The sequence below is a fragment of the Tenrec ecaudatus genome, chromosome 1 (assembly GCF_050624435.1).
Source record: "Tenrec ecaudatus isolate mTenEca1 chromosome 1, mTenEca1.hap1, whole genome shotgun sequence".
Taxonomy (NCBI): domain Eukaryota; kingdom Metazoa; phylum Chordata; class Mammalia; order Afrosoricida; family Tenrecidae; genus Tenrec; species Tenrec ecaudatus.
The window spans coordinates 9,053,222-9,125,310 of NC_134530.1; the positions used below are offsets into that span (position 1 = coordinate 9,053,222).

At 45.7% G+C, this 72,089-nt stretch overlaps 2 protein-coding genes across 2 annotated transcripts; both read right to left on the reverse strand.

The window, feature by feature from the left end:
- Positions 1–24,541: 24,541 nt before the first annotated feature.
- Positions 24,542–32,240, reverse strand: LOC142438858 (olfactory receptor 7G2-like). The gene is made up of 2 exons (XM_075540910.1): positions 32,227–32,240; positions 24,542–25,490 (listed from the first exon to the last, which is right to left on the reverse strand). The coding sequence occupies exons 1-2, from the start codon at positions 32,238–32,240 to the stop codon at positions 24,542–24,544; spliced, it is 963 nt and encodes a 320-aa protein (XP_075397025.1).
- A 2,242-nt stretch (positions 32,241–34,482) lies between these two features.
- On the reverse strand, positions 34,483–51,110 carry LOC142438941 (olfactory receptor 7G2-like). Its single transcript, XM_075541020.1, has 3 exons — positions 51,096–51,110; positions 50,837–50,904; positions 34,483–35,431 (listed from the first exon to the last, which is right to left on the reverse strand). The coding sequence occupies exons 1-3, from the start codon at positions 51,108–51,110 to the stop codon at positions 34,483–34,485; spliced, it is 1,032 nt and encodes a 343-aa protein (XP_075397135.1).
- Between the last annotated feature and the right edge of the window lie 20,979 nt (positions 51,111–72,089).

A 72,089-nucleotide genomic window follows, 5' to 3' on the forward strand; every position in this document is an offset into this window, starting at 1 on the left:
TCAGTGAACACTAATGACAGAAAAACTAACTGTGGGGTGACACCAAGAACATCACACATTTAAGAGACAAAAAGAGCATTAAAGACATGATGGGAAAGGAACACCAAAGTGAATGTCAGAAGAAACTCTGAAACTAGCTATAGATCATAAAAACTCCAAATCAAACTCACTGTCAATGAGTGGATAACAACTCATAGCGACCCTAACAGGACAGGGGAAAATACTCCCATTTGAAATCTCTGAGGCTCTAACTATTAACAAGAGTAGAAAGCCCCTTCTTTGTCCCAGGGAGAGGCTGGTAGTTTCGAAATGCTGACTTTTGGGATCACAGCCCCACACATAACCACTAGAGAGTAGCAAAAACAAACGGAAGAAATGATGCAATGAAAGACTTGAACAAAACAATTCACAACCCAAGGCAAGAAGATGGAATATTGTAATTAAATATGCAACGAACTGGACTTAGCCAAAATGTGACAACACAATTATCATATCTCAAACTGAAAACGTGAAGACAAATTTTGAGCCTTAGGTTAAAATATTAAGGGATTTCATGAGCAAAATATTAAATGTTATGAGAAACACCAAAAGAAGGTGGAATACACATTCAACTCTTTCAAGAGGTAGCATGTGTGGTCATAATTTTTATCAGAATCAGTACCAGACTAGTCCCCAGGAATTGGGAATTTTAAGAGGTCTGAAATCCCCAACTCTTTCAAGATGAAACTCTGCTACATTCCTACCCACAACCACTCCTGCTTTAAGTACATTCTATCACTCACACTCCTGGGTTCTGTGTGGGCCACTGCAACATCCCGCAAAAACTCACCAAACTTTGAGGCAATGTCTCCCATGCTGGCGAGTGCTGTTCAGTGCAACATCTGAGGGTCAGGCAGATGCAAGCCAACTGCAAGGTCCAGAGTCAGAAGTCAAAAACGTCCCAACGCTGCAGCAGGCCTTTTACTTCTACCAAAGCTCAGCAACAAAAAAGAAGTCTGACTTTCCAGGTGAGATGACATGTGTTAGAACCAACATCTATGCCTCAGAAAATATAGTGTCTTAAGTCACACCCTCTACCAAGGTAAAGCCAACGATGTCCTCAATCAAACAAAGGGTGTGGCTTGGCCAACATGCTCCACCTAGGTCAGGTCTCAATCTGACCCCACTCTTGTTCATCAGCATTGTAGAGGATGCCATCCAAAACCGGGAGCATAACAACAGGTGTATCAATCCAGAGCCATATTATATAAGGAACCATGGCGAGAGGGGCCACTTTCATTGTCCATCACTCAGCCAGTAATCCAGAAACCATGGTATTGAGTGAAAAAGTCTAAATTGCACAGAAGTAACTAGTGAAAAACAGGCTAAAGGAACTCATGGCATACCAATATTTCAATGGCTGATGAAGTACTGGAAGCATTCCATACTTACTTTATGCCAAGAAATTGGGAAGACAGCTATCTGGGCAATGAACTGGAAGATATCCATATTTGTACCGACTCTTCAAAAACTAAAAGGAAATGTAAAATTGTTGCAGTAGTAAATTGACATGGAGCTGCCAGAAATTCAGGACAGGGTTCAGAAGAGGATGTGAAACAAGGGATATCATTGCTAAAGTCAGATGGATCGTGGCTGAAAGAGAATACCAGGAAGGTGTTTACTTGTGTTTTAATGATTATGCAAAGGTATTTGACTGTGTGGACCATAATAAACTATGGATAGCATTGAAAAGAACGAGAATGTCAGAACACTTTATTGTTCTCATGTAGAAACTATATATGGATTAAGAGGCAGATATGTTTACAGAACAAGGAAATACTATATGCTTTAACATCAGGAAAGGTGCGCATCAGTATTGTTTCCTCACACTATACTTAATCAAACTTATGCTGAGCAAATCATCAGAGAGGCTATAATATGAGGAATAATGCAGCAATAGGCTTGAAGGAAGTCTTATTAACAATCTGTGATATACAGATGACACAATTTTGCTTGCCAAGAGTGAAGAGGATATGAAGCATGTGATGAAGAAGATCAAGGATTGGAGCCTTTGATATTAATTACAACTCCATCTAAAGAAGATCAAAATTCTCATCTTATTTAGATCCCAAATCAATGATCTTGGAAGTAGCAAGCCAGAGATCAAGCAATGCATTAATTTTGGTAAATATGCTGCACAAATCCTCTTGAAAAGCAAGAATATTCCTTTGAGTACTCAGGGGTGTCTAGTCCACATCATGTTATTTTCAATCACCTAATATGCATGTGAAAGTTGGACATTGAATAAGGAAGAAAGAAGAAAAACTGATGCATTTGAATTATGGTACTGACGAAGAAAATTGAAATTATCCAAACTGACTAAAGAGCAAACTAGTGTGTCTTTAGAAGTACAACCAGATAGCTCCTTATAAGAAAGAATAGTGAGATTTTGTCTCGTGAACTTTGGACATTGTACTAGGCTTCATTCACTAGAGAAACAAATCCAGAATACTCATATATAGGTAAGAGAAGACCCAAAGTCCATCTGTAGACAATTGGACATCCCCTCACAGAAGAGCTACAAGAAAATTTGAGCCAGTCAGGGTACAGTATAGCACTGAGAAAACATACAACTTTCCTTTAGTTCTCTACTGCTTCCTCCCACTCCCCCCACAACCACGACCCCAATTCTACATTAAAAATCTGGCTAGACCAGAGCATGTATGATGAAAGCTGGAAACATAGGTAATCCAGGACAGCTAAACCACTCAGGACCCATAAAGAGAGAAGTGATATCACCAGAGGAGGGAGAAGATGGTGAGGGGGAAGAAAAGGGGTACTGGTCACAATGAATGACATATACCCCCCATCTGTAGGGGAAGAACAAAGACAGGAATATGGGTGAATGGAGGCAGTGATCGGAATAAGACATGAAAAAATATTATAAATTATCAAGGGCTCATGAGGGACGGAGGGTGGGGAGGGAGCGGGGGAAAGAGGAGCCGATACCAAGGGATCAAGTAGAAAGAAAATATTTTGGAAAATGGTGATGGCAACATATGTACAAATGTGCTTGACACAATGGATGTATGGATTATGATAGAGCTGTATGAGCCTCCAATAAAATGATGTTTAAAAACTTCAAAAAGGAGCTTTGCAACAGATTTGTCCAATACAAAATATAATTTGATCTCTTGACTGCTGCTTCCATAAACATGGTTGATTTTAAAAGAATAAACTTGTTGATACTTTATCCTCTCTCTCTCTCTCTCTCTCTCTCTCTCTTTATTTTATCATGATGTTGTTTATAGGTTTGCTTGTGAGAATTCTTGTTTCCTTTATGATCAATTGTAAACCATAGTGAAGGCTGCAGTCTTTGACTATTATAAGTAAATGCTACAAGATACTATCATCTGCATATCACAGACTCAGTGTGTCTTCCTCCAATCTCGATGTCTTGTTCTTCCTAATATAGCCCAGTTTAAAAAAAAAGAAAGAGCTTTATATGAAGGAGTACTTGGATATCAAGAAATAGTCCAATTCAGTCCAAATCAAGTCCAGTAGGCTGAAATTAGTCCATAAGACTGATATTAATCCATAAATCTCTCTTCAGACTCACACTGCCATAAGCAATGATGTAAAACTTAGGAAGATCAGAGGCTGGTGGGTGTAAAGTTCTGTGGATCCAATGGAGACAGATGCATCCCTGCAGCTCCCATACATCTTCTTCAGGTCTCCGAGTGCCTTAACAGCAAAAAAGGCAAAGCAGAGAGCAGGGAGGAGGTTCCTAATCCCTTCCTAATGAAGAGATCATAGCAACGAAGAGCCAGCATAAATATAGGAGCTGATTGTAAGGTTTGACAACACCTCTGCACTTCAAGTTGACATGAAATGATGTCACTACCACAGACACGCTACTAGGGGGGACAGTCCCTAGAAAAGGACATCCTGTTTGGTAAAGTAGAGGGGCAATGCAAAAGGGGAAGGTGGAACTCTGAGAAATGCGTTGGTAAGGGGGAGGTTTCAGTTTATTTCCATCCATAGAAATTGTAGGACAACTCAATCAATGATCAAGGACAGTCAGCATTGAAGATGAAAGTGAATTTCATGTCACCTGTTCCCAGATAAACTTGTTTCATGACAGGGATTGTCAAACAAGGGTATTCAAATTCAACTCTCATCTACTCTTTTTCTGGCTAATTATTTCACTGATCCTTCTTTGATTTCAAAATTTCACGGTGCTGTTCAAACCATTTTTTCCATTTTCATGAGTGAATTGAAGTCTCAATCAAAGACGCAAAACAGTTGCCTTAGGCCTAACTCCAAATTTGGGGCAACCTGATGTATTTTAGTCTAAAACTCTGCTCCAGAGGGCTTCAACTTTCCTTTTTTTTCTGAAGGAAATTCCCAGAAATTTTCACATGTGCATCTGGGAACAGTTATTTTCCAGCCTTTTGTTTAGCAACCCAGAGTGTTCAGTTTACACCACTGGGTAAGTGCGAGTGATAGATCTGCTCCTGCATAAATTCTGTGCTCCTGCATTGGATTCTATTCAGGAAGACTCAGAAATGTCACATGCCAACCCCCCATTTGCCTTTGATTTGACACAGGTTCTTTACTCATGGGTAACAGTATAGCTATGTTGCCTCACCATTTCAGTAATACAGGTTTTCCTAAGGCAAAGGCTAGGTCGATTTTTCCAGTAGAAAATGCAACCCCAAGTTAATGTCTCTGCAAATTTGAGAAGATACTCTCAAGAAATACCAGTGCCATCAAAGGAGATCATGCTTGCTGTAGAAAGGGATCAGTATACAAGAAGATAGCTTGCACACCAGGATGGACATATTCACTGCAATAATGAGTTTCATTATGCAAACACATGTTGAGTATCCTCCAGAACTAGGTCTGGGTTCTTTCTGTTATACATAGACAGTGTAGGGAAGAGTCTGAATGTGGGGTGAAAATGACAGGAAAAAAAGAATGATAAGAACTTGTTAGGAAAGTTCTACTAGATTTTTAGGTGGTGTGCCAACATAGAGCATAAGCACAAACAGACATTGCTGGATAGCTTTGTGCATGGGCAATTGTGAAATTTAGATGAGAGAGAGACGATCTCTATGAATTTTTGAGTGCCCAAAGAATAGTTTCTAGCTGAGTCCTGAATTTGTCTGAAATAAACCGAAACCACTGACTGCAGGCTTGTTTTGCTGATGTGGTACAGAGTTGACTACAGGAACAATATTGGTGAAATTGTAAGTAAAAAATGAAACACTTGACTTTAAAACATAAGTAAACTTTTATGGGCATCTTATCAATAAAATCATTTTCCTCATGACCACACTTTACTGAAACCAACAACAATGACAAGAGAACATCTATCCTATGTACTATGGGTGAAAGTAGGCAAACACTTCTGAATGTCTTCAGGGCTAATCCACAGGAGGGTGTGCATGGGTGGTGAGAGCCCAGAGTGGGGTTTCAGCAGAGAGGTCTGGAAATCTGGTTTATATTTGGTAGGAAGTGACACTTGTTGGTATGAGGGAAGGCCCATATGTGCTTCAGAGAGGGTGCTGCTTAGGTTTTCAAGACCTGGGTATTCTGAAAGCAGAACCCCAGTCTTGTATTGCCTTTGTCTAGTCAATGAGGCCTAGAAACCTTTGACCACTCGGGAGATTTCGGCAACGCATAGAAGCCATGAAGTTCTAGAGATGGGTTAAGATCACCCTGAGTAGGAATGGATAGTACAAAGAAATGTGTGGCTTTGAGGAGCTGCTCAGCATTGCTTTGGATCCATTCAGCGAAAGGACAATGGAATTTAATCAACGTGAATGTATACGTCGTGGTTCAGTTCATTTTAAGTTGCCGGCACCACAAGAAAGGGAATATGAAGGAAAGGGGCCTGATTTTGAACTTTCTTACACATAAACACACACGCGCGCGCACACAAATGACCAATGTAAAAGAGCACGCTTTATTGATATTTGTCTCCTCCATGCTGTCCAGCATGCAACATGTACATTCTTCCCAAGGGACTGTCTAATCACGTGCAAGGTCTTTCCATGGCTGACTGAGAGGTGTGTGAGCAGAGTTGAGTGTACCTCCAAGACGGAGCAGGAGCAGGGCATTGCTGAGTGGAGTGATGGGGTCCATGAGGGCTAGAAGAGATGTCTGCAAGCCTTGTGATGAGGCCATAGCAGGTCGTGGGACAGTTGTGAGGTTCTGGGCCCGGCCAGGGTTGCAGTGGTCGCAGGGCAGAGGAGGGCCCTGGGTCAAGACTCTGCAGAAAGGAGCCAAAGTCATCCGACAGACGGGGTCGGTTCGAATTGAGCCCGGAAGGTGAGTGACTGCTGTGGGAAACAGTTTCTTGGCCATTCGCTTGAAGGGAGAGGCTGTTGTCTTCAGTCGACTGTGAGGAAGGTGGGCTGAGCCCTGGCACCCAGTATTCCAGAGACCCTGAGGAGGGCTGGGCATCAGATGCAGCAGAGCTCTCCCCTTGTTCAGGTGCGATGGATGCTCTCTGCTCCCCACCCCATGGCGGTGATGCTAATGGATCCAAGGTCAATGTCCACCACGTAGGCACTAGCTTCCAGAGTGGGCAGGAGCCACTGGGCATCATAGGGTAAAAAGAGCTCTTCAGGTGCCCTCAATGCGTGCTCAGGGACCACCACGAGCATCAGGAGGCTGAGGTGGAGCTGCACGATTGTCTGTGGGGCCAGGACCAGCACTTCATCTCCCAGGCAGACGTGGAGCTCCTGACCAGCTTCCAGGAACACAACCACCGTCTTCACACTGGGGTCCTGCTCCACCTGTGGAGAAGAGGTCCTGAGTATGCTGCCTCCAAGGACAAGGGATAGGCCCCAGGGGCAGTGAGAAGGATGCAGCGTGCTTGGGGAACCCTCACGTCAGAACTGCAATAACCTGCCCCTCCACAAATGTTACCCTCCTGCAGTCATGAATGCACGGAAAGGGTCTGCCCAGAAGATCTCGGGGTGTTCAGCTGGCACAGCACTGTGTGTCCCTCCTCCATCTAGAGGCCAGAGGGTGCTTACCTGATGTAGTTCCAGGGACGCCAGGGAGTCAGATGGGCAAGGTGGCTGCCCAGGTCCTGCCGCCGCATCTGTGGAGCGAACACAGGAGAGGGGTCAGGCTCTTGGTAATGGAGGTGTCCCTGGAGGCTGAGGGCTTGAGGCTTCGGCCTGAAGAAAGTCAGAGCCAACACAGAGCACATGCAAGAACACACTGCCCTCTGAGAACTGAGTACGCAGCCCTCAAGGGTCCCAAGGATGCTGCTCCCGAAGCATTGGAGTACCTGAGCTGGGACCATGGTCCAATCTCGGCCATTTCTGGGATTGACCTTAGCTGGTTCTTGGACTGCAAACAGAAAAAAGAACCTCAGGCAATTGTCCCTCACATGGGCCAGCATCAGTTTCTCTCCAGAAGATAGTTGATAGCAACACCACACAGCCACGTTGACTCCTGGCCTCCGCTGACACCCAAGATCACAAACACAGGTTACGTCTCTCTCTTTCTCTCTCTCTCTCTCTCTCTCTCTCTCTCTCTCTCTCTCTCTCTCTCTCTCTCTCTCTCTCTCCCCTTTCATCTCTCATTCTGTCCCTCTCGATGTCTCTCTCTCGGTCGCTCACTCTCAGTCTATTGCCTTGGACACTCTCGGTCTCTCTTTCTCTCTCTCTCCCTATCTCTCTCTTTCTCTGCCTCTCTCCATCTCTCTTGGTTTCTCTCTCTCTACCCCCGCTCTCTCTCTGCCTCTCTCACTCTCGCTCCCACTCTCTCTCACAAACACACACACACACACACACACACACACACACACACACACACACACACGAGACAGAGAGGTGGTGAAGGAGGCACAACCTTTTGGGAAGGCATCCTTAGGTGCTCTAAAGTAATTTCTTCCCAGACATACCTGTTTTGCTCTGTGATGTCTCCCTCCAATTCTGTCCTGAAATCACATGAGCACCGTGGACGCCGGATCTGCTCCATGCTGGATGTGCCAAGTCCTTTCTCTATGACAAGCTCAGGCCCCAGCGATTGCACTGGAGTAGGTAGGAATGGTGCTCAGACTCTTAACTTCACCTGATGCAGTCACGTTAGCACTTCAGGGGTGCCCACGCAGAGCATCCAACTTTGGCCTACCGCAATGTGTTTCCTTCTGGAGCCATTCACCAGCTTGCTTCCTACCGCTATTCTTCCAAAGGAGATTGCCAGAGATTTTCACATGTGCCAATGTGGAATCTTGCTTTCTGGCCCTTTCTTGAGCAGGTCAATGTGTTCACAGTGGTGGTGCTTGACACGATCTCCTGTCTAGTAGAACATATCAAGTGAAGGAACGGATTTGTGGCCTGTCAACCAAAGGGCAGCCTGAGCATGCCTGCTGTGGGTGTGATCTTCTCCTCAGGAGGATTCTGGCAAAGTTTTCTCTGTTTCTCTTTCTCCTTCGCGTTGAAATCCAGTCTTGCACCAACGCTGATGGTTTTCCAACCCTGGGGATGTTTCCACGGAACCTGGATCCAGAAGACACTGCACCCATGGATGTGTGATCTCCCTGCATGTTATATCCTTGCAGGTAGCAGCATGTGCTTGAGTGGTGATTTGATAGTACTTTCAGATTATGGACTAGCATCAGATTTAATGGCCATGATGCACGCGGGCCAAGAAATTTTCCTGATATGTCATTACTTTTTCATATCAAGCTGTCTTACACATGCATATATGGGTGACGTTGGATGTACTTTCCCTATGGAACCGGGTCTTACCCCACTGTTTACACCACTGCGATGGAAAAATACAGACAATACGACTCGTCCTGCATCAACTGTGTGTTTCTCCCTTGGATGCTTCTCATGAAAGGCACCGAAGTGCACCCAAAAAAATTCCAATGTGCCATCGAGTGGACATGAACTCATAGCAACATCAAGGGCGTTACGGTAGAGCTGTGATTTCTCCCCCTTCAATCCTTCGGGGCTTCGCTCGGTACACTATCATGCTGATTAACCTTTAGAAATGGAAAGATCAGGGTATCTCTGTGCTGTCTCTGCAAATGTCAGAGGACCATTTATCCACAGGGACCAGTCCCTCACACGGGACACCATGTATAGTGAAGGAAAGCGGCAGCGGAAAGATGTGTAGCCTACACATCATGGATGGACCTATTCCCTGCAAAAGTGTGGTCCATTGAGGTGCGCAATGGTGAGTATCCTCTGGAACTAGATGTTGAATCCTTCTGTCATCTATAAATCATGTAGAGATGATTCATAATATCACATAAAAACGACAGAAAAATAAAGAACAACGAATATTAACTGCTTTTCCAATGGCCCTTTCACAATTCATGTATTCGCTCATGGGGTACCCACATTGAGCATGACACAGCGGAGGTCTCTGGTTCTCCTTGAGCTTGTTTGTCGGTTAGGAAGTGAGTTCAGAGAGAATGAGAGAGAGAGAGAGAGAAGGAAGGAACGGGGGATGGAGGGAGAAGAAAGAGAGAAAGACAGAGATTACTTCTATGAAATGTTCATGTGTCTACAGACTAGGTTCTACCAGAGTCCTGAATTTGGCTGAAATCAATCATAACCATTGAACCAGGCTTGTTTTGGTGATGGGCCCTGGGCGGAGGTGATCAACGAATGATATTCGTGAAGTTGTAAATGAAATGATACTCTTGACTTTAAGACATGAGCAATCTCTTTTGGAAGGCTTATCAATAAGCACCTATTTTCATGACAAGGGATTCTTGAAGCCAGCCACCACCACCGGACATCAGGTATACATTGTATTCTGGGTGAATGGAAGCCACCTCTTGCTAACGCCTTGCAGCTCAGTGGGGTCCACAGATTTTGCAAGCGCAGAAATCCCCCACAGGGTGTGGCTTGGTGTGGAAACCCACCCAGAGGGTCTTCTGCGGAGAGGTCTGGAAATATGGTTTCTATTTTATTGGAGTTGACACTTGTTGGTGTCTGGGAATGTCCATCTGTGCTTCAGAGAGGGTGCTGCTTAGGGTTTCAAGACTTGGATGTTCTGAAAGCAGGATTCCAGTCTTGTATTGCCTTTGGCTAGCCCATGAGACGTAGAAATCTTTGACCACTTGGGAGATTTCTGCAACACATAGAGACCATGAAGTTCTAGAGATGGCTTAAGTTCACCTTGAGTCGGAATGGATAATACAAAGAAAGGTGTGGCTTTGAGGGGCTGCTCAGCATTGCTTTCGGTCCACTTCAGCGAAAGGACAATGGAATCTAATCAATGTGAATGCACCCTCAAGGTTCAGTTCACTTTATGTTGCAGGCCCCACAAGAACAAGGCACATGAAGGAAAAGGGTCTTGTGTTGAACTTTTTTAACACACACGAACACACGCAGGCACGCACACAACAATGACCAATGTAAAAGAGCACTCTTTATTGATAATGGTCTCCTCAATGCTGTCCCGCATGCAACATGTGCATTCTTCCCAAGGGACTGTCTAATCACGTGCAAGGTCTTTCCATGGCTGACTGAGAGGTGTGTGAGCAGAGTTGAGTGAACGTCCAAGAAGGAGCAGGGGCAGGCCATTGCTGAGTGGAGTGATGGGGTCCATGAGGGCTAGAAGAGAAGTCTGCGAGCCTTGCGATGAGGCCCATAGTGGGTCGTGGGACAGTTGTGAGGTTCTGGGCCCAGCCAGGTTTGCACCGGTTGCAGGGCAGAGGAGGGCCCTGGGTCAAGACTCTGCAGAAAGGAGCCAAAGTCATCCGACACAGGGGGTCGATTTGAATTCAGCCAGAAAGGTGAGTGGCTGCTGTGGGAAACAGTTTCTTGGCCATTCGCTTGAAGGGAGAGGCTGTAGTCTTCAGTCGACTATGAGGAAGGCGGGCTGAGCCCTGGCACTCAGTATTCAGATGCAGCAGAGCTCTCCCCTTGTTCAAGACTGCAATGGATGCTCTCTGCTCTCCCCGTGGCGGTGACGACAATGGATCCAAGGTCAATGTCCACCACGTAGGCAGTAGCTTCCAGAGTGGGCAGGAGCCACTGGGCACCATAGGGCAACAAGAGCTCTTCGGGTGCCCTCAATGCGTGCTCAGGGACCACCACGAGCATCAGGAGGCTGAGGTGGAGCTGCACGATTGTCTGTGGGGCCAGGACCAGCACTTCATCGCCAAGGCAGACGTGGAGCTCCTGACCGGTTTCCAGGAACACAACCACCGTCTTCACACTGGGGTCTTGCTCCACCTGTGGAGAAGAGGCCCTGAGTATGCTGCCCCAAAGACAAGGGATAAACCCCAGGGGCAGTGAGAAGGATGCAGCGTGCTTGGGGAACCCTCACGTCAGAACTGCAATAACCTGCCCCTCCACAAATGTTACCCTCCTGCAGTCATGAATGCACGGAAAGGGTCTGCCCAGAAGATCTCGGGGTGTTCAGCTGGCACAGCACTGTGTGTCCCTCCTCCATCTAGAGGCCAGAGGGTGCTTACCTGAAGTAGTTCCAGGGACGCCAGGGAGTCAGATGGGCAAGGTGGCTGCCCAGGTCCTGCCGCCGCATCTGTGGAGCGAACACAGGAGAGGGGTCAGGCTCTTGGTAATGGAGGTGTCCCTGGAGGCTGAGGACTTGAGTCTGCGGCCTGAAGAAAGTCAGAGCCAACACAGAGCACATGCAAGAACACACTGCCCTCTGAGAAGGAAGCACTCAGCCCTCAAGGGTCCCAAGGGTGTTACTCCGGAGCATTGGCTTACCTGAGCTGGGACCACGGTCCACTCTCCGCCATTTGTGGGATTGACCTAGGCCGCTCTTGAACTGCAAAGAAAAAGATCCTCAGGAAAAAGTCCCTCAACAGGCTCTGGCATCAGCTTCTTCCCAGAAGAGACTTGATAGCAACACCACACAGCCAACTTGACTCCCGATCTCTGCTTACACCCAAAACCACACACATTGGTTAGGTCGCTCTCTCTCTCTCTCTCTCTCTCTCTCTCTCTCTCTCTCTCTCTCTCTCTCTCTCTCTCTCTCCCTCTCCCTTGGTCTCTCTCTCTCCCTCTTCTGCCTCTCTGCCTCTATCGGTCTCTCTCTCTCACTCAAACAAACACACACACACACACACACACACACACAGAAGACACAAGAGGCAGAGAGGTGGAGAAGGTGGCACACACTTATAGGCAGGCATCCTTAAGTGCTCCAGAGTCATTTCTCCCCAGACATACCTGTTTTGCTCTGTGATGTCTCGCTCTGATTCTACCCCGAAATCACACGAGCACCGTGGACGCCGGATCTGCTCCATGCTGCAAGTGCCAAGTCTTTTCTCTGTGAGAGGCTCAGGCCCCAGCGATTGCACTGGAGTAGGTAGGAATGGCGCTCAGATTCTTCACTTCACCTGGTGCAGTCGCGTTAGAACTTCAGGGGTGCCCACGCAGAACATGCGCTTGGCAGATCGCTCAAGTTGCTGTGTTGCTTCAAGCGTCCTCTGACTGATGGAGAGGTGGGAAAACGTGGAGCGTGGGGATTTGCCCAGAAAGTTTCGCGACATTTGGGATGGAACGCTTTGCAACTCTGAGCAATCGCTGGGCTTGGGGGAGGTGTCATTGGATTTCCCTCCATTGGAAGTGTAGGACAAGTCAATCAATGAACAATCACGTGCCTGATTTGAATATTCCAGTGAAAAACCTTTCAACTTCTCCAGACGACCGCATTCCAAACTCGGAGTACTCCAATTGGAATATCGACATTCAACTCACATGTAGTCAATGCGTTTTCACGCTGATTAGTCTCCGCATCTTGGGTGCTTCACATTTGCACAGTGGAGTTCAAATTTTGTTTTTGTGTTCCTCGAGGGAATGGAATGCTCCGTCATACCCAAAGCACCTGGCCTTGGCTGAAGTCCAACTTTGGCCTACCGCAGTGTGTTTCCTTCTGGAGCCGTTCGCCAGCTTGCTTCCTACCGCTATTCTTCCAAAGGAGATTGCCAGAGATTTTCACATGTGCCAATGAGCAATCTTGCTTTCCGGCCCTTTCTTGAGCAGGTCAATGTGTTCACAGTGGTGGTGCTTGACACGATCTCCTGTCTAGTAGAGCATATCAAGTGAAGGAACGGATTTGTGGCCGGTCAACAAAATGGCAGCCTGAGCATGCCTGCTGTGGGTGTGATCTTCTCCTCAGGAGGATTCTGCAAAGTTTTCTCTATTTCTCTTTCTCCTTCACGTGAAGTTCCAGTCCTGCACCAATGCCGATGGTTTCCCCAACCCTGGAGAGGTTTCCACGGAAACTGGATACATAAGACACTGCACCCACGGATGTGTGATCTCCCTGCATGTTATATCCTTGCAGGTAGCAGCATGAGTTTGAGGGGTGATTTGATAGTACTTTCAGACCTATGCACAAGCATCCGACTTAATGGCCATGATGCAGACGGGCCAAGATATTTACCTGATATGTCACTACTTTTTGATATCAAGCTCGGTCTTACACATGCATATATGGGTGACATTGGATGTACTTTGCCTACAGAACCAGGTCGTACCCCACTGCTTAGACCACTGCGATGGAAAAATACAGACGATAGACCTCCTCCTGCATCAACTGCGTGTTTCTATGTTGGATGCTTCTCATGAAAGGCACCGAAGTGCACCCAAACAAATTCCAATATGCTATCGAGTGGACATGAACTCACAGCGACATCAAGGGCGTCACGGTAGAGCTGTGTTTTCTCCCGCTTCAATCCTTCAGGGCTTCGTTCGGTACACTATCGTGCTGCTTATCCCTTAGTAATGGAAAGATCAGAGTATCTCAGTGCTGTCTCTGCAAATTTCAGAGGACCATTTATCCACAGGGACCAGTCGTTCACACGGGACACCATGTTTGGTGAAGGAAAGCAGCAGCGGAAAGATGTGTAGCCTACACATCATGGATGGTCCTAATCCCTGCAACAGTGTGTTCCATTGAGGAGCGCAACTGTGAGAATCCTCCAGAACTAGATGTTGAATCCTTCTCTCGTCCATAGATCGATAGCGATGATTCTTAACATCACGTATAAACAACCGAAAAACAAAGAACAACGAATATTAACTGCTTTTCCAGGGGCCCTTTCAGAATTTATGTATTCTCTTATGGGGGATCCACATTGAGCATGAACCAAGCGGAGGTCTCTGGTTCTCTTTGAGCTTGTTTGTCTGTGCGGAAGTGAGTTCAGAGAGAGTGAGTGTGAGAGATAGAGAAGGAAGGAACAGGGGATGGAGGGAGGAGAAAGACAGAGAGATTACTTCTATGAAATGTTCGTGTGTCTACAGACTAGCTTCTACCAGTCCTGAATTTGGCTGAAATCAATCATAACCATTGAACCAGGCTTGTTTTGCTGATGGGCCCTGGGCGGAGGTGACCAACGAATGATATTCGTGAAGTTGTAAATGAAGTGATACTCTTGACCTTAAAACATGAGCAATCTCTTTGGGAAGGCTTATCAATAAGTACCTATTTTCATGACAAGCGATTCTTGAAGCCAGCCACCAACACCGGACAACATGTGTACAATGTACTCTGTGTGAATGGAAGCCACCTCTTGCTAATGCCTTGCAGCTCAGTGGGGTCCACAGATTTTGCAAGAGCAGAAATCCCCCACAGGGTGTGGCTTGGTGTGGAAACCCACCCAGAGGGTCTTCTGCGGAGAGGTCTGGAAATCTGGTTTCTATTTGGTTGGAGGTGACACTTGTTGGTGTCTGGGAATGCCCGTTTGTGCTTCAGAGAGGGTGCTGCTTAGGGTTTCGAGACCTGGATGTTCTGAAAGCAGGACACCAGTCTTGTATTGCCTTTGGCTAGTCCATGACACATAGAAACCTTTGACCACTTGGGAGATTTCTGCAACACATAGAGACCATGAAGTTCTAGAGATGGCTTAAGGTCACCTTGAGTCGGAATGGATAATACAAAGAAAGGTGTGGCTTTGAGGGGCTGCTCAGCATTGCTTTCGGTCCACTTCAGCGAAAGGACAATGGAATCTAATCAATGTGAATGCACACTCAAGGTTCAGTTCACTTTAAGTTGCAGGCCCCACAAGAACAAGGCACATGATGGAAAGGGGTCTGGTGTTGAACTTTTTTTACACACACACGAACACACGCAGGCACGCACACAACAATGACCAATGTAAAAGAGCACTCTTTATTGATAATGGTCTCCTCAATGCTGTCCCGCATGCAACATGTGCATTCTTCCCAAGGGACTGTCTAATCACGTGCAAGGTCTTTCCATGGCTGACTGAGAGGTGTGTGAGCAGAGTTGAGGGAACGTCCAAGAAGGAGCAGGGGCAGGGCATTGCTGAGTGGAGTGATGGGGTCCATGAGGGCTAGTAGGGACTTCTGCGAGCCTTGCGATGAGGCCCATAGCGGGTCGTGGGACAGTTGTGAGGTTCTGGGCCCAGGCAGGGTTGCAGCGGTCGCAGGGCAGAGGAGGGCCTTGGGTCAAGACTCTGCAGAAAGGAGCCAAAGTCATCCGACAGAGGGGGTCGATTTGAATTCAGCCAGAAAGGTGAGTGGCTGCTGTGGGAAACAGTTTCTTGGCCATTCGCTTGAAGGGAGAGGCTGTTGTCTTCAGTCGACTGTGAGGAAGGCGGGCTGAGCCATGGCACCCAGTATTCTAGAGACACTGAGAGGGCTGTGAGTCAGATGCAGCAGAGCCCTCCCCTTGTTCAAGACTGCAATGGATGCTCTCTGCTGCCCCCTTGGCTGTGACACTAATGGATCCAAGGTCAATATCCACCACGTAGGCAGTAGCTTCTAGAGTGGGCAGGAGCCACTGGGCAATATAGGGCAACAAGAGCTCTTTGGGTGCCCTCAATGCGTGCTCAGGGACCACCGCGCGCATCAGGAGGCTGAGGTGGAGCTGCACGATTGTCTGTGGGGCCAGGACCAGCACTTCATCTCCCAGGCAGACGTGGAGCTCCTGACCAGCTTCCAGGAACACAACCACCGTCTTCACACTGGGGTCCTGCTCCACCTGTGGAGAAGAGGTCCTGAATATGCTGCCTCCAAGGACAAGGGATAGGCCCCAGGGGCAGTGAGAAGGATGCAGCGTGCTTGGGGAACCCTCACGTCAGAACTGCAATAACCTGCACCTCCACAAATGTTACCCTCCTGCAGTCATGAATGCACGGAAAGGGTCTGCCCAGAAGATCTCGGGGTGTTCAGCTGGCACAGCACTGTGTGTCCCTCCTCCATCTAGAGGCCAGAGGGTGCTTACCTGATGTAGTTCCAGGGACGCCTGGGAGTCAGATGGGCAAGGTGGCTGCCCAGGTCCTGCCGCCGCATCTGTGGAGCGAACACAGGAGAGGGGTCAGGCTCTTGGTAATGGAGGTGTCCCTGGAGGCTGAGGACTTGAGGCTGCGGCCTGAAGAAAGTCAGAGCCAACACAGAGCACATGCAAGAACACACTGTCCACTGAGAAGGAAGTACTCAGCCCTCAATGGGCCCCGAGGGTGTTACTCAGAAGCATTGGCTTACCTGAACTGGGACCATGGTCCACTCTCCCCCGTTTGCACTAGACTACTAGCAAGGAAAGCAGCATGAGCAGGCCACAGAAGCACGGATTTATGATGACTGTGTACCTCAGTGGGGAACAAATGGCCACATAACGGTCATAGGCCATTGCTGCTAGAATGAAATTTTCAAAAGCAGATAAAACCAGCACAAAGAAAATCTGTTTGAGGCAATCTGTGAAAGTGATGGTCTGATTCTGTGCGAGGATGTTCAACCTTTTTTGCTTCTGAGCTAGATGGTCGCTTGTTCACCTTCAAGGCTTTAAGACCCCAGACACTATCTCTTTTGATAGCCGGGCACCATCAGCTTTCTTCACCACATTTGCTTATGCACCCATATGTCGTCAGTGATCCTATCATGGAGGTGTGCAGTCAATGATATGATTCTTTTTTTGTTGTTGTTCTTTGATGCCTGATAACTGATCCCTTCAGGACCACTCGATCACACAGGCTGGTGTGTTCTTCCATGTGGACTTTGTTGCTTCTGAGCTAGATGGCTGCTTGTTTATCTTCAAGACTTTAAGACCCCAGTCACTATGTCTTTTAAGGAAGTGCACATGATCCTACTCTCATTGTTATGAATAGAGTACAGTTTCTTTTGAATACAATTATTTGGCTGCTTTAAAGGTAAGTTTATGGTCGCCCAGTTCTGAAGGTTATAAATCAGAAACCAAGTAGCAGCAGCAGCAGCAGCAGTGTGAAAGCTCAAAGGCCCTTGAGGAGAATGCGTTCATGGCCGCTGTCAGCTGCAGGATGAGCTTGGGGCTCCAGGAACTCCTTGGCCTGTGGCCACATGACCCCGATGGTTCTCTGTGTGATATTGTGGCCTCTTAGTTTTCTCTGTATTTTCTGCGCTGTCGATGTTACAAGAATTCATTTGATTGCAAATCGGGCTATCAGGATAACCCTCCTTCCATTTCCTCCTCAAAGACTTTTTCACCGATAAGGTAGCAATCACCTGTGTTCAAGAATAACAAACAATGATAAATGAGATCAACATGCATAGAGAGTTTTATACTTTGCACCAGCTGAGGATCTCCTCAATATAAAGGGTACAAGTTCAGTGTCAAGAGAATATGATTTCAGAGAGAGAAATACCACCTAAAATACAAACTAAAAAACATAACAATGTACTATCAATAGAGGCACTGACACAAGCTAGCTTTAGTATCCAAGAAACTCACAGCGGAACTAAAGGATTATGAGGTTTGAGCTGAAGGATACATCAAAAACCATCAAACTATAGATAAGGGCATCTGTCATACTAATGCCCAAGGAAAGCAGAATGAGTAGACCACATATGCAGGAATCTATGATACGCTGTATTTCAGTGGATAACATATGGCTACATAGCATACATAATAATAATAAGCCATTACTGCAAGAAGAAAATTTAGCAACAAAGTAGAAATCAGGGCAAATATAATCTGATTGAGCCATCTTATGTAAGTTTTGCTTAGAATTTTCAGGACATTTGTTCATTAGCAATTTGGGGATGGTAGCGGTTCTTACACAGATGTGATTAAAGGGCAATTTGGAGAGAAGGAAGAACATGGGGTGGGCAGATGGTAGTCATAGTTGACAGTCAGAACAATGAACAGATGTCCAAATACTGTTAGCATATACCTGGTCAGGAACATGGTAAAGAGGAGAGGCAGCATTTCTTGATCTTCTGTTAGTCCAAGGAGAAAGAACTTTGAAACATATATTTGGTTTCTGGATTCCATATTTATTAATCTGATGGAAAAATTGAATGACAAGACAATCAAATGTATGGTTGACCAACTGCTAGCTGTAGCAACACCATGGGAGTCAGATGTTATCTTGAGGAAGGATGAAGAGGAACTGAGTTAAATCCTCCAGAAATAAAGGTCTGGTATCATCTCAGGAAAGATGATCATGTATTCCGCACCCTCATAGGGGATTAAGAAGCCCAGTTTTCAATGAGTTACCTGTTGGTCTGCCAACTGTAAAGTCAGCAGTTCAAATCCACCATCTACTCATTGGGGCAAGATGAAGCTTTCTATGGTCTTCTAAGAAATCAACAGTGGTCGTTCTCCCCTGTGCTATATGGTATACATGGGCCAGTATAGACTCAATGGCAGTGAGATTGGTTTGACAAAGGAAGACCATCTAAGTGAGATGTCCCTGGTGATCTACAGACTTTGTATCCCGGAAGTCTAAATATCCAAAATTTCTTCTCCTTGTTTTTGTCGTCGTGTAGGCTCCAACCAGAGCGACCATACAAACAACAGAATGAAACACTGCAAAGTCTGGTACCATCCTCACAATGGTTCCTATGACTGAGCCTGTGGATGACACCCACGTGTCCATTCATCTTCTCGAGGGCCCTCCTCTTTTTGCCTCCTCTCCACTTTACATGAAATCACATCCTACTCCAGAGAATGCTCTTTCCTGACAATATAACCAAAGGCGGTAAGCAGAAGTTTTGCCATCCTTGCCTCTAAGGCACACTCTGGCCTTACTTCTTCCAATACTCATCTCTTTGTCCTGTTAGCAGTCCATGGCACTTTCCATATTCTCCTCCAGGGCTATAATTCAAATGCATACATTCTTCTTGACTCTCCCTTATTCTTTGTCCAAGAGATTTCCCTCTGTCATTTGTCCTTGCCACAAACTGGAGACTTGCAGTTCCCCAACTCTAGTCTGGATGAAATTTTCCTCAGAGCTAACTAGGGAAGCTGACTGGCCAAGCTGCAGGGACATTGCTCTGCATAGCTAACCTGGGACATATATAAGCACAAATACACTTGGTTCTCAGTCCCATCTAGGAAACCCCCAGTCTAATTCATTCGCAGCAGTATCTCCCACAGCCTAACAAGCTGGATGAGGATATCTGTACAATGGTGAATAAGCCACCCAACAGAACTTCCTAAAGTTCACAAGCTGGGGGAGCTCCAGCGCCCTGGCCATATCTAACTCCTCCCAGAGGTCATTTTTGCATGGACACCTGGAAGCATAGCCCTTCCAGGCATTTTCCCCCTCTCTGTGTTGGCAGAAAATACACACCTGACCTATTAGCAAGGTATTACCAGAGAAAAACATGTAGAAATGCCACTATAGGTTTCACACAGGGAATGTAAGCATATTACAGGGCCCAACATGAAACCCAGAGTTCAGAGGCTCCTACTCCTTGAGATACTACACAGGCTGAGCTACCAATCACTCAGCTGTCACGAGACATGAGCCCCTGGTCAGCACCCCAAGCCACTCACATCAACAACCTGCCCTATGAGTAGGCTACTGCCTAATCCCTCCCTCCTAGACCATCTAGGTAGGTGGCAGAAATAAACCCCAAACCCCCACACCCATGTAAGTCTTCACAAATTCCAACAAAACCTAACCCATTCTCTCTGACCTGGACCACCAGAATTATTTTCCTTTAAGATAATTAACCTAAACCTTTTATTATTATCATTAAATTCTTTTTTTAGTGGCTCTTACATCTCTTATCACTATCCATACATTCATCCATTGTGTCAAGCATATTTGCACCTATGCTGCCATCATCATTTTCACAGCATTTTTACCTTGAGCCCTTGACATCAGCTCCTCACTTTTCCACTTCCCTCCCGCAAGCGCCCTCCTCATGAACCCTTGCTAAGTTGTAGATTATTTTCATATCTCACTTCATCCTCTGTGGGCCCTTCACCACTTTTATGGCTATTAAAAGACAATAATGTCTGGAATCTTAAAGGCTTGATGATAAACAAATGGCCATCTAGCTGAGAAGCAACCTCAATATTAAGAATACAGGAATTAAATTCTCCCAGACCAAATCATTCCCTTAGCTTTATGGCAACCCTACACTGCCATCCTAAAAGACAACAAGAAAGTGAAAAACACACTGCAAGACACTGTCCCCAACTGCTCAAATACCTCTGTGCCTCTTAGACCTGACTTTGCCCCACGTCAAGGTCTAGACCCCACCTGTTCTAGTGTTGGAATTGAAGTTGCTGTGTATTGTCCCATTCCTATTCCCTAACCCTCTTTAACATAACAGCACAAAGAAGGATCTGTTAAGGATATTATAATTCACAGCTAGAGAGTGTCCTGCAACTCATAGCAGCCTTAGAGGAGAGAGTAAAACTGTCCCTTTGAGTTTCCATGGCTTCAAATCTTCACTGTAGCACATACCATCTTTCTTCTCTGATGGAACAACTAGTGGGCTCGACAACTGAGATTATGGTTGGCAGCTCAATTTCTAGGCCACTTTACTAATAGAGCTCCTTAAAGTGCATATAGTAATCATTTTAACCTCATGAGGAATTTTAATTTAAGGAGGGGCACATGAATATTCCATGGTAATGAGATAGTATATTAGGGTGTTCTATCTGAAACAACGCTCTTACTTTCACATCTAGACTTTATAATTCACTGCAATGTCCACGTAGACCCCAGAGACAAAATTCGTGATTAAAATGTATACTAAGGAAGCGAACATGTTGTCATGCAAGTGACAAATGATAGAGTTGCTTGTGCAGGACATGTTGCAAAGATCTTTGACAGTTGTTAATAAATGTCCCCCACTAATTGTCTGTCAGTTTGTCATCCAGTGGTGGCTTGTGCTTTGTTGTGATGGTGGAAGCTAGGACACTGTCATTTCAAAGGCAAGCCAAGCTCCCACTGTGAACAAGTGTCCACAGAGCGTCCAGGCTAAGAACAGAAATCAAAGAATGACTGTGCTCCCAGCTTTGGATGAAAAAGCCGCTGAGAACTTATGCATCGCTTCAAAGCATTGCCAGATACTGAAAGTCTAAACAACGGAGAGAACAGGAAAAATTCTCCTTGGAATTGAGGATGGAGAGACTACCTTTGAGGACTTAGAACAAGTTTTAGGAGGGACCAGTCCCTGGTGAAGGACATCCAGATGGGCAAGATTCGAGGTCAGTGAAGGAGAGGACAAGTTTCAACAAGATGGTCTGACAAGGTGTCTTCACTGATGGGAGCAACTAGCTGGCAGCATCAATGTGCAGTTAGTGCAGCACCAAACCTTGTTTGGTCTAATATTATAGGGTGGCCATGATCAGTGACACCTAAAAATGATAAAACTCAATTTTTCATATGGAATCAGATCAACAGGCTTTTAAAAAATATATATATTGCATCAACGGGTGACGTGAACCAAGAACTTTTGGTTAGCAGTATTCCATGAGCTATGGGATTTGCAAAAAACCAATATTAAGTCCAAATATTAAGTGGTATTGAGGTTGAAAATAATTTGGGAAACTTATACAATGCTTGTGGGGATATAAAAAGATACAGGAGCATTCGAAAATAATTTGGCTCTTTATCAAATGGATAAATATAAGGTTACCTTTGGACATAGTGATTTCATGCCTAGATGAACTTACTGCTTGTAGTTATTACAATATATGTCCACACAGGATATTATAGAGAAATACAGGTTAAACAATTAAAAATTCTTAAATGCCAATCAACAGATATTTGGATAAATAATGTGTGGTACAGACTAGAAAAAGGAATGAAGTACTGTTATATATCTCTCAGTACTGTTTGTTCTAGTGTACACAGGGTAGTTCACTTTCCTTCACTAAGTCTCCAAGTGTTTCTGTGTGCATGTGTGTATATATATATGTATGTATATATATATGTATATATATATATAATATAGATGGGCCCTGAAAATATTACAACAAGTTAAAGAAGCCAAACACAAAAGTCCACATATTATAAAATTTTATTAATACAGAAACTCAGATTAGGGAAATACATACAGACAGTGGATAAGTGGTGACCAGTTTTGTGGCTAGAGTGGAAGGGAGTGGTTGTAGGTACGGGAGTCCTTTTAGGGTGATGAAATATTTCTGGATCCAGATAGTCGTACAGGCTGTGCAACATAGATCAAGTAATTAATGCAGTTTAAGTGTAATATCACTTTTTAGTGATACTAATTTATATTATGTGCATTTTCCACAAAGATAATAAATGATAAAATGAATAAATGGTAAGACTTTTTTCCCAGTTATAAAAGCAACCAATTTGTTACGTACATTGTAGCATATAGATAGAAGTGTGATAAAATATACTTCAGTGATGTTACTTCAGTCATTTCATTTCATAGCGACCCAATTGAATAAGGTCAAAGTACCCTTGTGAGCTTCTAAGATTGTAACTCTTTAAAGGAATGGAAAGTTTCATCTTTTCCCACAGAGCATCTGGAATTTTGAACTGTTGATTTTTCATTTAGCAGCCTAATGCTCAACCATTATTTCAATAGGAATAGGGCTTGAACAGGGTTATAAAATGATGCAGTTACATTTTATGAAAATATCAGTATGTTCCCAATTCCTAATAGTTGTATAAGACTCAATGAATAAAAAGAATTCAAGAAATAATCAAAATGAAATGCAGGCTAGCAATCAATACTGGAATCAAGAAGTGTGATGTGATTGAGAGGCAGAACACCTGGATGCTATGTTGATGATGATGATATCCTATTTCTTAAGCTAGCAATGAATTTATATTTGTCATTATATTGCTATTTTTAAAGAAATTCAGACAAGGTTTTCACATCGTGTTGTACATAATGCTTTAGTGTATAAAACGAGGAAAGGCCTTTCATATTCTAGAGTCTATATATTTTTTCCCGTCTCCCCCCAGGAAAGTCATGATTCTCAGACAAGAGTACAGCAGGTTCTCAAAATGAACTTATTAAAAATGATGGCACCTGTATGGATTGTGATAAGAGTTGTATGAGCTGCTAATAAAATTTTTTAAAAATGATAGCACTTTGGATATTCACCTGGTGGCATTGTAAGGTAAGCACCTGACTGCTAACTGCAAGCATTTTCTCAAGTTCAGAGCCACCAGATTTTCAGTGGAACAAAAATGAGGTTATCGACTCCCATAACTATTTAAAGATTTTTAAAATCCTCTATAAGGTCATTAGGGGAGCCTTGCTTGTTTGGTGATACACATTGGACTGCGATCCACATGGTCGACAGTTCCACACTACCAGCAGCGCTGCAGGACAAAGCAAGGGCTTTTGACACCCATAGAGTCATAGCCTCAGAAATCCAGAGGGAGGATTTTATGAGGTATCATTGACTCGATGGCAATGGAATTGGTCCTTCTTTTTTGTTATATACTGTCATTAAGATGTGGAATAAATCCCAAATCTACAGCATAAGAGTATAGAATGTATTCGTTCTTGGGAATAGTAAGAGAAATTGAAATATTTACAAGTTCTCCGGTCAAGAGTCCTTGAAGATATCTGGGTTAACTGTTGTCTGGAGATACACTCAATTTCACTCCTCTGTGAAACCTCAAATGGTCCTGCCATTAAAATAAGCTTTATGCTGAGTTCATTATTAGCTGAAATTTAAAAGAAAAGCAGTTTCTCTTGCAACAACTTGTAGCTATCCTGTTTCTATCATGATTTCAAACCCCAGATCATACTATCCATAATACCAAGCAATACCCATCAACTAAATAACTCTTCAAATAACCTTTATTCAATAAATGTAATAGCTACCCTTCATCGTTGAAGCGATATTCCAAGGTTACGCAAGTAGGTGGTAGATAGAGGCTATTGGGATCAAACCCTTATCCTACCGGGCACAGGGCTTCTGATGGCTCTGTTGAGCACATTATTCAAACAAGCCTGAGAGAGACAGTAACTTTCCTTGGGGCAGGAATTCCATTCCCTCCGTGGTGTTATAGTGGCCGCTCTAACAGTTGCTTCAAGACAATGAGGTAAATTACCCCTAGGATGAGCCACCATGTGTAAGACTTCGGTTTTGTTTGGGTAAATTCTCTAAATTTCCTCCAAAGGAAAGACAGCTCTTTTAATTTTTTGAGCAAAGAAGTGTCTGAATGTCTCTTAAGTCTTAATCCCAGAGGACTCATCACTAAGGATGATGAAATAGCCTACGATGACCTAGAACAATATGAAAATATAATTTCATTTGATGAAATAAACCAGAAGGTGAATGACACTGATGCCCAAGAAGGGATTATGACAGGCAGGTCTTAGAAACCAATAAATTTCCAGAGAGGGTACAATCATTACAAAAATGGTTTCCTAATAAGGCATTTTCTCAAGCTTACATTTATGTCTTTGTTCCTCAGACTGTAGATGAAAGGATTCAGCATTTGGGGCACTACAAGATACATCACTGAGGCTACTGCCGTTTTTCTGGAAGTCTGTGCACATAAAGAACTTATATACACACCAACACCTGTCCCATAGAACAGTGAAACCACTGATAGGTGAGACCCACAGGTGGAAAACACTTTATTCTTCCCACTAGATGATGGTATCCTCAAAACAGAGGAGACAATTTGGGTGTAAGAGTATATGATTCCAGACAGAGGAACACCCCCAAAAATGGAAGCAAGAAAGTATATGAGGATGTTATTAATGAGGGTGCTTGAGCAGGCAATCTTGAGGAGCTGAGCAAGTTCACAGAAAAAGTGAGGGATTTCCATGTCTGTGCAGAAAGAGAGATGCAAAATCATCAGACTGTGCAGCAAGGCAAACATTATACTAGCTAGCAAGGAAAGCAGAATGAGCAGGCCACAGAAGCAGGGATTCATGATGACTGTGTACCTCAGTGGGGAACAAATGGCCACATAGCGGTCATAGGCCATTGCTGCCAGGAGAAAATTTTCAAACACACCAAAAACCAGGACAAAGAATATCTGGCTGAGGCAGCCTGCAAAAGTGATGGTCTGGCTCTGTGTGAGCATATTCACCAACATCTTTGGGATGGTAGTTGTGCTTAAACAGATGTCAGTAAAGGAGAGATGGGAGAGAAAGAAGTACATGGGTGTGTGCAGGTGGGAGTCAGAGATGACAACCCAGACCATGAGAAGGTTTCCAAGGACAGTAACCAGGTACATCATCAGGAACAGGCTAAAAATGATGGGCTGGAGTTCTGGATCATCTGTGAGTCCCAGGAGAATGAACTCTACAATGACTGTGTGGTTTCTAGGTGCTCGACTGTTGATGCCTCTGATAAAGAGATCAAGGAAAGAGACAATTAGATGTGTGTTCCGGAGACTTCTACAGCACTAGAAGCAAGGGACATAGATTCTCTTGTGAAAAGGGGTAGAAGAATAAAGGGAATGTGAGAAATGTACGTTCTGTGTTTCATTCTTTTTAAAAAGAAAATATAACTATAATGTATATTTCTATTATTATTTCAATATCTATGAGTATGTGTTTCCTTAAAGTATTTAGCTATTAAAAATCACAACATGATAAACCTGGATGGTATCCTGATTAGTCAACTTGGGACATAATGTTACTCACTGGCGATCAGAGACACAAGTTAGTGATGATACAAAAATGCGCTAAGAATGAAGAGGGTGAGAAGATCACAAGCCCTCTTCTTTCACCGTAACCACTTTGTTGTCTGTTGTCATCAAATGATTTCTAACTCATACTGAACCACGCTCCACAGAAGGAAGCACTGCACGGCCCTGGGCTATGCTACTCATTGCTCCAATCTTGAACCTGTTATTTCCGCCACTGTCTCAATCTATCTCTGCAAACAGAGATATCTAGTCTATGTCATGGAATTTTGTAACAGTCCTCATTGTTTTCAAAGGCTTGGCTGTTGCTCAGCTGTAAAATCATTTTATTTTAGGGGCAGAGGAAGAGATGAAAAGGATCGGTGACCTTTTTGACAGCCATGTAAAGATACAAAGACATTTGACCAGAAAATTACAAACGAAAAGTTTCCCCTGAGAGTCCTCTTTTTACCTGCACTTTTCCTGTAGCCAAACACCTACCTCTCTTGCAAAACATAAACTAATGGACTTTAGTTACCTGGCTGGCATCCTCAAGGATGAGTGACTGGCATCTACTCTGGTCGTAGAAAAGAGGAGGTCTATACTCTGGAAAGGCAGAAGGTCTTTGTGAAGAACTATGTTCCTCAGCTAAAAAGATCATCTCTGGCAATATGATCACGTATTACACCTCTTTACATGGCAAGAAGCTTTTAAGTGCAATGCTGTACACATGCTATTGGCAGTTAATGTCTCCCTGGAGGCTCCATCTACAAAAGTCCTCATTAACCTAATGCATGTATTGTCGTTCGTATCCCAGGAGAATATATTGTTAATTCTCTGGCCTTGTAAGGTCATATCCATGTTATTTGACACTCCCCCCTTATTTCTGCACTCCACTACATCATATATGTTATCAACATGAACCCCCAATTTTATTTTTCTGGTGGAATTCAATCTTTTCTTGTTAGAAAACAAAAAAATTCTCTCTGAATCAATGGTCTCAGAAATGTAAATTAAATATTTGGAATGGAAATATAGTTCAAATGTTTGTGTATTTAGAAAAGAGGTTTGCAAATATTCATATCTTTCTCTCAATGCTACCGAGTTGCTGGTGACTCATAGTAACCATAGAGATCAATGTAGAACTTCCCCTGTGTGTTGCTGAGACTGCAACTGGAAATTGAATTACCTTAGGATTCAGCAGGACCACTATTAGGCATATAGGCTAAAGAAATAAGAGACACAACATGAGTGGAGTTATGCTCGCCGATGTTCTTAGGAGCACAGTTAACAATAGCTAGAAATTGGAAGAAGCCCAAGTACTCACCTGTGGAAATGGATAAAGAAACTGGTATAGGGAGTAGCTCCAAGATAGCGCCCAGGTAAGCAGCCCATACGGAGAGCTCAGGTGGGTATGCTGTCCAGGAGATCAAGTGAGAGTGTTCTGGTGGGCAGAAGAGTCTTCACGAAAACCCATGGACCCTTGCTGTCTGGGAGGTGTCCCTGGCCCACATCTGTTTTGTTCCAAGCCCCAGAGCTCTGGGTCCATGCACCAGGGATTTCCCAGTGGCTCTGTGACCTTTGTGTGCCTTGGTCGCCACATTCCAATGTGGTGTGGTTGTCACCCCAGGACCTGGACAGCTGTCGTGCTGAACTTCACAAAGCTGCAACCTGACCAACACATAGCAACTGTACACTCATGGCTCCCACCCAAGGGAGCTGCGCCCTTCTCCCACAGTTAGGGTTCTCCATGGGACTGGGCGGCAACACTCTCTACAGCCTCTCATCCCTCGCACCAACCACCAAGGGCCCCAGGGCTTAACCCACAGCAAGTTGGATCACCAGTACCTGGGTTGCCTCCACCCCAGCGTAGTTCTGGTATTCTGTCAACAGGGAACAGTGCCCGCCACTTCCACGGTGCCTTAGATCATCACAGCCCCGGGCTCTCCATGTCTACATGGAGTGGTTTTACATTTTCTGTCTATTTAACTGGCACAACAGCTTCTAGCAGCCCCTTCCCCTCCCAGCCCACGCAGCGCACTTGCAGGCAGGAACCCAGCTCCACCTCAGTGGGAGCCACAGATTGTGGCAGGTGCCAATTGCCAGGCCATGGATAGACATGTCCAGAGTGTCTTCTGGCTCATGGATCATCACTGCACCAGTCCCTCACAGACCACACAGCAAGCAGAACAATGGCGAGTCGATCACTGTCCCACAGGGCATCCTTCCCCAAATTTAGCTTAGCTCCAGAACCAAGAGGTTCCGTGACTCAGTTCTGGGAGCACCCCAACTCACGCAGGGCACACAGTTTTACACCCCAGCAATTCCACACCAGCCCATTGGTCTCCTATAGCCCTGTCATTGCACCGGGTGTTATCCACCAGTCAGAGTTCTTCACAAAAGGACGAATATTGTATGAGTCCATTACTGTAAGAAGAAACACCAATTACATACATCTTAGCAACAATTCCTGAATGAAAGGCGAAAAGGCTACCTACTGGCTGTGAACCAAACATCATATCACATTTGTGCTCTTCACAAGAGCCAAGCTGAAGGAAGAGACGACCCATTGCCCAGGGTCTCTCCTTCAAGAGAGGGGAATTGGGAGGTGCCAACCAAACAACTTGAAGCGCTACAACATGAAAACAAGGCTAGAGCAAATCGATGGTGTCCCGCCCCCGCCCCAAGGAATGGAAGGAGAAGTTTTCCTGAAATTGAAGCCAACACCAGGAAAGGGGACCATCTACATTGGGGAGGACATGCTGATATTTATGTTGGGTTGTAGGGGAAAATTAACCTCACAGCAGGAAGGGATGTTAAACAATACATGTAGGGAACTTGGGGGGAATTCGACCAGCATTTATTTTCCTTGGTGAACACTGTGAGTATGCTTCTACCCAACCTCCAGTGAACCCCTCCATGGACGAATCACCATGATGATCATTGAAGAAGGGCCTTGCAGACAACATGGCATAGCACAGGGGCTACACCTAAAGACTTAACACCGAGGCCCTGTTGGATGAACTGAACCCTGCCTCTAAGCTGCCTGCACCCTTGGACTAAGGACTGGGGTCCTTGGATAGAAGAGGAAGCAGATGGCGACTTCCCAAGCACTGTGGAAGTGGCAGTCATTGGACCTTAGGGGAACCACTGGCTCTGTGGGTGTTTAAAGGAAAGGGACCCAGGATCATCATATGTGTAATATCTCTATGCCCATATTGCAGTGGCACAACATGCTCTGATCCATTGAACGGGGATCTACATTTGGAAGAATGGTTCCAGGAATTGTTCCCCCTGACATCTATCCCCATACTGAGGATCAACAGACCCCGATGTAATGGGAGATCAACTCTACAAGGAAAAACCTCATGTGCTGCAGCTCCAGGTGGAACTAAACTCACATAGACTCCTCACACTGACAGTGTCTGGAGTGCTGGGTCATTGGGACACTGATGATGGTAATAGTGTAATAGACTTATATGGCAAAGAAGTGCATGACAATGGTGCACTTCTTGTGTGTATGACCTTTGATATCCTGCTTAGAGCTTTTCAGTCTATTTTTCCTTCCCTCTTCCTTCTTTTCTTTCTTTCTGTGTTCTGTTTGTTTGGTTGCTCATTGTCTTATAGTTGCTATCGATACAATTGGTCTTACATGCTTCTGATGTTATATATTAATACTGCCAAAGTAAACCTGAGACATTCAATCTCTAGGGAGAAAGAATCAGATTCTGGGTTCCTACTTAACTCTAGCTCCAGTTAAAGAACAGTTAGTTTTGGTGACATGGTCCTTCTTGACACAACTTTCTTGAAATGATCACTGAAAATAAGGGTGATACAGCAAAGTGTGGTGAAGAAAGTAGATGGTGCCTGGATATCAATCTGAATAATGTCTGGGGTCTTAAAGGCATGCATTCAAACAAGCAGTCATCTAAGCAAGGAGTCAATGAAGCCCACATGAATGAAGCATATCAGCCTGTGTGATCCAAAGATAACAATTACAAAATTCGAATATGGCGAAGGGGAGAGTATCAGAGCTAATATTTGGAGCATCCAATTTATAGAAGGCTAAGGAGGACAGTGGGAGCCCAAAGCACATCTGCAGAATTTCTCGTCAGACTGAGCCCATGGTAGATCCTCTGTAGCCACAGACTCTATTTCACAACAACTTTATGATCAGGCAGAGAGCATTGATTATGCTGGATAAAATTCGATACTCAACCAGCCTTCCGGTAGCCCGACCTCAATTTGTTCTGGGTGCAAGTATCTCTCAGATATTCCATGACACAAATTGCATCCTTGGCATCTGGAATGTTGATAGGTGTCTTCTCCCTCTTGTATTTTGGCTTTCATACTATTAGGATCTTATCCCTACCACCTTAATATGATTTGTTTCTCACTGTCTTCTGTTGTGGTTGCCAGATGTGAAGCACAGGATGACAGGAGGTATAATGATAATAACTGATACAAGTTGTTGTAGGGAATGCAGGGGCGGGGGGCTGGCGATCACAAGGGAACGGGAATTCATGGGGTAAATAATGGAGATGGGAGGATGAAGGGGGCACAGGAAGTCATTGTGAGTGCACCACTCAGTTTAAAGGTGATGTAACCATGGGTGGTGGGGGTGGGGTGCTCTAAGGTAGATCTGGTGATGGATGTACAATTCCCCTTGATATGTTTGAAAGGTTCGATTGTATGATACGTATATTTTGTCCCAATAAAATGTTGGGGGCGGGGGGGGGAAAGACTTGTTCTTGTTCATTTCCTCTTGAGTGTCTGCATCATCTATTGACCATCATCAAATTTCATTAAAATGACACAATTATATTTACTTATTTGTTGATGTCATTGATGGTTATCACTTGAGCTACTAGTTGCAAAGTCAGAAATTTGAATTCAGCATATGCTCAGAGCAATAAAGATGAGCTTTTTAGTAGCATTGGAATTTACATCTATATGAACAGACCAAATCTACTAAGTCCTTTAGTATGAATCAGAATCAATAAATAGCAGCTGTTTTTCCCCTATAATCTCAGGTACTCATATGATGTTTTAGTGACATATTTTCATGTCAACCTGACAAGCATAATGTAGGTGGGGAGTTTAGACTGTCAACCAGGTCGCAGCTTGATGACCACATCAGGAGGTGCAAGTCAAATAAAGGGCTCACTGGAGACAGCACCCCCCGCCCCCCGCTTCATATACCTGGTAGTGGGCTACATGAGTGAGACCTGCCAGAGCCTTGTAATGCTTCCAGCCTCATTGGATCTACGAGACTCTGCATGCAATGACCTGTGATCCTCCTGCATTCTGCATCATTGCATGCAGCTGTGTGAGTCTGGAGAGGGATTGAAGAACTAGTATCAGACTTATGGGCTTGATTTGCATTGGACTGGGATATTTTCTGGACTATCCAATTGCTTCTGATATAAAGCTCTTTCTTACACATATATGTGTCACTGGATTTTTTCTCTCGTCCACCAGATCTAACATATGTATTCAAAAAATCCATAAAGATGGATTCAAAAGGATTTAGAACAGGGAAGGATACCAAAATGGGACAGTATTCCAATGTGGAGTCTTTTTTCATGGAGTGTAGATTGTTCTTTTAGATGCAGATACACTATCGCCCATAGTACCCACATGGTGAATACTTATTGTACCTCTGGACATATTGTCAGTGAATTTTTGGTTGTTCCCCAAAGGCTATTTTAATTTTCAACATTTTGGAACCTGTTCATATTACTGATATGCTAAAGGGTGACTGCTAGCTTGATACAATAAGTTATATTTTCAGAGTAGACTTAACCTAGATGATCCTCATAGGCCTATTTAATAGTGTATATTGCTATGTGGACAGTGAGGGGAAAAAAACAGAAAAAAAACCGAATAAGCAAAAAATCCACAGTGGAAAATAAAACAACATAGTACCAGACACAGTCCCCAACAGCTCAAAAAGCCTCCGTGACTCATAGTCCTGATTTTTCCCCAAGTCAAGGCTAGACCCCAGCTGTTCTTGCATTCGAATTGATGTTGCTGTGTACTGTCCCATTCCTATTCCCTAACCCTCTTTAACATAACAGCATCAAGAGGGCTCTTTAAGGATATTATAATTCACAGGTAGGGAGTCACCTCCAACTCACAGCAGTCTTAGAGGGCAGAGTAAAACTGCCGCTTTGAGTTTCCATGGCTTCAATCTTCACTGTAGCATATACCATCTTCCTTCTCGGATGGAACAATTCGTGGGCTCAAACCACTGAAGTTATGTTAGCAGCTCATTTTGTAGCCCCCTTTACCAACAGAGCTCCTTAAAATTCATAGAGCAATCATTTTACTCATACCAGGAATTTTTATTTAAGAAGGCACATGAATAGTTTCATTAGTAATGAGAAAGTATATTAATGTGTTCTATCTCACACAACACTCAAGTACTTTCACATCTAGACTTTATAACTCACCTCAATGGCCACATCGTCCCCAGAGACAAAATTCCCAACTAAAGTGTATGTTAAGGAAGTTAACAGGTTGCCATGCAAGTCAAAAATGATACAGTTGTTTGGTACGGACGAGTTACAAAGACCTTTCTTGGTTGTTAATAAATGTCTCCCACCAGTTGTCTGTCAGTTTATCATCCGGTGTTGGCTTGTGCATTACTGTGATGGTGGAAGCTAGGACACTGTCATTTCAAAGGTCAGCCAGGCTCTCAAAGTGAACAAGTGTCCGCAGAGCCTCCATGCTAAGAACAGACAGCAAAGGAGTCCTCTGCTCCCAGCTTTGGAATAAGAAGCCGCTGAGAACTTATGCACCGCTTCAAAGCATTGCCAGATACTGAGAGCTTAAACAAAGGAAAGTACAGCCACAATGCTCCTTGGAATGGATGATGGCGAGAATACCTTTGAGGACTTAGATCAATGTCTTGGAGGGAATAGACCTTGATGAAGAACCTCAAGATTGTCAACATTCAGGGTTAGTGAAGGAGAGTTCAACTCTTGACCTGATGAATTGACACAGTGGTTTCAATGATGGACTCACTTAGCTTATAGCTTCAATTGTCCAGATGTGCAGGACCAAACCTTGTTAGATCTAAAGTAATAGTGCAGCCATGATCAAAGCTGACTCGGTGGTACCTGACAGCGGTAAAACACCACGTTTTTGTATGGAATCAGATGGACAGGCCATTTTTTAATTGCATCACAGGGCGAAGTGAACCAAGAATTTTTAGTTAGAAGTCGTGGATAAATTGTGTACATGACCTTTCCAATAATAATAATAATAAGTCCAAACATTAACTGTTGGTAAGGTTGACTATAATTTGGAAAACTTATGCAATGCTTATGGGGATATAAAGGATGCAGAAGCATTGGAAAATAATTTGGCTGTTTATCAAATGGATAAATTAATGGTTACCTTTGGACATGGTGATTTCATGCCTAGATAAACTTACTGCCTGTAGTTATGACAATATATGTCCAGACAGGATATTATATAAAAATACTGGTTAAAACATTTAAAATTCTTAAATGCCAATCAACCGATGTTTGGATAAACAATGTGTGGTACAGCCATGTGATGACATATTATTCCACTAGGAAAATAAGTGAAATACTGAATATATATATATATATATATATATATATCCCCGTGTTGTTTGTTCTGGTGTACACAGGTTAGTTCACTCTCCTTCATTAACTCTCAGTGTATCTGTAGCTATCACATCTATAACATAGATGGGACTTGAAAACAATCTACGAAGTGAAAGAAGCCAAACACAAAAGTCAACATATTATAAAATTTTATTCATACAGAAATTCAGAGTGGTGACCAGATTCAGGTTGTGACCAGAGGAGATTGGGGAGTAGCTGTAGGTATGGGATCCTTTGGGGTGGTGAAATATTTCTGGAGCCCGATGTGATAAGGTTGTACAACATTGATCATGTAATTAATGTTGTTGAAGTGCAATCTCACATTTGGGTGATGCTAATTAATATTATGTGTATTTCTCCATGAAATGAATAAATGCTAAGACTTTCTAACGAGGTATAAAAACATCCAATTAGTTGGGAAATGTAGCAAAATACATAGAAATATGATAGAACTTACTTTCGTGGTGTCATTTCCATTCTGTCATTTCATAGGGTCAAACACCTCTGTGACCTTCCAAGACGATAACTCTTTATAGGAATAGGAAGTCTCACTTTTCTCCCACAGGGCATCTGGGCCTTGAACTGTTGACCTTTCATTTAACAGCCTAACGCTTAACCATTAATCCACCAGGAATAAGGCTTCAGCAGGATGATAAAATGATGCAGTTACATTTTATGAAAATATCAGTATGCTCACAAATCCTAGTAGTTGTTTAAGATTCAATGAATCAAAGAGCATCAAGGAAATAAGCAAACCTGAATTCAGCCCAGCAGTCAGTACTGGAGGCAAGATGTATGCTGAGATTGAGAGGCAGTACAATTGGATGCTGTGTTGATGCTTTATTTTTCAAGCAAGTGATGGATTTATATTTTGTCATAATACTAGTATTTTAATGAAATGTAGATGATTCATCACTGTGGAATTTGAAATAGCCTACTATTACCTAGAACAACTATGAATATATTATTATTTGCTGAAATGATTCTGAGTGTGAAAGATGCTGAGGCTCAAGCAAGGATTATCACAGGCACCTCTGAGTAATCAATAAATTATCAGAGATGATACAATCATTACAAGAAAGATTTCCTAACAAAGAGTGTTCTCAAGCTTACCTTTATGTCTTTGTTCCTCAGACTGTAGATGAAAGGATTCATCATTTGGGGCACTACAAGATACATCACTGAGGCTACTGCTGATTTTCTGGAAGATTGTGTAAATAAAGAACTTATATACACACCAACACTGGTCCCATAGAAAAGTGAAACCACTGACAGGTGAGACCCACAGGTGGAAAACACTTTATATTTCCCACTAGATGATGATATCCTCAAAACAGAGGAGACAATTTTGGTGTAAGAGAATATGATCCCAGACAGAGGAACACCTCCCAAAATGGAAGCAAGAGAGTATATGAGGATGTTATTAATGAGGGCGCTGGAGCAGGCGATCTTGAGGAGCTGAGCAAGGTCACAGAAAAACTGAGGGATTTCCAGGTCTGTGCAGAAAGACAGATGCAAAATCATCAGACTGTGCAGCAGAGCTAACATTAGACTGGCTAGCAAGGAAAGCAGCATGAGCAGGCCACAGAAGCAGGGATTCATGATGACTGTGTACCTCAGTGGGGAACAAATGGCCACATAGCGGTCATAGGCCATTGCTGCTAGAAGAAAATTTTCAAAAGCACCAAAAACCAGGACAAAGAAAATCTGGCTGAGGCAGCCTGTAAAACTGATGGTCTGATTCTGTGTGTGGATGTTCATCAACATCTTTGGAATGGTAGTAGTGCTTAAACAGATGTCAGTAAAGGAGAGATGGGAGAGAAAGAAGTACATGGGTGTGTGCAGGTGGGAGTCAGAGATTACAGCCCAGACAATGAGCAGGTTACCAAGGACAGTGATCAGGTACACCATCAGGAACAGGCTAAAAATGATGGGCTGAAGTTCTGCATCATCTGTGAGTCCCAGGAGAATGAACTCTGCAGTGACTGTGTGGTTTCTGGGTGCTGTACCATTGGTGCCTCTGATGGAAAGATCAAGAAAAAAAACACAGTTACATGTGTGTTCCCGAAACTTCAACAGCAGCAGAACCTATGGACACAGACTCTCTCTTGTGAAAGGAATAGAAGCACAAAGTGAATGTCAAAAGCCGACCTTCTGGGTTTGTTTTTGAATCCTTTAAAAAAGGAAAAATTCATTTATTCATAAAAGGACTAGATGCATACTTTTATTGTTATTTCAATAGCCATGATTATGTATTCATTTAAAGTATTTAGCCTTTAAAAAATGGAACAGGGTAAACCCAGGTGGCATACTGATTAGACAACTTGGGACACAATGTCAGTCCCTAGGCATGAGAGACACACATTAGTGATAATACAGAAACTCTTAAGAATGGAGAGGGTTAGAATAAGATCCCAAGCCCTCTTCTTCCACCACAACCACATTAATTTTTGATGCTATCAAATCAGTTCCAACTCACAGTGACCCACTCACAACAGAAGGAAACACTGCAGAGTCTTGGGCCATCCTACTAGTTGCCCCAGCCTTGGGCCTGTTGTGTCAGCCACTGTCTCAGGCTATCTCTGCAACCATAGTGTCTAGTCAATGTCATGGAATTTCATAACATTTGTCACTGTTTTCAAAGGTTTGGCTGTTGCTCAACCATAAAATCTTCTTGATTTTAGGGGCAGAGCAAGAGACCCAGAGAATCAGTGACTTATTTGACAGCATGTAAAGGAACACAGACACATGATTATTACAAAATAAAAACTTTTCCATGAGAGTCCTAGCTCCAATTTTATCTGCACTTACTATATTCCCATGCATATTTTCTTGTAGCCAAACACCCGCTACTCTTGTAAAACCTCTACTAAAGGACTTTAGGTTACCTGGGTGGCATCCTCAAGGATTAATGGCTGACATCTACCAAAGATGTAGAAAAGAGGATGTCTACCATCAGGAAAGACAGATGTTCTCTGCGAAGCACTGTGTTCCCAAGTAAAAGAGATCATCTCAGGCAACAGGGTCATTTATTATCCCTCCTTACAGGGGAAGTAGTATTTAAGTACAATGTAATATGCATGTTATTGGCAGTTTCTGTCTCCCTGGACGCTAAATATCCAAAGGGCCTCATTAAGCCAACACATGCATTGCCTCGTTTATCCCAGGACAGTATATATTGTTAATTCTCTAACCCTGTGAGGTCAATTACACATTACTTGACACTCCCTATTTCTGCACTCCAGTATATCTTTCATTTTGGAAACATGGACCAAAATAATTTTCCTATTGGAAGTCAATCATTTCATTTTAGATATCCAAAGAATTCTCTCTTGATCAATGGTCTCAGAAAATGCAAATTAAATATTAGGTATGGAAGTAGAATTCAAATGTTTGAGTATTTAGAAAATAGCTTTGTAAATATTCTTATCTCCCTGCCATTGTCACTGAGTTGATAATGACTCATAGTAACCTTATAGGTCAGTATATTACTTCTCCCTGTGAGTTTCTGCAACTGGAACTGGAAATTGAAATCCCATAGAATTCAGCAATACCACTGTTAAACATCTACCCTAAAAAAATAAGAGACAGAACAGGAGTGGAGTTGTGCTCTCCCATATTCAGAGCAACACAGTTCACAATAGCAAGAAACTGGAAGAAGCCCAAATGTCCAACAGTGGGAGAATGGATAAAGAAACTATGGTACATAGACACAATGGAATACTACACTTCCCTTAAGAACAGCGATGAAAGCATGAAACACCAAAGGACACCAAAAGACTGGAAAAAATGTATACTGAGTTAAATAAGTCAATCACAAAAGGACAAATATTGTATAAGACCACTACTGTAAAGGAAACACCAATTAAACAAATCTCAGGTATCAATTTCTGAACTAAATGAGAGAAGGCTATCTACTAGCCATGGACCAAACGTCATCGCCTTATAGCGCACTTCCCAATAGCCAAAGTGAAGGAGGAGACCCCGCATTGATTGGTGTCACTCCTTTAACAGTGAGGCTACACTATATGTAAACAAGGCTTGAGCAGATTGATGGGCCCCCACAAGACCTGAAGGAGACTCTTTCCAGAAATCAATCCAACACCAGGAGAGGGGACCATCTGCATTGTGGAGGAGATGCTGGCATGTATGTTCGGGAGTATGGGAAAAATGAACCTCATAGCAGTGAGAGATACTAAATCATAAGTGTAGGGAGCAGAGAGGGACAATGGACCGAATTTTATTTTTTGGGTGCACAATGTGAGTATCTTCTACCCAACCTTCAGTGAACCATTCCATAGACTAAACCATGAGGATCATGGAGCTTGGACTTGCAGGCAGCAAGGCACACAGCACAGTGGCTACACCAAAGGGACCTCACATAGAGGCGCGCTGGATAAAGGAACCCTGCCTCTAAACTTCCTGCACCTTTGGACAGAGGACTGAGGTTGTTGGATAGGAGGTGAAGCAGACAATGGCTGCCCCAGCAAGGTGGAAGTGGCAGTCATTGGGCCTTGGGGGAACCCCTGGCTCAGAGAGTGTTTAAAGAAAGGAGCCAAGGATCACCATATATGTAATACCTCTATGCTTACATTTAAGTGGCACAACAGGTTCTGATCCATTGATCAAGGATCTTCCTTTGGAAGAATTGATCCAGAATGCTCCCCCAACATCTATCCCCATACTTGGGGTCATCAGACCCTGAACTAATAGGAGCTAAACTACATAAGGCAAAGCTTGCGTGTTACAGCTCAGGTGGAAGTATATTCACATAGACCCCTCATACTGACAGTGTCTTGGGTGCTGGGTCATTGGGAAGATTGATAATGATAATGAGGCAATAAATTAACCCCCAGGGGGGCTGATTGACAATTCTTTACTTCTTTGTTTATGTGGGTTTTTGCTTTCCTGATTGTGGCTTTTAGGGCTTTTTTCTTTTTCTTCTTTCTGCCTTCCTGTGTGTGTTCTGTTTGTTTGGTGTTGGTTGTCTTCTAGTTGCTATTGATACAATTGATCTTATATTGTGCTGACATTGTCATTTAACTAACCCACCAAAGTAAATCTGAGCTGTTCAATCTTCAGGGAGGAACAAACAGAGTCTGTGTTCCTACCCAATTCTAGACCCAATTCAAGAAGAGTTAGCTCTGATAACATGGCTCTACTTGATACTAACCTTCATGAAATGATCACCGAAGATAAGGCTGCTACAGAAAAGTGTGATAAAGGAAATAGATGGTGCCCAGCTGTCAATCTGAATAGCTCCGGTGGTCGTAAAGGCATGTACTCAAAGAAGCAGCCATCTAAACAAGGAGTCAATCAAGGCTGCATGGAAGAAGCAACCAGCTTGTGAGATCCAAAGGTTACAATTACAAAATTGAAATATTGCGAAGGTGATAAATTTTATCAGAGCTAAAATTTGAACACCCAATTCGTAGAAGACTATAGAGGACAGTGAGAGCATAAACCACATCTGCAGAATTTCCAGTAAGACGGAGCCCATGGAAGATCCCCTGCACAAAACTACATAGGCCGTAGCGGAATTAATGTTTCTTGGGGTATTTCAACAGAAGTTACGGGGAAATGTGGAACCAATAACAATAAGTATAAGAAAGAACAAATTTAAAAAAATTAGTTGTGATGATGATTCTATCTCTTTTAAATATGATTGAACTACTTAATTGTATATGTGAATAATATGACAATTAAACTATTTTTAAGAAAGGAAGTACACATGATCCTACTCTCATTGTTATTAAAAGAGTATAGTTTCCTTTGAATAAAATTATTTGGCTGCTTTAAAGATAAATTATGGTCTCCCAGTTCTGAAGGTTATAAATCAGAAACCAAGTAGCAGCAGCAGCAGCAGCAGTGTGAAAGCTCAAAGGCCCTTGAGGAGATTGCGTGCATGGCCGCTGTCAGCTGCATGATGAGCTTGGGGCTCCAGGAACTCCTTGGCTTCTGACCATATGACCCCGATGTTTCTCTGTGTGATATTATGGCCTCTTAGTTTTCTCTGTATTTTCTGAGCTGTCGATGTTACAAGAATTCATTTGATTGCAAGTAGGGCTGTCATGATAACCCTCATTCAGTTTCCTCTGCAAAGACATTTTCACCGATAAGGTAACAATCACCTACCAAAAGATGGGTCAAAGAATAAAAAGCATCTGAAAGTGAGATCAACATGCATAAGAGCTTTATACTTTCCACCAGAGGAGGAGATCCTCAATATAGAGGGTACAAGTTTAGTGCCAAGAGAATATGATTTCAGAGAGATGAACACCACCTAAAATGCAAACTAAATTGCAAAACAATGTATTATTAATATAGGCTCTGAAACAGGCTATCTTTAGTATCCAAGAAACACACAGCGGAACTAAAGGATAATGACGTTTGAGCTGAAGGATACATCAAAAACCATCAAACTATAGATAAGGGCATCTGTCATACTAATGCCCAAGGAAAGCAGAATGAGGAGACCACATATGCAGGAATCTATGATACGGTGTACTGCAGTGGATAACGTATGGCTACATAGCACACATAATAATAATAAGCCATTACTGCAAGAAGAAAATTTACCAACAAAGTAGAAATCAAGACAAACATAATCTTTTTGAGCTGTCTTATGTAAGTTTTGCTCAGGATGTTCAGCACATTTGTTCATTAGCAATTTGAGGATGGTAGTGGTTCTTACACAGATGTGATTAAAGGGAAATTTGGAGAGAAAGAAGAACATGGGGTGTGCAGATGGTAGTCATAGTTGACAGTTAGAACAATGAACAGATGTCCAAATACTGTTAGCATATACCTGGTCAGGAACATGGTAAAGAGGAGAGGGAGCAGTTCTGGATCTTCTGTTAGATCAAGGAGAAAGAACTTTGAAACATATATTTGGTTTCTAGATCCTACAATTATTAGTCTGATGGAAAATTTGAATGACGAGACAATCAAATGTACAGTCGACCAACTGCTAGCTGTAGCAACACCATGGGAGGCAGACGTTATCTTGAGGAAGGATTTATAGGAACTGAGGTAAATCCTTCAGAAAGAAAGGTCTGATGTCATCTCAGGAAAGATGATCATGTATTCCACACCCTCATAGGGGATTAAGAAGCCCAGTTTTCAATGAGTTACCTGTTGGTCTGCCAACTGGAAAGTCAGCAGTTCAAATCCACTATCTACGCATTGGGGCAAGATGAAGCTTTCTATGGTCTTCTAAGAAATCCACAATGGTCGTTCTCCCCTGTGCTATAGGGTATACATGAGCCAGTATAGACTCAATGTCAGTGAGATTGGTTTGACAAAGGAGGACCATCTAAGTGAGATGTCCCCGGTTATCTGAAGACGTTTTATCCCAGAAGTCTAAATATACAAAATTTCTTTTCCTTGTTTATTGCCGTTGTGTAGGCTCCAACCAGAGTGACCATATGAACAACAGAATGAAACACTGAACGATCTGGCACCATCCTCACAATGGTTCCTATGACTGAGCCCATGAATGCCACCACTGTGTCCATTCGTCTCCTCAAGGGCCCTCTTCTTTTTGCCTCCTCTCCACTTTACACGACATAACATCCTACTCCAGAGAATGCTCTTTCCTGACAATATCACCAAAGGTGGTAAGCAGAAGTTTTGCATCCTTGCCTCTAAGGCACACACTGGCCTTACTTCTTCCAATACTCATCTCTTTGTCCGGCTAGCAGTCCATGACACTTTCCATATTCTCCTCCAGGGCTATAATTTAAATGCATAAATTCTTCTTTGGTCTCCCTTATTCAGTGTCCAAGAGATTTCCCTCTGTCATTTATCCTTGCCACAAAGTGGAGGCGTTCAGTTCCCCAACCCTAGTCTGGACGAAATTTTCCCCAGAGCTAACTAGGGAAGCTGACTGGCCAAGCTGCATGGACATTGCTCTGCATAGCTACCCTGGGATAGATATAATCACAAATACACTTGGTTCTCAGTCCAATCCAGGAAATCCCCAGTCCAATTCATTTGCAGCAATATCTCCCACAGCCTACCAAGCATGATGAGGATGTCTGTACTGGGCAACGCAGAGCTGGTGTCAATGGTGACTGAGCCAACCAACAGAACTTCCTAAAGTTCAAAAGCTGGAGGAGCTCCAGTACCCTTGCCATATCTAACTCCTCCCTGAGGTCATTTCTGCATGGACACCTGGAAGCATAGCCCTTCCCGGAATGTTTCCCCTCTCTGCGTTGGTAGAAAATACACACCTGACCTATTAGCAAGGTATTACCAGAGAAAAACATGTAGAAATGCCACTATAGGTTTCACACAGGGAATGTAAGCATATTACAGGGCCCAACATGAAACCCAGAATTCAGAGGCTCCTACTCCTTGAGATACTACACAGGATGAGCTACCAATCACTCAGCTGTCACAAGACATGAGCTCCTGGTCAGCACCCCAAGCCACTCACATCAACAACCTGCCCTGTTAGTAGACTACTGCCTAATCCCTCCCTCCTAGACCATCTAGGTAGGTGGCAGAAATAAACCCCAAGCCCCCACATCCATGTAAGTCTTTACAAATTCCAACAAAACCAAACCCATCATCTCTCACCTGAACCACCAGATATATTCTCCTTTAAGATAATTAACCTAAATCTATTATTAATATCATTAAATTATCTTATTAGGGGCTCTTACACCTCTTACCACAATCCATACATTCATCCATTGTGTCAAGCATATTTGCACATATGTTGCCATCATCATTTTCACAGCATTTTTTACCTTGAGTCCTTGACATCAACTCCTCACTTTTCCACTCTCTCCCACAAGGGCTCTCCTCATGAACCCTTGCTAAGTTGTAGATTATTATATTCATATCTCAAATCATTCTCTGTCACCCTTCACCCACTTTTCTGGCTATCAAAAGACAATAATGTCTGGGGTCTTAAAAGCTTGATGATAAACATGTGGCCATCTAGCTGAGAAGCAACCTAAATATTAAGAATACAGGAATTAAATTCGCCCAGACCAAATCATTCCCTTAGCTTTAATCCCAACCCTACACTGCAATCCTAAAAGACCACAAGAAAGTGAAACATCATATGCCCAGGGACTGTCCCCAACCGCTCGAAAAACCTCTGTGACTCTTAACTCCTGCTTTTGCCGCACGCCAAGGTCTAGACCCCAGCTGCTCTTGGCTTGGAATTGAAGTTGCTGTGAATTGCCCCATTCCTATTCCCTAACCCTCTTTAACATAATAGCATCAAGAAGTCTCTTTTAAGGATATTATAATTCACAGCTAGACAGTCTCCTGGAACTCACAGCAGCCTTAGTGGAGAGAGTAAAACTGTCCCTTTGAGTTTCCATGACTTCAAATCTTCATAGCACACACCTTTATAGAGCAACTAGTGGGCTGATAGAGCAACTAGTGGGCTGGTAGAGCAATTAGTGGGCTGGTAGAGCAACTAGTGGGTTGGTAGAGCAACTAGTGGGCTCAAACTACTGAAATTATGGTTAGCAGTTCAATTTCTAGGGCGCTTTACCTATAGAGCTCTGTAAAATCCATATAGGAATCATTTTAACCCTATGAGGAATTTTAATTTCAGGAGAGGCACATGAGCATTTCCATTGGTAATGAGAAACTATATCAGTGGGTTCTATCTCACACAACATTCTTTACTTTCACATCTAGACTTCACAATTCACTGCAATGTCCACATAGAACTCAGAGACAAAATTCATGACTAAAGTGTATACTAAGGAAGCGAACATGTTGTCATGCAAGTGACAAATGATACAGTTGTTCGTGCAGGACATGTTGCAAAGATCTTTCATAGTTGTTAATAAATGTCCCTCACTAATTGTCTGTCAGTTTGTCATCCAGTGGTGGCTTGTGCATTGCTGTGCTGTTGGAAGCTAGGACACTGTCATTTCAAAGGCCAGCCAGGCTCCCACTCTGAACAAGTGTCAGCAGAGCGTCCAGGCTAAGAACAGACAGCAAAGGAGTCCTCTGCTCCCAGCTATGGAGGAAGAAGCTGCTGAACACTTAGAAATCGCTTTGAAGTATTGCCAGATACTGAGAGCTTAAACAATGGAAAGTACAGCTACAATGCTCATTGGAATTGAAGATGGCGAGACTACCTTTGAGGATTTAGAACAAGTTCTAGGAGGGACCAGTCATTGGTGAAACTTATACAATGCTTGTGGGGATATAAAAAGATACAGCAGCATTAGAAAATAATTTGCCTGTTTATCAAATGGATAAATATAGGGTTAACTTTGGACATAGTGATTTCATGCCTAGATGAACTTACTGCTTGTAGTTATGACAATATATGTCCACACAGGATATTATATAGAAATACATGTTAAACAATTAAAAATTCTTAAATGCCAATCAACAGATATTTGCATAAATAATGTGTGGTACAGACTAGAAAAAGGAATGAAGTACTGTTATATATCTCTCAGTACTGTTTGTTCTAGTGTACACAGGGTAGTTCACGTTCCTTCACTAAGTCTCCAAGTGTTTCTGTGTGCATGTGCGTATATATATATATGTATATCTATAGAGACAGTGGGGCAGTGGTGACAAGTTTAGTGGCTACAGTAGACAGGACAGTGGTTGTGAGTACGGAATTCCTTTTAGGGTGATGAAATATTTCTGGATCCAGAGAGTCGTACAGGCTGTGCAACATAGATCAAGTAATTAATGCATTTTAAGTGTAATATCACTTTTTTGTGATGCTAATTTATATTATGTGTATTTTCCACAAAAATAATAAATGATAAAATGAATAAATGGAAAGTCTTTCTTCCCAAATATAAAAGCAACCAATTTGTTAGGTAGATTATAGCGCATACATAGAAGTATGATAAAATTTAGTTCCGTGATGTTATTTCAGTTGTTGCATTTCATAGCGCCCCAACTGAGTAAGGTCAAACTATCCTTGTGAGCTTCTAAGACTGTAACTCTTTATAGGAATGGAAAGTTTCATCTTTTCCCACAGAGCATCTGGAATTTTGAACTGTTGATCTTTCATTTAGCAGCCTAATGTTTAACCATTATTCCAGCAGGTATAGGGCTTGAACAGGGTTATAAAATGATGCAGTTACATTTTATGAAATTACCAGTATGTTCAAAATTCCTGAAAGTTGTATAAGACTCAGTGAATAAAAAGCATTCCAGAAATAATCAAAATGAAATGCAGGCTATCGATCAATATTGGAGTCAAGAAGTGTGATGTGATTGAGAGGCAGAACAATTGGATGCTATTTTGACATTGATGACATTTTATTTCTTAAGCTAGCAATGAATTTATATTTGTCATTATATTACTATTTTTAAAGAAATGCAGACAAGGTTTGCACATCACGTTGTACATAATTCTTTAGTGCATAAACGAGGAAAGGTTTTCATATTCTAGAATCTATATATATTTTCCCGTCTCCCCCCAGGGAAGTCATGTATCTCAGACTAGAGTACAGCAGGGTCTCAAAATGAACTTATTAAAAATGATGGCACCTTGGATGTTCACCTGGTGGCATTGTAAGGTAAGAGCCTGACTGCTAACTGCAAGCGTTTTCATTAGTTCAAAGCCACCATGCTTTCAGTGGAACAAAAACGAGATTATCGACTCCAATAAATATTTTCAGATTAAAATAAAATCCTCCAAAAGGTCATTAGGGGAGCCTTGCTGGTGTGGTGATACACATTGGGCTGCAATCCACATGGTCGACAGCTCCACACTACCAGCAGCGCTGCAGGACAAAGCAAGGGCTTTCGGCACACATAGAGTCATAGCCTCAGAAATCCAGAGGGAGGATTTTAAGAGGTATCATTGACTCCATGGCAATGGAATTGGTCTCTTTTTTTGTTATATACAATTATATCCCAAATCTATAGCATAAGAGTATGTAATATATTTGTTCTCAGGAAGAGTAAGAGAAATTGAAAGACATACAAGATCTCTGGTCTAGAGTGCCTGAAGCTATCTGGGATAACTGTTGTCTGGAGATACACTCAATTTCCCTCCTCTGTGAAACCTCAAAAGATCCCTCTTTTATAATAAGTTTTATACTGAGTTCATGATTCGCTGAAATTTAAAAGAAAAGCAGTTTTTCTTGAAACAACTTGTAGATATCCTGTTTCTATCATGATTTCAAAACCCAGATCATACTATCCATAATACCAAGCAATACCCATCAACTAAATAACTCTTCAAATAACCTTTATTCAAAAAATGTAATAGCTACCCTTCATCGTTGAAGCGATATTCCAAGGTTACGAAAGTAGGTGGTAGATAGAGGCTATTGGGATCAAACCCTTATCCTACCAGGCACAGGGCTTCTGATGGCTCTGTTGAGCACATTATTCAAACAAGCCTGAGAGAGACAGTAACTTTTCTTGGGGCAGGAATTCCGTTTTCTCCGTGGTGTTATAGCGGCTGCTCTAACAGTTGACTCAAGGCAATGAGGACAATTACCCCTAGGATGAGCCACCATGTTAAAGACTTTGGTTTTCTTTGAGTAAATTCTCTAAATTTCTTTCAAAGGAAAGAGAGCTCTTATAATTTTTTGAGCAAAGAAGTGTCTGAATATCTCTTATGTCTTAATCCCAGAGGACTCATCACTGATGATGAAGAAATAGCCTACTATGACCTAGAACAATATGAAAATATGATGTCACTTGATGAAAGAAACCAGAATGTGAATGACAATGATGCCCAAGAAGGGGTTATCACAGGCAGATCTTAGCAAACAATAAATTTTCAGAGATGGTACAATCATAACAAAAATGGTTTCCTAATAAGGAGTATCCTCAAGCTTACAGTTATGTCCTTGTTCTTCAGAATGTAGATGAAAGGATTCATCATTTGGGGCAATACAATGTACATCACTGAGGCTACTTCCGTTTTTCTGGAAGATTGTGCACATAAAGAACTTATATACACACCAAAACCTATCCCATAGAAGAGTGAAACCACTGACAGGTGAGACCCACAGGTGAAAACACTTTATACTTCCCACTAGATGATGGTATCCTCAAAACAGAGGAGACAATTTGAGTGTAAGAGTATATGATTCCAGACAGAGGAGCACCCCCAGAAAAGGAGGCAAGAAAGTATATGAGGATGTTATTAATGAGGGTGCTGGAGCAGGCAATCTTGAGGAGCTGAACAAGTTCACAGAAAAACTAAGGGATTTGCAGGTCTGTGCAGAATGAGAGATGCAAAATCATCAGACTGTGCAGCAAGGCAAAAAGACACAAGAGGCAGAGAAGTGGAGAAGGAGGCACACACTTATAGGCAGGCATCCTTAAGTGCTCCAGAGTCATTTCTCCCCAGACATACCTGTTTTGCTCTGTGATGTCTCCCTCTGATTCTACCCCGAAATCACACGAGCACCGTGGGCGCCGGATCTGCTCCATGCTGCAAGTGCCAAGTCTTTTCTCTGTGAGAAGCTCAGGCCCCAGCGATTGCACTGGAGTAGGTAGGAATGGCGCTCAGATTCTTCACTTCACCTGGTGCAGTCGCGTTAGCACTTCAGGAGTGCCCACGCAGAGCATCTGCTTGGCAGATCGCTCAAGTTGTTGTGTTGCTTCAAGCGTCCTCTGACTGATGGAGAGGCGGGAAAACGTGGAGCCTGGGGATTGGCCCAGAAAGTCTCGCGACATTTGGGATGGAACGCTTTGCAACTCTGAGCAATCGCTGGGCTTGGGGGAGGGGTCATTGGATTTCCCTCCATTGGAAGTGTAGGACAACTCAATCAATGAGCAATCACGTGCCTGATTTGCATATTCCAGTGAAAATCCTTTCAACTTCTCCAGACGACCACATTCCAAATTCAGAGTTCTCCAAGTGGGATATCCACATTCAACTCACATGTATTAAATGCGTTTTCATGCTGATTAGTCTCCGCATCTTGCCGTGCTTCACATTTGCACAGTGGAGTTCAAATTTTGTTTTTGTTTTCCTTGAGGGAATGGAATGCTCCGTCATACCCAAAGCACCTGGCCTTGGCTGAAGTCCAACTTTGGCCTACCGCAATGTTTTTCCATCTGGAGCCGTTCACCAGCTTGCTTCCTACCGCTATTCTTCCAAAGGGGATTGCCAAAATTTTTCACATGTACCAATGAGGAATCTTGCTTTCTGGCCCTTTCTTGAGCAGGTCAATGTGTTCACAGTGGTGGTGCTTGACACGATCTCCTGTCTAGTAGAGCATATCAAGTGAAGGAACGGATTTGTGGCCTGTCAACCAAATGGCAGCCTGAGCATGCGTGCTGTGGGTGTGATCTTCTCCTCAGGAGGATTCTGCAAAGTTTTCTCTGTTTCTCCTTCACGTTGAATTTCCAGTCCTGCAGCAATGCTGTTGGTTTCCCCAACCCTGGAGAGGTTTCCACGGAAACTGGATCCATAAGACACTGCACCCACGGATGTGTGATCTCCCTGCATGTTATATCCTTGCAGGTAGCAGCATGAGTTTGAGGGGTGATTTGGTAGTACTTTCAGACCTATGGACTAGCATCAGGCTTAATGGCCATGATGCACACGGGCCAAGACATTTTCCTGATATGTCACTACTTTTTGATATCAAGCTCAGTCTTACACATACATATATGGGAGACATTGGATGTACTTGCCTTACGGAACCAGGTCGTACCCCACTGCTTAGACCACTGCGATCGAAAAATTCTAACAATAGACCTCCTCCTGCATCAACTGTGTGTTTCTCTGTTGGATGCTTCTCATGAAAGGCACCGAAGTGCACCCAAGCAAAGTCAAATATGCCATCGAGTGGACATGAACTCATAGCAACATCAAGGGCGTCAAGGTAGAGCTGTGTTTTCTCCCCCTTGAATCATTTGGGGCTTCACTCGGTACAATATCGTGCTGATTATCCCTTAGAAATGGAAAGATCAGGATATCTCAGTGCTGTCTCTGCAAATTTCAGAGGACCATTTATCCACAGGGAATAGTCCCTCTCACGGGACACCATGTTTGGTGAAGGGAAGCAGCAGCGGAAAGATGTGTAGCCTACACATCATGGATGCACCTATTCGCTGCAACAGTGTGGTCCACTGAGGAGCGCAACTGTGAGCATCCTCCAGAACTACATGTTGAATCCTCCTTTCGTCCATAGATCTTGTAGCGATGATTCTTAACATCACGTAAAAACGACAGAAAAATAAAGAACAACGAATATTACCTGCTTTTCCAATGGCCCTTTCACAATTGATGTATTCTCTCATGGGGTATCCACATTGAGCATGAACCCAGCCGAGGCCTCTGGTTCTCCTTGAGCTTGTTTGACTGTGGGCAAGTGAGTTCAGAGAGAGAGGGAGAGAGAGACAGAGAGAGAGAGAGAGAGAGAGAGAGAGAGAGAGAGAGAGAGAGAGAGAGAGAGAGAGAGAGAGAGAGAGAAGGAAGGAACGGGGGATGGAGGGAGAAGAAAGAGAGAAAGACAGAGAGATTACTTCTATGAAATGTTCGTGTGTCTACAGACTAGGTTCTACCAGAGTCCTGAATTTGGCTGAAATCAATCATAACCTTTGAACCAGGCTTGTTTGGGTGATGGGCCCTGGGTGGAGGTGATCAAGGAATGATATTCGTGAAGTTGTAAATGAAATGATACTCTTGACTTTAAAACATGAGTAATCTCTTTGGGAAGGCTCATCAATAAGCACCTATTTTCATGACAAGGGATTCTTGAAGCCAGCCACCACCACCGGACAACATGTATACAATGTACTATGGGTGAATGGAAGCCACCTCTTGCTAATGCCTCGCAGCTCAATGGGGTCCACAGATTTTTCAAGAGCAGAAATCCCCCACAGGGTGTGGCTTGGTGTGGAAACCCACCCAGAGGGTCTTCTGCGGAGAGGTCTGGAAATCTGGTTTCTATTTGGTTGGAGGTGACAATTGTTGGTTTCTAGGAATGTCCGTCTGTGCTTCAGAGAGGGAGCTGCTTAGGGTTTCAAGACCTGGATGTTCTGAAAGCAGGACCCCAGGCTTGTACTGCCTTTGTCTAGTCCATGACACCTAGAAACCTTTGACCACTTGGGAGATTTCTGCAACACATAGAGACCATGAAGTTCTAGAGATGGCTTAAGGTCACCTTGAGTCGGAATGGATAATACAAAGAAAGGTGTGGCTTTGAGGGGCTGCTCAGCATTGCTTTCTGTCCACTTCAAGGAAAGGACAATGGAATCTAATCAATGTGAATGCACCCTCAAGGTTCAGTACACTTTAAGTTGCCGGCCCCATAAGAACAAGGCACATGAAGGAAAGGGGTCTGGTGTTGAACTTTTTTTACACACACACGAACACACGCAGACACGCACACAACAATGACCAATGTAAAAGAGCACTCTTTATTGATAATGGTCTCCTCAATGCTGTCCCGCATGCAACATGTACATTCTTCCCAAGGGACTGTCTAATCACGTGCAAGGTCTTTCCATGGCTGACTGAGAGGTGTGGGAGCAGAGTTGAGTGAACATCCAAGAAGGAGCAGGGGCAGGGCATTGCTGAGTGTAGTGATGGGGTCTATGAGGGCTAGAAGAGACGTCTGCGGCCCTTGCGATGAGGCCCGTAGCGGGTCGTGGGACAGTTGTGAGGTTCTGGGCCCAGCCAGGGTTGCAGCGGTCGCAGGGCAGAGGAGGGCCCTGGGTCAAGACTCTGCAGAAAGGAGCCAAAGTCATCCGACACAGGGGGTCGATTTGAATTCAGCCAGAAAGGTGAGTGGCTGCTGTGGGAAACAGTTTCTTGGCCATTCGCTTGAAGGGAGACGCTGTTGTCTTCAGTCGACTGTGAGGAAGGCGGGCTGAGCCCTGGCGCCCAGTATTCCAGAGACCCTGAGGAGGGCTGGGCATCAGATGCAGCAGAGCCCGCCTCTTGTTGAAGACTGCAATGGATGCTCTCTACTGCCCCCGTGGCGGTGACGCTAATGGATCCAAGGTCAATATCCACCACGTAGGCAGTAGCTTCCAGAGTGGGCAGGAGCCACTGGGTATCATAGGGCAACAAGAGCTCTTCGGGTGCCCTCAACGCGTGCTCAGGGACCACCACGAGCATCAGGGGGCTGAGGTGGAGCTGCACGATTGTTGGTGGGGCCAGGACCAGCACTTCATCTCCCAGGCAGACGTGGAGCTCCTGACCAGCTTCCAGGAACACAACCACCGTCTTCACACTGGGGTCCTGCTCCACCTGTGGAGAAGAGGTCCTGAGTATGCTGCCTCCAAGGACAAGGGATAGGCCCCTGGGGCAATGAGAAGGATGCAGCTTGCTTGGGGAACCCTCACGTCAGAACTGCAATAACCTGCACCTCCACAAATGTTACCCTCCTGCAGTCATGAATGCATGGAAAGGGTCTGCCCAGAAGATCTCGGCGTGTTCAGCTGGCACAGCACTGTGTGTCCCTCCTCCATTTAGAGACCAGAGGGTGCTTACCTGATGTAGTTCCAGGGAAACCAGGGAGTCAGATGGGCAAGGTGGCTGCCCAGGTCCTGACGCCGCATCTGTAGAGCGAACACAGGAGAGGGGTCAGGCTCTTGGTAATGGAGGTGTCCCTGGAGGCTGAGGACTTGAGGCTGCGGCCTGAAGAAAGTCAGAGCCAACACAGAGCACATGCAAGAACACACTGCCCCCTGAGAAGCAAGTACTCAGCCCTCAAGGGTCCCAAGGGGGTTACTCCGAAGCATTGGCTTACCTGAGCTGGGACCATGGTCCACTCTCCGCCATTTGTGGGATTGACCTTGGCTGCTACTTGAACTGCAAAGAAAAAAGAGCCTCAGGAAAATGTCCCTCAACAGGCTCTGGCATCAGCTTCTTTCCAGAAGAGACTTGATAGCAACACCACACAGCCACCTTGACCCCCGGTCTCTGCTTACACCCAAGACCACACACATTGGTTAAGTCGGTCTCTCTCTCTGTCTCTCTCTCTGTCTCTCTCTCTGTCTCTCTCTCTGCCTCTCTCTCTGTCTCTCTCTCTCTCTCTCTCTCTGTCTCTCTCTCTCTCTCTCTCCCCCTCTCCCTTGGTCGCTCTCTCTCCCTCTATCGGTCTCTCTCTCTCACTCAAACACACACACACACACACACACACACACACACACACACACACACACACACACACAAGACACAAGAGGCAGAGACGTGGAGAAGGAGGCACACACTTATAGGCAGGCATCCTTAAGTGCTCCACAGTCATTTCTCCCCAGACATACCTCTTTTGCTCTGTGATGTCTCCCTCTGATTCTACCCCAAAATCACACGAGCACCGTGGACGCCGGATCTGCTCCATGCTGCAAGTGCCAAGTCTTTTCACTGTGAGAAGGTCAGGCCCCAGCGATTGAACTGGAGTAGGTAGGAATGGCGCTCAGACTTTTCACTTCACCTGGTGCAGTCGCATTAGCACTTCAGGGGTGCCCACGCAGAGCATCCGCTTGGCAGATCGCTCAAGTTCCTGTGTTGCTTCAAGCGTCTTCTGACTGATGGAGAGGCGGGAAAACGTGGAGCGTGGGGATAGGCCCAGAAAGTCTCGCGATATTTAGAATGGAACGCTTTGCAACTCTGAGCAATCGCTGGGCTTGGGGGAGGTGTCATTGGATTTCCCTCCATTGGAAGTGTAGGACAACTCAATCAATGAGCAATCACGTGCCTGATTTGCATATTCCAGTGAAAATCCTTTCAACTTCTGCAGACAACCGCATTCCAAACTCGGAGTTCTCCAAGTGGGATATCCACATTCAACTCACATGTATTCAATGCGTTTTCACGCTGATTAGTCTCCGCATCTTGCCGTGCTTCACATTTGCACAGTGGAGTTCAAATTTTGTTTTTGTTTTCCACGAGGGAATGGAATGCTCCATCATACCCAAAGCACCTGGCCTTGGCTGAAGTCCAACATTGGCTTACTGCAGTGTGTTTCTTTCTGGAGCCGTTCACCAGCTTGCTTCCTACCGCTATTCTTCCAAAGGAAATTGCCAGAGATTTTCACATGTGCCAATGAGGAATCTTGCTTTCCGGCCCTTTCTTGAGCAGGTCAATGTGTTCCCAGTGGTGGTGCTTGACACGATCTCCTGTCTAGTAGAGCATATCAAGTGAAGGAACGGATTTGTGGCCTGTCAACCAAATGGCAGCCTGAGCATGCCTGCTGTGGGTGTGATCTTCTCCTCAGGAGGATTCTGCAAAGTTTTCTCTGTTTCTCTTTCTCCTTCACGTTGAAGTTCCAGTCCTGCACCAATGCTGAAGGTTTCTCCAACCCTGGAGTGGTTTCCACGGAAACTGGATCCAGAAGACACTGCACCCGCGGATGTGTGATCTCCCTGCATGTTATATCCTTGCAGGTAGCAGCATGAGTTTGAGGGGTGATTTGATAGTACTTTCAGACCTATGCACTTGAATCAGACTTAATGGCCATGATGCAGACGGGCAAAGATATTTTCCTGATATGTCACTACTTTTTGATATCAAGCTCGGTCTTACACATGCATATATGGGTGACATTGGATGTATTTTCCATACGGAACCAGGTCGTACCCCACTGCTTAGACCACTGCGATGGAAAAATACAGACAATAGACCTCGTCCTGCATCAACTGCGTGTTTCTCTGTTGGATGCTTCTCATGAACGGCACCGAAGTGCACCCAAACAAATTCCAATATGCCATCGAGTGGACATGAACTCTTAGCGACATCAAGGGCGTCACGGTAGAGCTGTGTTTTCTCCCCCTTGAATCCTTCGGGGCTTCGCTCGGTACACTATCGTGCTGATTATCCCTTAGAAATGGAAAGATCAGGGTATCTCAGTGCTGTCTCTGCAAATTTCAGAGGACCATTTATCCACAGGGACCAGTCCCTCAAACGGGACACCATGTTTGGTGAAGGAAAGCGGCTGCGGAAAGATGTGTACCCTACACATCATGGATGGACCTATTCCCTGCAACAGTGTGGTCCATTGAGGAGCGCAACTGTGAGCATCCTCCAGAACTAGATGTTGAATCCTTCTGTCGTCCATAGATCTTGTACCGATGATTCTTAACATCACGTAACAACGACGGAAAAATAAAGAACAACGAATATTAACCTCTTTTCCAATGGCCATTTCACAATTGATGTATTCTCTCATGGGGTATCCACATTGAGCATGAACCCAGCGGAGGACTCTGGTTCTCCTTGAGCTTGTTTGTCGGTGGGGAAGTGAGTTCACAGAGAGAGAGAGAGAGAGAGAGAGAGAGAGAGAGAGAGAGAGAGAGAGAGAGAGAGAGAGAGAAAAGGAAGGAACGGGGGATGGATGGAGAAGAAAGAGAGAAAGACAGAGAGATTACTTCTATGAAATGTTCGTGTGTCTTTAGACTAGCTTCTTTCCAGTAGAGACTTGATAGCAACACCACACAGCCACCTTAACCCCGGTCTCTGCTTACACCCAAGACCACACACATTGGTTAAGTCGGTCTCTCTCTCTCTCTCTTTCTCTCTCTCTCTCCCTCTCCCTTGGTCTCTCTCTCTCCCTCTTCTGCCTCTCTCCCTCTATCGGTCTCTCTCTCTCACTCAAACAAACACACACACACAGAAAAGACACAAGTGGCAGAGAGGTGGAGAAGGAGGCACACACTTATAGGCAGGCATCCTTAAGTGCTACAGAGTCATTTCTCCCCAGACATACCTGTTTTGCTCTGTGATGTCTCCCTCTGATTCTACCCCAAAATCACTCGAGCACCGTGGACGCCGGATCTGCTCCATGCTGCAAGTGCCAAGTCTTTTCTCTGTGAGAAGCTCAGGCCCCAGCGATTGCACTGGAGAACGTAGGAATGGCGCTCAGATTCTTCACTTCACCTGGTGCAGTCGCGTTAGCACTTCAGGGGTACCCACGCAGAGCATCCGCTTGGCAGATCGCTCAAGTTGCTGTGTTGCTTCAAGCGTTCTCTGACTGATGGAGAGGCGGGAAAACGTGGAGCGTGGGGATTGGCCCAGAAAGTCTCGCGACATTTAGGATGGAACGCTTTGCAACTCTGAGCAATCGCTGGGCTTGGGGGAGGGGTCATTGGATTTCCCTCCATTGGAAGTGTAGGACAACTCAATCAATGAGCAATCACGTGCCTGATTTGCATATTCCATGAAAATCCTTTCAACTTCTCCAGACGACCGCATTCCAAACTCGGAATTCTCCAAGTGGGATATCCACATTCAACGCACATGTATTCAATGCGTTTTCACGCTGATTAGTCTCCGCATCTTGCCGTGCTTCACATTTGCACAGTGGAGTTCAAATTTTGTTTTTGTTTTCCTCGAGGGAATGGAATGCTCCGTCATACCCAACGCACCTGGCCTTGGCTGAAGTCCAACTTTGGCCTACCGCAGTGTGTTTCCTTCTGGAGCCGTTCGCCAGCTTGCTTCCTACCGCTATTCTTCCAAAGGAGATTGCCAGAGATTTTCACATGTGCCAATGAGGAATCTTGCTTTCCGGCCTTTTCTTGAGCAGGTCAATGTGTTCCCAGTGGTGGTGCTTGACACGATCTCCTGTCTAGTAGAGCATATCAAGTGAAGGAACGGATTTGTGGCCTGTCAACCAAATGGCAGCCTGAGCATGCCTGCTGTGGGTGTGATCTTCTCCTCAGGAGGATTCTGCAAAGTTTTCTCTATTTCTCTTTCTCCTTCACGTTGAAGTTCCAGTCCTGCACCAATGCTGATGGTTTCCCCAACCCTGGAGAGGTTTCCACGGAAACTGGATCCATAAGACACTGTACCCACGGATGTGTGATCTCCCTGCATGTTATATCCTTGCAGGTAGCAGCATGAGTTTTAGGGGTGATTTGGTAGTACTTTCAGACCTATGGACTAGCATCAGACTTAATGGCCATGATGCAGACGGGCCAAGATATTTTCCTGATATGTCACTACTTTTTGATATCAAGCTCGGTCTTACACATGCATATATGGGTGACATTGGATGTACTTTCCCTACAAACCAGGTCGTACCCCACTGCTTAGACCACTGCGATGGAAAAATATAGACAACAGACCTCCTCCTGTATCAACTGTGTGTTTCTCTGTTGGATGCTTCTCATGAAAGGCACCAAAGTGCACCCAAACAAATTCCAATATGCCATCGAGTGGACATGAACTCATAGCGACATCAAGGGCGTCAGGGTAGAGCTGTGTTTTCTCCCCCTTCAATCCTTCGGGGCTTCGCTCGGTACACTATCGTGCTGATTATCCCTTAGAAATGGAAAGATCAGGGTATCTCAGTGCTGTCTCTGCAAATTTCAGAGGACCATTTATCCACAGGGACCAGTCCCTCAAACGGGACACCATGTATGGTGAAGGAAAGCGGCAGCGGAAAGATGTGTAGCCAACACATCATGGATGGACCTATTCCCTGCAACAGTGTGGTCCATTGAGGAGCGCAACTGTGAGCATCCTCCAGAAGTAGATGTTGAATCTTTCTGTCGTCCATAGATCTTGTAGCGATGATTCTTAACATCACGTAAAAACGACGGAAAAATAAAGAACAACGAATATTAACCGCTTTCCCAATGGCCCTTTCACAATTGATGTATTCTCTCAGGGGGTATCCACATTGAGCATGAACCCAGCGGAGGACTCTGGTTCTCCTAGAGCTTGTTTGTCGTTGGGGAAGTGAGTTCACAGAGAGCGAGTGAGAGAGAGAGTGAGAGAGAGAGAGAAAGAGAGAGAGAGAGAGAGAGAGAGAGAGAGAGAGAGAGAGAGAGAGAGAGAGAGAGAGACAGAAGGAAGGACCGGGGGATGGAGGGAGAAGAAAGAGAGAAAGACAGAGAAATTACTTCTATGAAATGTTCGTGTGTCTACAGACTAGGTTCTACCAGAGTCCTGAATTTGGCTGAAATCAATCATAACCATTGAACCAGGCTTGTTTTGGTGATGGGCCCTGGGCGGAGGTGATCAACGAATGATATTCGTGAAGTTGTAAATGAAATGATACTCTTGACTTTTAAACATGAGCAATCTCTTTGGGAAGGCTTATCAATAAGCACCTATTTTCATGACAAGGGATTCTTGAAGCCAAACACCACCACCGGACAACATGTATACAATGTACTCTGGATGAATGGAAGCCACCTCTTGCTAATGCCTTGCAGCTCAGTGGGGTCCACAGATTTTGCAAGCGCAGAAATCCCCCACAGGGTGTGGCTTGGTGTGGAAACCGACCCAGAGGGTCTTCTGCGGAGAGGTCTGGAAATCTGGTTTCTATTTGGTTGGAGGTGACACTTGTTGGTGTCTGGGAATGCCCGTCTGTGCTTCAGAGAGGGTGCTGCTTAGGGTTTCAAGACCTGGATGTTCTGAAAGCAGGACCCCAGTCTTGTATTGCCTTTGCTAATCCATGACACCTAGAAACCTTTGACCACTTGGGAGATTTCTGCAACACATAGAGACCATGAAGTTCTAGAGATGGCTTAAGGTCACCTTGAGTCGGAATGGATAATACAAAGAAAGGTGTGGCTTTGAGGGGCTGCTCAGCATTGCTTTCGGTCCACTTCAGCGAAAGGACAATGGAATCTAATCAATGTGAATGCACCCTCAAGGTTCAGTTCACTTTAAGTTGCCGGCCCCACAAGAACAAGGCACATGAAGGAAAGGGGTCTGGTGTTGAACTGTTTTTACACACACATGAACACACGCAGGCACGCACACAACAATGACCGATGTAAAAGAGCACTCTTTATTGATAATGGTCTCCTCAATGCTGTCCCGCATGCAACATGTGTATTCTTCCCAAGGGACTGTCTAATCACGTGCAAGGTCTTTCCATGGCTGACTGAGAGGTGTGTGAGCAGAGTTGAGTGAACGTCCAAGAAGGAGCAGGGGCAGGGCATTGCTGAGTGGAGTGATGGGGTCCATGAGGGCTAGAAGAGACGTCTGCGAGCCTTGCGATGAGGCCCATAGCGGGTCGTGGGACAGTTGTGAGGTTCTGGGCCCAGCCAGGGTTGCAGCGGTCGCAGGGCAGAGGAGGGCCCTGGGTCAAGACTCTGCAGAAAGGAGCCAAAGTCATCCGACACAGGGGGTCGATTTGAATTCAGCCAGAAAGGTGAGTGGCTGCTGTGGGAAACAGTTTCTTGGCCATTCGCTTGAAGGGAGACGCTGTTGTCTTCAGTCGACTGTGAGGAAGGCGGGCTGAGCCCTGGCGCCCAGTATTCCAGAGACCCAGAGGAGGGCTGGGCGTCAGATGCAGCAGAGCCCTCCCCTTGTTCAAGACTGCAATGGATGCTCTCTGCTGCCCCCGTGGCGGTGACGCTAATGGATCCAAGCTCAATATCCACCACGTAGGCAGTAGCTTCCAGAGTGGGCAGGAGCCACTGGGCATCATAGGGCAACAAGAGCTCTTCGGGTGCCCTCAACGCGTGCTCAGGGACCACCACGAGCATCAGGTGCTGAGATGGAGCTGCACGATTGTCTGTGTGGCCAGGACCAGCACTTCATCTCCCAGGCAGACGTGGAGCTCCTGACCAGCTTCCAGGAACACAACCACCGTCTTCACACTGGGGTCCTGCTCCACCTGTGGAGAAGAGGTCCTGAGTATGCTGCCTCCAAGGACAAGGGATAGGCCCCAGGGGCAGTGAGAAGGATGCAGCGTGCTTGGGGAACCCTCACGTCAGAACTGCAATAACCTGCACCTCCACAAATGTTACCCTCCTGCAGTCATGAATGCACGGAAAGGGTCTGCCCAGAAGATCTCGGGGTGTTCAGCTGGCACAGCACTGTGTGTCCCTCCTCCATCTAGAGGCCAGAGGGTGCTTACCTGATGTAGTTCCAGGGACGCCAGGGAGTCAGATGGGCAAGGTGGCTGCCCAGGTCCTGCCGCCGCATCTGTGGAGCGAACACAGGAGAGGGGTCAGGCTCTTGGTAATGGAGGTGTCCCTGGAGGCTGAGGACTTGAGGCTGCGGCCTGAAGAAAGTCAGAGCCAACACAGAGCACATGCAAGAACACACTGCCCCCTGAGAAGCAAGTACTCAGCCCTCAAGGGTCCCAAGGGGGTTACTCCGAAGCATTGGCTTACCTGAGCTGGGACCATGGTCCACTCTCCGCCGTTTGTGGGATTGACCTTGGCCGCTGCTTGAACTGCAAAGAAAAAAGAGCCTCAGGAAAATGTCCCTCAACAGGCTCTGGCATCAGCTTCTTTCCAGAAGAGACTTGATAGCAACACCACACAGCCACCTTGACCCCCGGTCTCTGCTTACACCCAAGACCACACACATTGGTTAAGTCGGTCTCTCTCTCTCTCTCTCTCTCTCTCTTTCTCTCTCTCTCTCCCTCTCCCTTGGTCTCTCTCTCTCCCTCTTCTGCCTCTCTCCCTCTATCGGTCTCTCTCTCTCACTCAAACAAACACACACACACACAAAAGACACAAGAGGCAGAGAGGTGGAGAAGGAGGCACACACTTATAGGCAGGCATCCTTAAGTGCTCCAGAGTCATTTCTCCCCAGACATACCTGTTTTGCTCTGTGATGTCTCCCTCTGATTCTACCCCAAAATCACATGAGCACCGTGGACGCCGGATCTGCTCCATGCTGCAAGTGCCAAGTCTTTTCTCTGTGAGAAGCTCAGGCCCCAGCGATTGCACTGGAGTAGGTAGGAATGGCGCTCAGATTCTTCACTTCACCTGGTGCAGTCACGTTAGCACTTCAGGGGTGCCCACGCAGAGCATCCTCTTGGCAGATCGCTCAAGTTGCTGTGTTGCTTCAAGCGTCCTCTGACTGATGGAGAGGCGGGAAAACGTGGAGCGTGGGGATTGGCCCAGAAAGTCTCGCGACATTTGGGATGGAACGCTTTGCAACTCTGAGCAATCGCTGGGCTTGGGGGAGGTGTCATTGGATTTCCCTCCATTGGAAGTGTAGGACACCTCAATCAAGGAGCAATCACGTGCCTGATTTGCATATTCCAGTGAAAATCCTTTCAACTTCTCCAGACGACCGCATTCCAAACTCGGAGTTCTCCAAGTGGGATATCCACATTCAACTCACATGTATTCAATGCGTTTTCACGCTGATTAGTCTCCGCATCTTGCCGTGCTTCATATGTGCACAGTGGAGTTCAAATTTTGTTTTTGTTTTCCTCGAGGGAATGGAAAGCTCCGTCATACCCAAAGCACCTGGCCTTGGCTGAAGTCCAACTTTGGTCTACCGCAGTGTGTTTTCTTCTGGAGCCGTTCGCCAGCTTGCTTCCTACCGCTATTCTTCCAAAGGAGATTGCCAGAGATTTTCACATGTGCCAATGAGGAATCTTGCTTTCCGGCCCTTTCTTGAGCAGGTCAATGTGTTCCCAGTGGTGGTGCTTGACACGATCTCCTGTCTAGTAGAGCATATCAAGTGAAGGAATGGATTTGTGGCCTGTCAACCAAATGGCAGCCTGAGCATGCCTGCTGTGGGTGTGATCTTCTCCTCAGGAGGATTCTGCAAAGTTTTCTCTGTTTCTCTTTCTCCTTCACGTTGAAGTTCCAGTCCTGCACCAATGCTGATGGTTTCCCCAACCCTGGAGAGGTTTCCACGGAAACTGGATCCATAAGACACTGCACCCACGGATGTGTGATCTCCCTGCATGTTATATCCTTGCAGGTAGCAGCGTGAGTTTGAGGGGTGATTTGATAGTACTTTCAGACGTATGGACTATCATCAGACTTAATGGCCATGATGCAGACGGGCCAAGATATTTTCCTGATATGTCACTACTTTTTGATATCAAGCTCGGTCTTACACATGCATATATGGGTGACATTGGATGTACTTTCCCTACGGAACCAGGTCGTACCCCACTGCTTAGACCACTGCGATGGAAAAATACAGACAATAGACCTCCTCCTGCATCAACTGTGTGTTTCTCTGTTGGATGCTTCTCATGAAAGGCACCGAAGTGCACCCAAACAAATTCCAATATACCATCGAGTTTACATGAACTCATAGCGACATCAAGGGCGTCACGGTAGAGCTGTGTTTTCTCCCCCTTCAATCCTTCGGGGCTTCGCTCGGTACACTATCGTGCTGATTATCCCTTAGAAATGGAAAGATCAGGGTATCTCAGTGCTGTCTCTGCAAATTTCAGAGGACCATTTATCCACAGGGACCAGTCCCTCAAACGGGACACCATGTATGGTGAAGGAAAGCGGCAGCGGAAAGACGTGTAGCCTACACAGCATGGATGGACTTTTCCCTGCAACAGTGTGGTCCATTGAGGAGCGCAACTGTGAGCATCCTCCAGAAGTAGATGTTGAATCCTTCTGTCGTCCATAGATCTTGTAGCGATGATTCTTAACATCACGTAAAAACGACGGAAAAATAAAGAACAACGAATATTAACCGCTTTCCCAATGGCCCTTTCACAATTGATGTATTCTCTCAGGGGGTATCCACATTGAGCATGAACCCAGCGGAGGACTCTGGTTCTCCTAGAGCTTGTTTGTCGGTGTGGAAGTGAGTTCACAGAGAGAGAATGAGAGAGAGAGAGAGAGAGAGAGAGAGAGAGAGAGAGAGAGAGAGAGAGAGAGAGAGAGAGAGATACAGAAGGAAGGAACGGGGAATGGAGGGAGAAGAAAGAGAGAAAGACAGAGAGATTACTTCTATGAAATGTTCGTGTGTCTACAGACTAGGTTCTACCAGAGTCCTGAATTTGGCTGAAATCAATCATAACCATTGAACCAGGCTTGTTTTGGTGATGGGCCCTGGGCGGAGGTGATCAACGAATGATATTCGTGAAGTTGTAAATGAAATGATACTCTTGACTTTTAAACATGAGCAATCTCTTTGGGAAGGCTTATCAATAAGCACCTATTTTCATGACAAGGGATTCTTGAAGCCAAACACCACCACCGGACAACATGTATACAATGTACTCTGGATGAATGGAAGCCACCTCTTGCTAATGCCTTGCAGCTCAGTGGGGTCCACAGATTTTGCAAGCGCAGAAATCCCCCACAGGGTGTGGCTTGGTGTGGAAACCCACCCAGAGGGTCTTCTGCGGAGAGGTCTGGAAATCTGGTTTCTATTTGGTTGGAGGTGACACTTGTTGGTGTCTGGGAATGCCCGTCTGTGCTTCAGAGAGGGTGCTGCTTAGGGTTTCAAGACCTGGATGTTCTGAAAGCAGGACCCCAGTCTTGTATTGCCTTTGCTAATCCATGACACCTAGAAACCTTTGACCACTTGGGAGATTTCTGCAACACATAGAGACCATGAAGTTCTAGAGATGGCTTAAGGTCACCTTGAGTCGGAATGGATAATACAAAGAAAGGTGTGGCTTTGAGGGGCTGCTCAGCATTGCTTTCGGTCCACTTCAGCGAAAGGACAATGGAATCTAATCAATGTGAATGCACCCTCAAGGTTCAGTTCACTTTAAGTTGCCGGCCCCACAAGAACAAGGCACATGAAGGAAAGGGGTCTGGTGTTGAACTGGTTTTACACACACACGAACACACGCAGGCACGCACACAACAATGACCAATGTAAAAGAGCACTCTTTATTGATAATGGTCTCCTCAATGCTGTCCCGCATGCAACATGTGCATTCTTCCCAAGGGACTGTCTAATCACGTGCAAGGTCTTTCCATGGCTGACTGAGAGGTGTGTGAGCAGAGTTGAGTGAACGTCCAAGAAGGAGCAGGGGCAGGGCATTGCTGAGTGGAGTGATGGGGTCCATGAGGGCTAGAAGAGACGTCTGCGAGCCTTATGATGAGGCCCATAGCGGGTCGTGGGACAGTTGTGAGGTTCTGGGCCCAGCCAGGGTTGCAGCGGTCGCAGGGCAGAGGAGGGCCCTGGGTCAAGACTCTGCAGAAAGGAGCCAAAGTCATCCGACCCAGGGGGTCGATTTGAATTCAGCCAGAAAGGTGAGTGGCTGCTGTGGGAAACAGTTTCTTGGCCATTCGCTTGAAGGGAGACGCTGTTGTCTTCAGTCGACTGTGAGGAAGGCGGGCTGAGCCCTGGCGCCCAGTATTCCAGAGACCCAGAGGAGGGCTGGGCGTCAGATGCAGCAGAGCCCTCCCCTTGTTCAAGACTGCAATGGATGCTCTCTGCTGCCCCCGTGGCGGTGACGCTAATGGATCCAAGGTCAATATCCACCACGTAGGCAGTAGCTTCCAGAGTGGGCAGGAGCCACTGGGCATCATAGGGCAACAAGAGCTCTTCGGGTGCCCTCAACGCGTGCTCAGGGACCACCACGAGCATCAGGAGGCTGAGGTGGAGCTGCAAGATTGTCTGTGGGGCCAGGACCAGCACTTCATCTCCCAGGCAGACGTGGAGCTCCTGACCAGCTTCCAGGAACTCAACCACCGTCTTCACACTAGGGTCCTGCTCCACCTGTGGAGAAGAGGTCCTGAGTATGCTGCCTCCAAGGACAAGGGATAGGCCCCAGGGGCAGTGAGAAGGATGCAGCGTGCTTGGGGAACCCTCACGTCAGAACTGCAATAACCTGCACCTCCACAAATGTTACCCTCCTGCAGTCATGAATGCACGGAAAGGGTCTGCCCAGAAGATCTCGGGGTGTTCAGCTGGCACAGCACTGTGTGTCCCTCCTCCATCTAGAGGCCAGAGGGTGCTTACCTGATGTAGTTCCAGGGACGCCATGGAGTCAGATGGGCAAGGTGGCTGCCCAGGTCCTGCCGCCGCATCTGTGGAGCGAACACAGGAGAGGGGTCAGGCTCTTGGTAATGGAGGTGTCCCTGGAGGCTGAGGACTTGAGGCTGCGACCTGAAGAAAGTCAGAGCCAACACAGAGCACATGCAAGAACACACTGCCCCCTGAGAAGCAAGTACTCAGCCCTCAAGGGTCCCAAGGGGGTTACTCCGAAGCATTGGCTTACCTGAGCTGGGACCATGGTCCACTCTCCGCCGTTTGTGGGATTGACCTTGGCCGCTGCTTGAACTGCAAAGAAAAAAGAGCCTCAGGAAAATGTCCCTCAACAGGCTCTGGCATCAGCTTCTTTCCAGAAGAGACTTGATAGCAACACCACACAGCCACCTTGACCCCCGGTCTCTGCTTACACCCAAGACCACACACATTGGTTAAGTCAGTCTCTCTCTCTCTCTCTTTCTCTCTCTCTCTCCCTCTCCCTTGGTCTCTCTCTCTCCCTCTTCTGCCTCTCTCCCTCTATCGGTCTCTCTCTCTCACTCAAACAAACACACACACACACACACAAAAGACACAAGAGGCAGAGAGGTGGAGAAGGAGGCACACACTTATAGGCAGGCATCCTTAAGTGCTCCAGAGTCATTTCTCCCCAGACATACCTGTTTTGCTGTGTGATGTCTCCCTCTGATTCTACCCCAAAATCACACGAGCACCGTGGACGCCGGATCTGCTCCATGCTGCAAGTGCCAAGTCTTTTCTCTGTGAGAAGCTCAGGCCCCAGCGATTGCACTGGAGTAGGTAGGAATGGCGCTCAGATTCTTCACTTCACCTGGTGCAGTCACGTTAGCACTTCAGGGGTGCCCACGCTGAGCATCCGCTTGGCAGATCGCTCAAGTTGCTGTGTTGCTTCAAGCGTCCTCTGACTGATGGAGAGGCGGGAAAACGTGGAGCGTGGGGATTGGCCTAGAAAGTCTCGCGACATTTGGGATGGAACGCTTTGCAACTCTGAGCAATCGCTGGGCTTGGGGGAGGTGTCATTGGATTTCCCTCCATTGGAAGTGTAGGACACCTCAATCAAGGAGCAATCACGTGCCTGATTTGCATATTCCAGTGAAAATCCTTTCAACTTCTCCAGACGACGGCATTCCAAACTCGGAGTTCTCCAAGTGGGATATCCACATTCAACTCACATGTATTCAATGCGTTTTCACGCTGATTAGTCTCCGCATCTTGCCGTGCTTCACATGTGCACAGTGGAGTTCAAATTTTGTTTTTGTTTTCCTCGAGGGAATGGAAAGCTCCGTCATACCCAAAGCACCTGGCCTTGGCTGAAGTCCAACTTTGGCCTACCACAGTGTGTTTCCTTCTGGAGACGTTCGCCAGCTTGCTTCCTACCGCTATTCTTCCAAAGGAGATTGCCAGAGATTTTCACATGTGCCAATGAGGAATCTTGCTTTCCGGCCCTTTCTTGAGCAGGTCAATGTGTTCCCAGTGGTGGTGCTTGACACGATCTCCTGTCTAGTAGAGCATATCAAGTGAAGGAACGGATTTGTGGCCTGTCAACCAAATGGCAGCCTGAGCATGCCTGCTGTGGGTGTGATCTTCTCCTCAGGAGGATTCTGCAATGTTTTCTCTGTTTCTCTTTCTCCTTCACGTTGAAGTTCCAGTCCTGCACCAATGCTGATGGTTTCCCCAACCCTGGAGAGGTTTCCACGGAAACTGGATCCATAAGACACTGCACCCACGGATGTGTGATCTCCCTGCATGTTATATCCTTGCAGGTAGCAGCGTGAGTTTGAGGGGTGATTTGATAGTACTTTCAGACCTATGGACTAGCATCAGACTTAATGGCCATGATGCAGATGGGCCAAGATATTTTCCTGATATGTCACTACTTTTTGATATCAAGCTCGGTCTTACACATGCATATATGGGTGACATTGGATGTACTTTCCCTACGGAACCAGGTCGTACCCCACTGCTTAGACCACTGCGATGGAAAAATACAGACAATAGACCTCCTCCTGCATCAACTGTGTGTTTCTCTGTTGGATGCTTCTCATGAAAGGCACCGAAGTGCACCCAAACAAATTCCAATATGCCATCGAGTGGACATGAACTCATAGCGACATCAAGGGCGTCACGGTAGAGCTGTGTTTTCTCCCCCTTCAATCCTTCGGGGCTTCGCTCGGTACACTATCGTGCTGATTATCCCTTAGAAATGGAAAGATCAGGGTATCTCAGTGCTGTCTCTGCAAATTTCAGAGGACCATTTATCCACAGGGACCAGTCCCTCAAACGGGACACCATGTATGGTGAAGGAAAGCGGCAGCGGAAAGACGTGTAGCCTACACAGCATGGATGGACTTTTCCCTGCAACAGTGTGGTCCATTGAGGAGCGCAACTGTGAGCATCCTCCAGAAGTAGATGTTGAATCCTTCTGTCGTCCATAGATCTTGTAGCGATGATTCTTAACATCACGTAAAAACGACGGAAAAATAAAGAACAACGAATATTAACCGCTTTCCCAATGGCCCTTTCACAATTGATGTATTCTCTCAGGGGGTATCCACATTGAGCATGAACCCAGCGGAGGACTCTGGTTCTCCTAGAGCTTGTTTGTCGGTGGGGAAGTGAGTTCACAGAGAGAGAGTGAGAGAGAGAGAGAGAGAGAGAGAGAGAGAGAGAGAGAGAGAGAGAGAGAGAGACAGACAGACAGACAGACAGACAGACAGAAGGAAGGAACGGGGGATGGAGGGAGAAGAAAGAGAGAAAGACAGAGAGATTACTTCTATGAAATGTTCGTGTGTCTACAGACTAGGTTCTACCAGAGTCCTGAATTTGGCTGAAATCAATCATAACCATTGAACCAGGCTTGTTTTGGTGATGGGCCCTGGGCGGAGGTGATCAACGAATGATATTCGTGAAGTTGTAAATGAAATGATACTCTTGACTTTAAAACATGAGCAATCTCTTTGGGAAGGCTTATCAATAAGCACCTATTTTCATGACAAGGGATTCTTGAAGCCAAACACCACCACCGGACAACATGTATACAATGTACTCTGGATGAATGGAAGCCACCTCTTGCTAATGCCTTGCAGCTCAGTGGGGTCCACAGATTTTGCAAGCGCAGAAATCCCCCACAGGGTGTGGCTTGGTGTGGAAACCCACCCAGAGGGTCTTCTGCGGAGAGGTCTGGAAATCTGGTTTCTATTTGGTTGGAGGTGACACTTGTTGGTGTCTGGGAATGCCCGTCTGTGCTTCAGAGAGGGTGCTGCTTAGGGTTTCAAGACCTGGATGTTCTGAAAGCAGGACCCCAGTCTTGTATTGCCTTTGCTAATCCATGACACCTAGAAACCTTTGACCACTTGGGAGATTTCTGCAACACATAGAGACCATGAAGTTCTAGAGATGGCTTAAGGTCACCTTGAGTCGGAATGGATAATACAAAGAAAGGTGTGGCTTTGAGGGGCTGCTCAGCATTGCTTTCGGTTCACTTCAGCGAAAGGACAATGGAATCTAATCAATGTGAATGCACCCTCAAGGTTCAGTTCACTTTAAGTTGCCGGCCCCACAAGAACAAGGCACATGAAGGAAAGGGGTCTGGTGTTGAACTGGTTTTACACACACACGAACACACGCAGGCACGCACACAACAATGACCAATGTAAAAGAGCACTCTTTATTGATAATGGTCTCCTCAATGCTGTCCCGCATGCAACATGTGCATTCTTCCCAAGGGACTGTCTAATCACGTGCAAGGTCTTTCCATGGCTGACTGAGAGGTGTGTGAGCAGAGTTGAGTGAACGTCCAAGAAGGAGCAGGGGCAGGGCATTGCTGAGTGGAGTGATGGGGTCCATGAGGGCTAGAAGAGACGTCTGCGAGCCTTGCGATGAGGCCCATAGCGGGTCGTGGGACAGTTGTGAGGTTCTGGGCCCAGCCAGGGTTGCAGCGGTCGCAGAGCAGAGGAGGGCCCTGGGTCAAGACTCTGCAGAAAGGAGCCAAAGTCATCCGACACAGGGGGTCGATTTGAATTCAGCCAGAAAGGTGAGTGGCTGCTGTGGGAAACAGTTTCTTGGCCAATCGCTTGAAGGGAGACGCTGTTGTCTTCAGTCGACTGTGAGGAAGGCGGGCTGAGCCCTGGCGCCCAGTATTCCAGAGACCCAGAGGAGGGCTGGGCGTCAGATGCAGCAGAGCCCTCCCCTTGTTCAAGACTGCAATGGATGCTCTCTGCTGCCCCCGTGGCGGTGACGCTAATGGATCCAAGGTCAATATCCACCACGTAGGCAGTAGCTTCCAGAGTGGGCAGGAGCCACTGGGCATCATAGGGCAACAAGAGCTCTTCGGGTGCCCTCAACGCGTGCTCAGGGACCACCACGAGCATCAGGAGGCTGAGGTGGAGCTGCAAGATTGTCTGTCGGGCCAGGACCAGCACTTCATCTCCCAGGCAGACGTGGAGCTCCTGACCAGCTTCCAGGAACACAACCACCGTCTTCACACTGGGGTCCTGCTCCACCTGTGGAGAAGAGGTCCTGAGTATGCTGCCTCCAAGGACAAGGGATAGGCCCCAGGGGCAGTGAGAAGGATGCAGCATGCTTGGGGAACCCTCACGTCAGAACAGCAATAACCTGCACCTCCACAAATGTTACCCTCCTGCAGTCATGAATGCACGGAAAGGGTCTGCCCAGAAGATCTCGGGGTGTTCAGCTGGCACAGCACTGTGTGTCCCTCCTCCATCTAGAGGCCAGAGGGTGCTTACCTGATGTAGTTCCAGGGACGCCATGGAGTCAGATGGGCAAGGTGGCTGCCCAGGTCCTGCCGCCGCATCTGTGGAGCGAACACAGGAGAGGGGTCAGGCTCTTGGTAATGGAGGTGTCCCTGGAGGCTGAGGACTTGAGGCTGCGACCTGAAGAAAGTCAGAGCCAACACAGAGCACATGCAAGAACACACTGCCCCCTGAGAAGCAAGTACTCAGCCCTCAAGGGTCCCAAGGGGGTTACTCCGAAGCATTGGCTTACCTGAGCTGGGACCATGGTCCACTCTCCGCCGTTTGTGGGATTGACCTTGGCCGCTGCTTGAACTGCAAAGAAAAAAGAGCCTCAGGAAAATGTCCCTCAACAGGCTCTGGCATCAGCTTCTTTCCAGAAGAGACTTGATAGCAACACCACACAGCCACCTTGACCCCCGGTCTCTGCTTACACCCAAGACCACACACATTGGTTAAGTCAGTCTCTCTCTCTCTCTCTTTCTCTCTCTCTCTCCCTCTCCCTTGGTCTCTCTCTCTCCCTCTTCTGCCTCTCTCCCTCTATCGGTCTCTCTCTCTCACTCAAACAAACACACACACACACACACAAAAGACACAAGAGGCAGAGAGGTGGAGAAGGAGGCACACACTTATAGGCAGGCATCCTTAAGTGCTCCAGAGTCATTTCTCCCCAGACATACCTGTTTTGCTCTGTGATGTCTCCCTCTGATTCTACCCCAAAATCACACGAGCACCGTGGACGCCGGATCTGCTCCATGCTGCAAGTGCCAAGTCTTTTCTCTGTGAGAAGCTCAGGCCCCAGCGATTGCACTGGAGTAGGTAGGAATGGCGCTCAGATTCTTCACTTCACCTGGTGCAGTCACGTTAGCACTTCAGGGGTGCCCACGCTGAGCATCCGCTTGGCAGATCGCTCAAGTTGCTGTGTTGCTTCAAGCGTCCTCTGACTGATGGAGAGGCGGGAAAACGTGGAGCGTGGGGATTGGCCTAGAAAGTCTCGCGACATTTGGGATGGAACGCTTTGCAACTCTGAGCAATCGCTGGGCTTGGGGGAGGTGTCATTGGATTTCCCTCCATTGGAAGTGTAGGACACCTCAATCAAGGAGCAATCACGTGCCTGATTTGCATATTCCAGTGAAAATCCTTTCAACTTCTCCAGACGACGGCATTCCAAACTCGGAGTTCTCCAAGTGGGATATCCACATTCAACTCACATGTATTCAATTCGTTTTCACGCTGATTAGTCTCCGCATCTTGCCGTGCTTCACATGTGCACAGTGGAGTTCAAATTTTGTTTTTGTTTTCCTCGAGGGAATGGAAAGCTCCGTCATACCCAAAGCACCTGGCCTTGGCTGAAGTCCAACTTTGGCCTACCACAGTGTGTTTCCTTCTGGAGACGTTCGCCAGCTTGCTTCCTACCGCTATTCTTCCAAAGGAGATTGCCAGAGATTTTCACATGTGCCAATGAGGAATCTTGCTTTCCGGCCCTTTTTTGAGCAGGTCAATGTGTTCCCAGTGGTGGTGCTTGACACGATCTCCTGTCTAGTAGAGCATATCAAGTGAAGGAACGGATTTGTGGCCTGTCAACCAAATGGCAGCCTGAGCATGCCTGCTGTGGGTGTGATCTTCTCCTCAGGAGGATTCTGCAATGTTTTCTCTGTTTCTCTTTCTCCTTCACGTTGAAGTTCCAGTCCTGCACCAATGCTGATGGTTTCCCCAACCCTGGAGAGGTTTCCACGGAAACTGGATCCATAAGACACTGCACCCACGGATGTGTGATCTCCCTGCATGTTATATCCTTGCAGGTAGCAGCGTGAGTTTGAGGGGTGATTTGATAGTACTTTCAGACCTATGGACTAGCATCAGACTTAATGGCCATGATGCAGATGGGCCAAGATATTTTCCTGATATGTCACTACTTTTTGATATCAAGCTCGGTCTTACACATGCATATATGGGTGACATTGGATGTACTTTCCCTACGGAACCAGGTCGTACCCCACTGCTTAGACCACTGCGATGGAAAAATACAGACAATAGACCTCCTCCTGCATCAACTGTGTGTTTCTCTGTTGGATGCTTCTCATGAAAGGCACCGAAGTGCACCCAAACAAATTCCAATATGCCATCGAGTGGACATGAACTCATAGCGACATCAAGGGCGTCACGGTAGAGCTGTGTTTTCTCCCCCTTCAATCCTTCGGGGCTTCGCTCGGTACACTATCGTGCTGATTATCCCTTAGAAATGGAAAGATCAGGGTATCTCAGTGCTGTCTCTGCAAATTTCAGAGGACCATTTATCCACAGGGACCAGTCCCTCAAACGGGACACCATGTATGGTGAAGGAAAGCGGCAGCGGAAAGACGTGTAGCCTACACAGCATGGATGGACTTTTCCCTGCAACAGTGTGGTCCATTGAGGAGCGCAACTGTGAGCATCCTCCAGAAGTAGATGTTGAATCCTTCTGTCGTCCATAGATCTTGTAGCGATGATTCTTAACATCACGTAAAAACGACGGAAAAATAAAGAACAACGAATATTAACCGCTTTCCCAATGGCCCTTTCACAATTGATGTATTCTCTCAGGGGGTATCCACATTGAGCATGAACCCAGCGGAGGACTCTGGTTCTCCTAGAGCTTGTTTGTCGGTGGGGAAGTGAGTTCACAGAGAGAGAGTGAGAGAGAGAGAGAGAGAGAGAGAGAGAGAGAGAGAGAGAGAGAGAGAGAGACAGACAGACAGACAGACAGACAGACAGACAGACAGAAGGAAGGAACGGGGGATGGAGGGAGAAGAAAGAGAGAAAGACAGAGAGATTACTTCTATGAAATGTTCGTGTGTCTACAGACTAGGTTCTACCAGAGTCCTGAATTTGGCTGAAATCAATCATAACCATTGAACCAGGCTTGTTTTGGTGATGGGCCCTGGGCGGAGGTGATCAACGAATGATATTCGTGAAGTTGTAAATGAAATGATACTCTTGACTTTAAAACATGAGCAATCTCTTTGGGAAGGCTTATCAATAAGCACCTATTTTCATGACAAGGGATTCTTGAAGCCAAACACCACCACCGGACAACATGTATACAATGTACTCTGGATGAATGGAAGCCACCTCTTGCTAATGCCTTGCAGCTCAGTGGGGTCCACAGATTTTGCAAGCGCAGAAATCCCCCACAGGGTGTGGCTTGGTGTGGAAACCCACCCAGAGGGTCTTCTGCGGAGAGGTCTGGAAATCTGGTTTCTATTTGGTTGGAGGTGACACTTGTTGGTGTCTGGGAATGCCCGTCTGTGCTTCAGAGAGGGTGCTGCTTAGGGTTTCAAGACCTGGATGTTCTGAAAGCAGGACCCCAGTCTTGTATTGCCTTTGCTAATCCATGACACCTAGAAACCTTTGACCACTTGGGAGATTTCTGCAACACATAGAGACCATGAAGTTCTAGAGATGGCTTAAGGTCACCTTGAGTCGGAATGGATAATACAAAGAAAGGTGTGGCTTTGAGGGGCTGCTCAGCATTGCTTTCGGTTCACTTCAGCGAAAGGACAATGGAATCTAATCAATGTGAATGCACCCTCAAGGTTCAGTTCACTTTAAGTTGCCGGCCCCACAAGAACAAGGCACATGAAGGAAAGGGGTCTGGTGTTGAACTGGTTTTACACACACACGAACACACGCAGGCACGCACACAACAATGACCAATGTAAAAGAGCACTCTTTATTGATAATGGTCTCCTCAATGCTGTCCCGCATGCAACATGTGCATTCTTCCCAAGGGACTGTCTAATCACGTGCAAGGTCTTTCCATGGCTGACTGAGAGGTGTGTGAGCAGAGTTGAGTGAACGTCCAAGAAGGAGCAGGGGCAGGGCATTGCTGAGTGGAGTGATGGGGTCCATGAGGGCTAGAAGAGACGTCTGCGAGCCTTGCGATGAGGCCCATAGCGGGTCGTGGGACAGTTGTGAGGTTCTGGGCCCAGCCAGGGTTGCAGCGGTCGCAGGGCAGAGGAGGGCCCTGGGTCAAGACTCTGCAGAAAGGAGCCAAAGTCATCCGACCCAGGGGGTCGATTTGAATTCAGCCAGAAAGGTGAGTGGCTGCTGTGGGAAACAGTTTCTTGGCCATTCGCTTGAAGGGAGACGCTGTTGTCTTCAGTCGACTGTGAGGAAGGCGGGCTGAGCCCTGGCGCCCAGTATTCCAGAGACCCAGAGGAGGGCTGGGCGTCAGATGCAGCAGAGCCCTCCCCTTGTTCAAGACTGCAATGGATGCTCTCTGCTGCCCCCGTGGCGGTGACGCTAATGGATCCAAGGTCAATATCCACCACGTAGGCAGTAGCTTCCAGAGTGGGCAGGAGCCACTG

What these genes read in the sequence shown, in the direction of transcription:
- LOC142438941 (XM_075541020.1), bottom strand. An exon ending in TTTCCCTGGAACTACATCAG is followed by an intron (nt 35,432 to 50,836) that starts GTAAGCACCCTC and finishes TCTTTCCATCAG; the next exon opens with AGGCACCAATGGTACAGCAC.